Source organism: Rutilus rutilus, assembly GCF_951802725.1.
Source record: "Rutilus rutilus genome assembly, chromosome: 7".
NCBI classification, from domain to species: Eukaryota; Metazoa; Chordata; class Actinopteri; order Cypriniformes; family Leuciscidae; genus Rutilus; species Rutilus rutilus.
In genome coordinates, this window is record NC_140221.1 from 46,837,654 (window position 1) to 46,909,742 (window position 72,089).

A 72,089-nucleotide genomic window follows, 5' to 3' on the forward strand; every position below is an offset into this window, starting at 1 on the left:
CATAATGCTGCTTTTTATAATACTGATATGCAAAAACAACCCTTAGCCCACTTCTTCGTGTACTGTTTCCTGCAGGCCTGGTATGACATATGACCTCTCCTCTATATTCCTCAATTCTCAGTATGTGTTCATCCTATTAGCTTGTATTTGCTTAAAAATATAATTTATCATAATTTCCTTAACTGCTTAAAAATAGAATTTATTATAATTCCCTCAATTGTCTGTTATTACTTATATTTTGGATATACCGTATTTTACCGTATCCACCATAATTGTCAGCTCAAATTATCCAGTTGTGCAATCTTCCCCCAATGCTCATAGGAAAAAACATCTCAAATACTCATAAAAATATTTGTAACATATATAATTCAATTATATATATATATATTTTTTTTTTGGTCATGAATGCATAAAACCAGCACACTATGTGCATATCTTTGAAGAAACTGTCAGAATATACAAATGCTTTATTTTTTTATAAAAATCAACAGGCCTGATCAAAAATGTTTTCATTAAACTCCTACTTCTTCTTTGTGTCTGTGTTGTTAATTTATTACTGTGTACGACTAACTCCCGACAATTTCACATGAGTAACAAAGAAATCACTCAAGGAAATACACTTTGGATGAATCAATATGTTAAGGAGTGTATATTAATTAAAATACTTAAGCAAATGATGTGCACTCTATACACTCTTTTAGTTATACCTTGTGACAACCCCATCAACTTACCAGCAAACCAATGTGTTCTTTCCAATTTACATTTGAGCCAACAACATGTATTTTGACAAACCAATGTATAAATTAACAAACTTTATTGTATCTAAACCAATGTATGAGCCAACCAATGTATCTAAACCAATATATAGTTGAGGAAACCAATGTATCTAAACCAGTATATAGTTGAGGAAACCGATGTATCTAATCCAATATATAGTTGAGGAAACCAATGTATCTAAACCAATATATAGTTGAGGAAACCGATGTATACAAACCAATATATAGTTGAGAAAACCAATGTATAGTTGAGGAAACCAATATATAGTTGAGGAAACCGATGTATAGTTGAGGAAACCAATATATAGTTGAGGAAACCGATGTATAGTTGAGGAAACCGATGTATCTAAACCAATATATAGTTGAGGAAACCGATGTATAGTTGAGGAAACCAATATATAGTTAAGGAAACCGATGTATAGTTGAGGAAACCAATTTATAGTTGAGGAAACCAATGTATACAAACCAATATATAGTTGAGGAATCCAATGTATATCCGAGCCAACCAATGTATCTAACCAAAATATACTTGAAGAAAACAATATATTTACAAACCAATGTATAACTGAAGAAACCAATAAATACTTGAGGAAACCGATGTATCTAAACCAATATATAGTTGAGGAAACCAATGTATCTAAACCAATATATAGTTGAGGAAACCGATGTATACAAACCAATATATAGTTGAGAAAACCAATGTATAGTTGAGGAAACCAATATATAGTTGAGGAAACTGATGTATAGTTGAGGAAACCAATATATAGTTGAGGAAACCGATGTATAGTTGAGGAAACCAATATATAGTTGAGGAAACCGATGTATAGTTGAGGAAACTGATGTATCTAAACCAATATATAGTTGAGGAAACCGATGTATAGTTGAGGAAACCAATATAGAGTTGAGGAAACCGATGTATAGTTGAGGAAACCAATATATAGTTGAGGAAACCGATGTATCTAAACCAATATATAGTTGAGGAAACCAATGTATCTAAACCAATATATAGTTGAGGAAACCGATGTATACAAACCAATATATAGTTGAGAAAACCAATGTATAGTTGAGGAAACCAATATATAGTTGAGGAAACCGATGTATAGTTGAGGAAACCAATATATAGTTGAGGAAACCGATGTATAGTTGAGGAAACCGATGTATCTAAACGGTGGTGTAGCGCAATGGATAAGACACATGCCTTTGGTGTGAGAGACCCGGGTTCGAATCCACTGTGAGACACCAGTGTGTCCCTGAGCAAGACACTTAACCCCTAGTTGCTCCAGAGGCGTGCGACCTCTGACATATATAGCAATTGTAAGTCGCTTTGGATAAAGCGTCAGCTAAATGAATAAATGTAAATGTAAACCAATATATAGTTGAGGAAACCGATGTATAGTTGAGGAAACCAATATATAGTTGAGGAAACCGATGTATCTAAACCAATATATAGTTGAGGAAACTGATGTATCTAAACCAATATATAGTTGAGGAAACCAATGTATCTAAACCAATATATAGTTGAGGAAACCGATGTATACAAACCAATATATAGTTGAGAAAACCAATGTATAGTTGAGGAAACCAATATATAGTTGAGGAAACCGATGTATTCAAACCAATATATAGTTGAGAAAACCAATGTATAGTTGAGGAAACCAATATATAGTTGAGGAACCCGATGTATAGTTGAGGAAACCAATATATAGTTGAGGAAACCGATGTATAGTTGAGGAAACCAATATATAGTTGAGGAAACCGATGTATAGTTGAGGAAACCGATGTATCTAAACCAATATATAGTTGAGGAAACTGATGTATCTAAACCAATATATAGTTGAGGAAACCAATGTATCTAAACCAATATATAGTTGAGGAAACCGATGTATACAAACCAATATATAGTTGAGGAAACCAATATATAGTTGAGGAAACCGATGTATACAAACCAATATATAGTTGAGGAATCCGATGTATACCCGAGCCAACCAATGTATCTAACCAAAATATACTTGAAGAAAACAATATATTTACAAACCAATGTATAACTGAAGAAACCAATATATAGTTGAGGAAACCGATGTATCTAAACCAGTATATAGTTGAGGAAACCAATGTATCTAAACCAATATATAGTTGAGAAAACCAATGTATAGTTGAGGAAACCAATATATAGTTGAGGAAACCGATGTATAGTTGAGGAAACCGATGTATAGTTGAGGAAACCAATATATAGTTGAGGAAACCGATGTATAGTTGAGGAAACCGATGTATCTAAACCAATATATAGTTGAGGAAACCGATGTATAGTTGAGGAAACCAATATATAGTTAAGGAAACCGATGTATAGTTGAGGAAACCAATTTATAGTTGAGGAAACCAATGTATACAAACCAATATATAGTTGAGGAATCCAATGTATATCCGAGCCAACCAATGTATCTAACCAAAATATACTTGAAGAAAACAATATATTTACAAACCAATGTATAACTGAAGAAACCAATAAATACTTGAGGAAACCGATGTATCTAAACCAATATATAGTTGAGGAAACCAATGTATCTAAACCAATATATAGTTGAGGAAACCGATGTATACAAACCAATATATAGTTGAGAAAACCAATGTATAGTTGAGGAAACCAATATATAGTTGAGGAAACTGATGTATAGTTGAGGAAACCAATATATAGTTGAGGAAACCGATGTATAGTTGAGGAAACCAATATATAGTTGAGGAAACCGATGTATAGTTGAGGAAACTGATGTATCTAAACCAATATATAGTTGAGGAAACCGATGTATAGTTGAGGAAACCAATATAGAGTTGAGGAAACCGATGTATAGTTGAGGAAACCAATATATAGTTGAGGAAACCGATGTATCTAAACCAATATATAGTTGAGGAAACCAATGTATCTAAACCAATATATAGTTGAGGAAACCGATGTATACAAACCAATATATAGTTGAGAAAACCAATGTATAGTTGAGGAAACCAATATATAGTTGAGGAAACCGATGTATAGTTGAGGAAACCAATATATAGTTGAGGAAACCGATGTATAGTTGAGGAAACCGATGTATCTAAACGGTGGTGTAGCGCAATGGATAAGACACATGCCTTTGGTGTGAGAGACCCGGGTTCGAATCCACTGTGAGACACCAGTGTGTCCCTGAGCAAGACACTTAACCCCTAGTTGCTCCAGAGGCGTGCGACCTCTGACATATATAGCAATTGTAAGTCGCTTTGGATAAAGCGTCAGCTAAATGAATAAATGTAAATGTAAACCAATATATAGTTGAGGAAACCGATGTATAGTTGAGGAAACCAATATATAGTTGAGGAAACCGATGTATCTAAACCAATATATAGTTGAGGAAACTGATGTATCTAAACCAATATATAGTTGAGGAAACCAATGTATCTAAACCAATATATAGTTGAGGAAACCGATGTATACAAACCAATATATAGTTGAGAAAACCAATGTATAGTTGAGGAAACCAATATATAGTTGAGGAAACCGATGTATTCAAACCAATATATAGTTGAGAAAACCAATGTATAGTTGAGGAAACCAATATATAGTTGAGGAACCCGATGTATAGTTGAGGAAACCAATATATAGTTGAGGAAACCGATGTATAGTTGAGGAAACCAATATATAGTTGAGGAAACCGATGTATAGTTGAGGAAACCGATGTATCTAAACCAATATATAGTTGAGGAAACTGATGTATCTAAACCAATATATAGTTGAGGAAACCAATGTATCTAAACCAATATATAGTTGAGGAAACCGATGTATACAAACCAATATATAGTTGAGGAAACCAATATATAGTTGAGGAAACCGATGTATACAAACCAATATATAGTTGAGGAATCCGATGTATACCCGAGCCAACCAATGTATCTAACCAAAATATACTTGAAGAAAACAATATATTTACAAACCAATGTATAACTGAAGAAACCAATATATAGTTGAGGAAACCGATGTATCTAAACCAGTATATAGTTGAGGAAACCAATGTATCTAAACCAATATATAGTTGAGAAAACCAATGTATAGTTGAGGAAACCAATATATAGTTGAGGAAACCGATGTATAGTTGAGGAAACCAATATATAGTTGAGGAAACCGATGTATACAAACCAATATATAGTTGAGGAAACCAATATATAGTTGAGGAAACCGATGTATAGTTGAGGAAACCGATGTATCTAAACCAATATATAGTTGAGGAAACCGATGTATAGTTGAGGAAACCAATATATAGTTGAGGAAACCGATGTATAGTTGAGGAAACCAATATATAGTTGAGGAAACCGATGTATACAAACCAATATATAGTATATATAGTATATTGTTTTAATTTAGTTTTAATTAATTATTTTCATTCATTTTTAATTTTAGTTACATTTTATGCAGCTCATAAACAAACTTTATCACTAGAAAGAAATGAAATAACTGTTAAACATGAAAGAATTATGCAATCATTTAAGACGTTTCTCGTTATAACCTTTTTGGCACAAAGAGTCTTTTAATTAATTATTTTCATTCATTTTTAATTTTAGTTACATTTTATGCAGCTCATAAACAAACTCTATCACTAGAAAGAAATGAAATAACTGTTAAACATGAAAGTATTATGCAATCATTTAAGACGTTTCTCGTTATAACCTTTTTGGCACAAAGAGTCTTTAAAACTGAGTCAAGAACCCTAGAGTTCTAAACAGAACCCCGTGAACCTTTTTTCTAAGACTGAGGTCATTTATTTTTTCATTTAATGCCAATAATATTCAAACATTCATTGTAGACTTTTTTTTTCCCCTTTCCAGTGAATTCATGAAGAACATTTTTAATTTGGCTGTTCATCGTTGAATTTTGGACCATAAACCTGCAGAAATAATCTGGGCGGCTTCATTGAGATGAGAATAGCTGTTGTTATGAAAGTAGCACATGAATAACCATAATCATATTTTACTCAAATCACTCAGACACACAGACATTTGCCTCTGAAGCAGCCAGAGGAGAAATCTAATGTTAGTTTCCTAATGAAGGATTTACACTTTTGCTGCTCTTCTGAGCACTTTTAGTACTTGACATTTAAACCGTTTACGGACTTTAATATGTGTCAGATAAATATGGGAATATGAAAGGTGGGGTGTTGAAATGTGTGGTGTTGAAATGTGTGTTACACTATATCTCTCTATCTGTTTTGCACAATCTGTTTTCTGCAGATATGGTTATGGTTATGTTACACAATGTCTTTTCCGCAGAATCACACGGTTAAAGGTGCACAAAATAACAGCCTACTGATCCATGATGTGCAAAGGAACGGATTTGAGGTCATTTGATGTTACATATTAGAATTATGCAGCTAATAAGAGTCCCTGAAATGAAGATGTAAATTACAAACAGGTCTTCTGTTATGTAAGCTTTGCTCAAGGTGATTAAATTAATATTTGTTAAATATGTGAACGTTTTTGGGAAACCAATGAATTGTGTAAGATGTTCTGAATCATGTTGTCAGATTTCCCAAGAGAATGTAATGATAAAGCTAAAAAAACACCCAACTCACCGCAGAAGAAATGAATGACTCCCAGCTCAGCATCAGTCATGCATATACATGTAAAATATCATTATGAATGTACAAGCAAATGAATGAAGTATTATATAGAATGTATATTAATATTATATTACATTATAATGTGGATATGTGAATACGTTTATATTTGTTTCTTCAACTATATGTTTGACCCTGTGGATTTTTAGAAAATAAACTCTCTTAAAACATACTCACTATAGCTTCTTTCATTTGTTTACACCTATCACAGAAAAATCCAAATTTCTCTTACAACCATGAACATTGTTACATAAAATACGTTTTGGAAGATTGATTGATGCATTTACTCGTTATTTAAATGTAAAAATAAAAAAATAAATAAAAAAAATTACATATAGCGTACCTTTAATATGAGAAAATAAGTATTTGAACACCCTGCTATTTTGCAAGTTCTCCCACTTGGAAATCATGGAGGGGTCTGAAATTGTCATCGTAGGTGCATGTCCACTGTGAGAGACATAATCTAAAAAAAAAAATCCAGAAATCACAATGTATGATTTTTTAACTATTTATTTGTATGATACAGCTGCAAATAAGTATTTGAACACCTGAGAAAATCAATGTTAATATTTGGTACAGTAGCCTTTGTTTGCAATTACAGAGGTCAAACGTTTCCTGTAGTTTTTCACCAGGTTTGCACACACTGCAGGAGGGATTTTGGCCCACTCCTCCACACAGATCTTCTCTAGATCAGTCAGGTTTCTGGGCTGTCGCTGAGAAACACGGAGTTTGAGCTCCCTCCAAAGATTCTCTATTGGGTTTAGGTCTGGAGACTGGCTAGGCCACGCCAGAACCTTGATATGCTTCTTACAGAGCCACTCCTTGGTTATCCTGGCTGTGTGCTTCGGGTCATTGTCATGTTGGAAGACCCAGCCTCGACCCATCTTCAATGCTCTAACTGAGGGAAGGAGGTTGTTCCCCAAAATCTCGCAATACATGGCCCCGGTCATCCTCTCCTTAATACAGTGCAGTCGCCCTGTCCCATGTGCAGAAAAACACCCCCAAAGCATGATGCTACCACCCCCATGCTTCACAGTAGGGATGGTGTTCTTGGGATGGTACTCATCATTCTTCTTCCTCCAAACACGTTTAGTGGAATTATGACCAAAAAGTTATATTTTGGTCTCATCTGACCACATGACTTTGGCAAACTTATGACGGGCCTTGACATGTGCTGGCTTAAGCAGGGGAACCTTCCGTGCCATGCATGATTTCAAACCATGACGTCTTAGTGTATTACCAACAGTAACCTTGGAAACGGTGGTCCCAGCTCTTTTCAGGTCATTGACCAGCTCCTCCCGTGTAGTTCTGGGCTGATTTCTCACCTTTCTTAGGATCATTGAGACCCCACGAGGTGAGATCTTGCATGGAGCCCCAGTCCGAGGGAGATTGACAGTCATGTTTAGCTTCTTCCATTTTCTAATGATTGCTCCAACAGTGGACCTTTTTTCACCAAACTGCTTGGCAATTTCCCCGTAGCCCTTTCCAGCCTTGTGGAGGTGTACAATTTTGTCTCTAGTGTCTTTGGACAGCTCTTTGGTCTTGGCCATGTTAGTAGTTGGATTCTTACTGATTGTATGGGGTGGACAGGTGTCTTTATGCAGCTAACGACCTCAAACAGGTGCATCTAATTTAGATAATAAATGGAGTGGAGGTGGACATTTTAAAGGCAGACTAACAGGTCTTTGAGGGTCAGAATTCTAGCTGATAGACAGGTGTTCAAATACTTATTTGCAGCTGTATCATACAAATAAATAGTTAAAAAATCATATATTGTGATTTCTGGATTATTATTTTTTTGATTATGTCTCTCACAGTAGACATGCACCTACGATGACAATTTCAGACCCCTCCATGATTTCCAAGTGGGAGAACTTGCAAAATAGCAGGGTGTTCAAATACTTATGTATTTTAAATTGCAACTTCAACATTTACATTTAAATGTATTTTAATGGTGTTTTGACTCATTATTTAAATTGTTTTCATTTTGTGTACCTTTAACAAAGATGAACAAATGTATTGCTCACTGTTAATGTTAATGCATTAACCAATAATTAATGGGAACTTATTGTAAAGTGTTACCGAATAAACATGTTTTTAACAAACATTTATTATTTTTTTATTTAAAGCAGCTTTTTTTATATATATATATTTTCCATTTTAATTATATACACTGGAACAGTTTTTAACGGGAACTGAATATTACACAACACCAGCTTTATCCGAAACTATCAATATGAAGTAAAAGCATTACATAACTTGGGTATCCTTCTTGACCCTTCACTGACTTTCAATGCATCTATTAGTCAACTCTGTGAAGCTGCATTTCACTTCGCCGTATTACCAAACTCCGTTCCTATGTCAGCCCAAAACACACTGAATCATTGTTGCATGCGTTTATCACGTCTCACCTCGATTACTGTACTTTTTTTTTTTTTTTGACTACTATCTCGCATTTGCAATATATTCAAAACCCTGCCGTAAGATTGCTAACGTACACTAAACGATCTGCTCATATCATTCCTATTCTGTTTAACCTGTGTCTTCTCCTATTACTTACAAAATTCTTCTGCTTACCTTTAAGTCACTCAATGGTGTTGCTCCATCCTATCTCCCTGACTTACTTTCTCCTTAGCCTGTATTCCCGCTCAACTTCTCTGATATTCTGGCTGTGAACTCCTTTGTGAGCCGAGATTTCGTCTATCATCTATGGGTGAACTCTTCCCTGGCTCTTAGGACAACAACCACCACACTGCATGAATTTAAGTCTAAGCTCAAAATCCATTTGTTTAATCAGTCATGACATGTTTTTTCTTAAATATTTTCCATACCTCTGTACTACAGTCACAGGGCCCTATCTTGCACCCAGCGCAATTGACTTTGTACACCGGCGCATGTATCATTCCTATTTTGCACCCGACGCACAGCGGACTTTTCCCTCCACAGACGCACGTCGGTAAATTAGGGAATGAACTTGCGCTCCCGGGGGCGGTTCAGCGAAAAGAGGAGGCGTGTTCCGGCGCAAACGTTCCCTGGTGCTATTTTGCAGTTTCAGAAAACAATTCCACCACAGACCAGGAGAAACCTCGTCTAAAGTCAGTGGCGTGTTGCGCATGTTATTCAGATGCTATTTTAAGGGCGCATGCTTGGCCATAATGTAGCGTGTGAACAACGCGCATACACTTTGCTTCTCTCATCTACACAGACGCAGCAGTTGCAATTTTTGCAAACCATACATTATTACAAGGAAAAATACGAGGGAAATCATTGTGTTGTCCATGAAGATGTGAAAAAATAGGCATAAATCTAGCTTACACATTTACCCAAATTATCATACGCCTGTTTAACCGAAGCTAATTTGTGTGTGTTTCTCCATCCCCAATGTCACCTCTCTGTGTTTTACGGCCCTGACGAGAACGTCGGTCTCCTCGGCTGTGAACCGCTCCTGGCAAATCCGCCGTTATAATAGCAATCCGCCATGGAACAAGCACGCCTGCTCTTAAAGGGAATGTGAGATGGCGCTCTGATTGGTTTATTTCACGTCACGCCCAAACCACACCTATGAGTAATGAAGCTACTTCAGACCAACACATTTTAGATTTGCGTCGGGCGCAAGTCATTTATCCCGCCAGTATAATCCCGCCCACAAAGTTACTTGCGTTTCGCGTTTGATACTTGCGTTTCAGATCGTTAAATAGGGCCCATAATGTTTCCTTAAGTACCATTAGTCTTTTGTATCTGACCTTTGCTTCAACTGCCCACCTTTTATGCTGTCTGTAAATAGTGTTGTTTTTTGTTTCTGTTAGAAAATGAATATTATATGTATAAAATATGGACTTTTAGAAAATAAACCTTTCACACACTCTCTCTCTCTAGATTATTTAGATGCAGAGGTAATTTCTCCACAACACAACAAAACCATCCAAAAAGTCTTTTTGCTTGTCTATTTAAGTTTTAATTTGATTTGTTTTAGATTTTTATCCATTACAGATAGATAGATAAAAATCTGTACCAGGAAATGACATGGAAAACTGGTTCCTCACCTCCAGCTCTCACAATGACATCTAGACTTCAGTTTCAGAGTCCTATAAAAGAGCCTCTTCTGTCTGATCTGAGAGTCGACGGCTGCTGTGCTGATATTGGTGAAGCCTCACGATTTTACAAGACTATACAAGAACAGTGAGTATGATTTAAAGCTTTTACAACTGGGCTATTAATAGGCTTAATGTCATTATATTAATAAGTGACAACAGAATCCAGACTTTTTCAGTAAAGAGCTTTAATTCCAAAACCAGTGGCCTGATGCAAACTAGTAAACACTATAACTGTTGGAACAATACACTCTTACCAAAATAACAATATTAAGCTTTTGTGTATTTAGTTAAAGCTGTTTAAATGATAAAGCTGTCTCATGAATTCCTCCTTTAAAGGGATAGTTCACTTTAAAATGAAAATTCTGTCATCATTTACTGACCCTCAAGTTGTTTCAAACCTGTATGAATTTCTTTCTTCTGCTGAACACATAGGAAGATATTTTGAAGAATGTCAGTAACCAAACAGTTAACTGGAAACATTGACTTCCATAGTATTTTTTTTTTTCTACTATGGAAGTCAATGGTTCCAGTTAACTGTTTGGTTACTGACATTCTTCAAAATATCTTCCTTTGTGTTCAGCAGAAGAAAGAAATTCATACAGGTTTGAAACAACTTGAGGGTGAGTAAAGGATGACCGAATTTTTATTTTAAAGTGAACTATCCCTTTAAGTTTCATAATATGACCACTAGGTGGCGCTCTAAGCGTATTTTTGTAATCTGGTTCTTTTACAGTGGAAGAGATGTTTATGTTGTTGAACACGCAGACAGTTGTTTTACTCTAAGTTGTTTTACTTAGAAATAAGTGCACAGAGTCTTTATTAAAACCAACAATAACCCCCACTGTCAGCCACTTACATAAAAAACAACAATAAAAAAAACAACAACAGTGGCTCAATAATTGACATTTGAGTTATGACTAATTTTTATCAAAAGAACTGTAAAGTTGATCATAAGAGTTTCAAAAGATGTTCTCTATTAGTTCTGGAATTATAGATTTTAGCTTTAATGTTTGACTACATTGTTTTATAGATGAGTGCATCTAAACACCAGGAAAGGTAATTGTGCTCAAATTTCTCAAATTTACTTCATTATATCGCCTAGAAGTACTGTACTACATTACACAAGTATCGTCTATTACAAACTGGATAATTATGCAAATAACTGTTCAAAATGCTAAATATATGAAATAGCATTACAAATATGTGATGTTAAATGCAGCACTGGTCTGTCTGACTGCAGTGATGACAAACACTCTCTGAATAAGAAGGAGAAGGAGTTTGTAGACAATAGGAGAAAAGATGTTCTGCAAAGCCTGGAGAAGCTTCATATACACTGCAGTGAGGTAAAACCTTATTGTATAGGCTACTTTATGTCTGCCTGGCTATTCCTTTTTCTTTCAAATGATGTCGTAACTGATAAACATCAAATGTTTGCAAAGTCAAACTGTGTGTGTTTCAGAATGAGATGCCAAACATTGCATTACTGGGATCTGGAGGAGGAGAAAGAGCCATGGTGGGTTTGCTGGGATCCCTGGATCAACTCCAGAAAGCAGGTCTTCTGGACTGTGTGCTTTATCTGAGCGGAGTCTCTGGATCCACCTGGTACACACACACACGCACGCACACACACACACACACGCACACACAGGTTGAATGTCATAAATGAGAGCATATGTTGTTCTTCTGAAGGTGCATGGCCTCCTTATATCAGGAGCCAGACTGGTCCACCAAACTAGAAACTGTGAAAGACAAGATCGTCCAGAGACTCAACGGTCCTGCAGTCAGCTGGGAGGAGGCTTATGACAAACTGAAGAAATATTACACAGAGAAAGACCTATTCAGCTTGACTGACGTCTGGGCAGTGATGTTCGTCACGACATATGTGAAAGAGGTCTGTAACTATTCATAACACAACCCTCAGTGATGTATGATCTTAAAGGAATAGTCTACTTAAAAATTAAAATTCTGTCATCATTAGGGGCTTTCCCACCAGAGGAACCTTTTCATAGTTCCTAGAACTATTGTCGGAAGCTCCCGGATGTCGGCGTGTTCGCACCGCAGGAACTGGGAATGATTTTAGTTCTAGGAACTCCTTTTAGAGGAACTAATTTACTCCTCCTTCAGAGTCGGTCTAAACCAGCGCTATAGGAACTATCCGTGACATTAGTGTTCGCTGATTGGCCGAACGCACGCGAAACACCAGCACCCGCCAGTTTAAAAAAGCTGTGTAAACACACAGATTATATACTATATATATATATATATATATATATATATATATATATATTTACTCCATAAACTAACTCTACGAACATGTAAAACAGTGATAGATGGACCTCTAAACCTTTACACTGAGGAGAAAATCCAACGCGACTCTGAGGAGAATAAGAGAAACATGATTATGTATTTCTGCTCAGCAACACTGGACATCAACCACACGGCATGCTAATAACTCTTCATCACTGTCTACTTTCTAGGTATAACAGTTCTATCTAATAATGTTTTAGACAGATTGTAAACTAATGAACATGGAGAATGTGAGCACGGTGAGCTCAGGGCTCTGGCGTTCTCAGCGCCGTCAAAATAAAAGTCACAACAACAATATACGTCTTATCTTACGTCACTTCAGAGTTCCTACCGACGAGGCTAATGCAAGCAGGAAAATTTTCCTATGGGAACCATTAGTTCTCAGGGAACCATCCTGGAGGCTAGTTCCTAGATCTACCCAGTGCGAAACCCCTATTTACTCACCCTGGAGTTGTTTCAAACCTGTATAAATTTCTACATTCTTTGTAGAATGTCGGTAACCAGGCAGTTGATGGACTGACTTCCATAGTAGGAAAAAAAAAATAGAAGTCAAAAGTCTGAGACCCTATTGAAAATCTGAGATTTATAAACGATTCCTAGTGTAACTGTTGCAGGCCAGTGAGAGCTGTGTGTGTGTAAACCTCACTCCCCTGATCTCAAGAGTAACAAATAGAGACTGCGGTCTTTAGCTTTCCAGGCCGGAGACCCTGGATAGAATCAGAACGGGTAGCGAGAACCGGTTACACTAGCAGGTGTTTTTCACTTGAGCTTGTTTGTGACTGAATAAATTGTTCCAGGTCTCTCCTACACCAACATGATAAATAACAGCTGAAGATTTTTTCCTCTTCAGATAGACGAACGCACACTCTCAGATCAGTGGGACCAGAAGAGTAAAGACCCGTTTCCAATCTACACAGTGATCGACAAGCAATGCAAACAGAGCAAAGATGCAGGTGTGTGTGTGCGTGTGCATGTGTGTGTGTGTGTGTGTGTGTGTGTGTGTGTGTGTGTGTGTATGTGTGAGTGTGTGTGAAAGACAGACAGAGTTAATGTGTTTGTGTCAGCTGTTATATAGACGTGTTTCTGTCTGCAGACCCCTGGTTTGAGATCACTCCACATGAAGCCGGTTATTCCCTCACTGGAGCGTTTGTGGAAACATCCAACTTTGGCAGCAAGTTTGAAAATGGCCGTAAGATCAAGCACCAGCCTGAGATTGACATGCTGTACCTGCAAGGTAACAAACTAATATCACCTTACATTCTCTTGATTCTCCATTGTACATTGACCTGAATTAGAGAATAGTGTAAAACAGATCAATAGTATCTGGGATTGATCTGGAGATCAGGGGTCTCATTTATCAAGCCTCTGAGAATTACTCACAAGAACACTGCTAAGAGTAAAACAATTCTTGGCTCAGAGCAACTTTTCAAAGTTAGTTATCAAGCGTCTCAGTTGTAATTTAATTTAAGTGAAGTGTATAGGACTAAATCTTAAGTGTCATTCTTGGAGATGATTCACAATTTGCTGTGCCACAAATGGGATTTTGGATGACAACATAGTTATGGACCAATCACTGAATAGATTTCCTTATTTAAGAATATTCTCAGATAAATTTACATTGAATGGTGAAAGTTTACATTCAACACACATTTGACAATAAATAATTTTCAAGAGAATACATTATGATATACACATTGGAAATGAAAGATAAACACATTTTCCACCATGTCTTAAATACAAAGTTTAAACCGGTGTGCTGTTAACAAAACATTCTTCCTCTCCTGAAAGATTTGCACAGGTCTCTGTCTCCTCAGTGCCTTCACAAGCCCCTACTGGCAACTCCTAACGCTTGAGAGACCTCTCGAGCTGTCTTAAATAACTGGGGGAGTAAGAGTGATTCTTAGCCTTAAGAAATGTGATAACTTGCTTTTATACTTAAGTTTGAAAGATGGAGTAAATTTCATGAATTATTAGCACATAAGACTAAAAGGGCACTTTGAGAAGCTTAATAAATACGGGCCCAGGTCTGTCAAAACTGAAATATAATAAAGCATTAAAATTAGAAATGCTGAAAAATCATTAAAAAAGCAAATTCACCAACACACTGAGGTGCTGCTTTTCAACATAACCCTTCTCATTACACAGTGATTTAAAGGAGAGATTATTTTTGCTTAACAATAAGAGCTTAAATCAGACTGTTTGTATTATGCATTTTATTTTAAAAATGATACATTTTTGTTTATTGTGAACACTTTTAAGCTTAAATGTGTTTTCTGCAGCTCTGTGCGGCAGCGCTATATCTGATGGAGATGAGATCCGTAAAGTCCTCTGTGGAAAAATAAAAGGTGCAACTTCATTTGTTCTGAAGATTCAGTTCTGTCTAAAGCTGAGATTCATTTCATTATCATGTGAACCTTAATTCTGTTTGATCCCCCCCCCAGTGTTCTTACAGAATTTACAAGCTAAATCTAGAACACAACCAGAAATGATTATGAGTATGAAAACGAGGGAAGGTAAAGCATTTATTACATCTTTTATTTATTGACAAGTTGATTTATCTTTTGTGGTATATGTGGAAGATCATTCAGTGCTGTGTTTCCGAAACTCTGGAATTCTCTTCCTCTAACTCTTTATTACACTTCTACTATATACTCAGCTAAAAACCTATCTTTTCTTACAGTATTTCCAACCCTCCTCTGTTTAGTGTTCTGCTGTTTTGTTACTGTATATTGTATATGTATATATGTCCTATATGTCCTATGTGATTATATTTGCCTAATGCTGCGTTTTTGTTATCTTCTTGTACAGCGACCTTGAGCTTGGAAAAGGCGTTTTATAAATACAAATTATTATTATTATTATTATTTTGTGTCTAATGATCTGTTCATGTTTCCTGCTGAGGAATAAAAAGTTAAACTCTTTACTGATGGAAAATAAAAGTGAGCTATAATGATGAGTGTCACCTGAAAACACCTGATATCTGAATGTCATAAATTTGGGGATGAAAGCACTTGATATTCAAGACATTTTGCCCTGTGTTCATGTTTGTTCAAGGTGTGTTTTCTTCAGAAGAGTCAAACTCCCCTCCCATAGACGAATGTTACCAGGTGCTCATGGATCTCGTGGACATGAATCTCTCGGTTTTGAATGGCAACGATCCGTCTGCTAACGATGAATCCATCAGAACTAAGCTGAGCGGTAAGAATACACAAAAGTGTGCTAGAAAATGTATCTTTAATGGCCTTTCAGCAACATTTAAACAGTAAAATAAACTACAAACTAATTGATGAAACGGTAATATGCAAAAACATCTAATTAACACAAGATACACAAACCTGCATCAGATTAAATAACTCAATCATGTTCCCCTCTTTTCTCAGAGATCTCTGAAGACAAACATCAGCTGATTTTTCAAACGGAACAATTGCAAGTTGCGAAAAAAGTTGATACAAAACAGTTTATGAAACAATACACTGAGGATGTGTTTAAGTTTTTGAGTCGTTACAGTTTCCAGCATTCTGGTAGGTTGACCTGTCTTTACAATGTGTTGATTTGTATAATGTACTTAATTTTTTATTTTCTAGCCAGACTGATGCATAAACCGAATGTGCTTTACTGTAAGATTCCATAAATCTTCCAATAGCACCATCTTAGTGAAAAACAAATATACTAAAATGTATTTGAAATACATTGTTTTGTGCTAAGTATACCAAAAATACATATATATATATTTATTTGCTTAATAAAAATACCCTGCAATTGTACTTTTGGAATACCAAACTGGTAGACTTAAAGTCTGCTAAACTGGAACAACTAATTTCGTACTCAGTGCACTTTAATTGTGAGGAAATAGTGCTGAGGTCCGAGATATACTTAAATATATTTGATTGTGCTAAAGTGGAACAATTGCAAGTATACTTTAAGTACACTTTAGATATCATGCATTTAAAAACTGATATTATACAGGAATCATACAATCCTTATTAATAATGATATCAAAACACATTTTAGGCATAATATTAAGACATGTGCAGTGAGAAATAAAGAAATACTCCAAAAGTTGAATTATAATTTTATATCAGTAGTAAGTATTAAGTGATATGTCAATAAATATGTTAATGGATTTAAAATATACTTTAGTATAGGTTTTTTTCACGGGTAACGAAAAAGGTTTTAACAGACTGATGCCACAGAAGAACCTTTAGACATCCAATGATGTACTTTAAATCTGAAGAATCTATCATGAAACATGTCTCCAAAGAACCGTATAGTCAACTAAAAAACATATACAGAATATAAAACAGTATCAGAACCATTTACTGAATTTAAGAACCACTGTATTTGTTTTACAGATCTTTGGAAGAGTATTTTTAAATGCATGGTTCATTGGATCTGGGGCAGGAAATATGACTTTCTTCACAACACGAAAGGTGAGAACAGAAACTCAGATGGACAGATAACTGGAAATTCATTCTGAATAATATAATAATGCTGTGATCTCTCAGATAAAGCAGTGCCCTCCGATCTTCTGGAAAGTGGGACGAGAGACTATGAAGACGCTGGACTGTTGCTGAACTCCCCCTATTTCCCAGTGCTGAGAGAAGAGAGACACATCGACCTCATCATTTCACTGGATTTCAGTGACGGTGATCCTTTCATGGTATTATACGCACAGAGAATTCACTCATAGAAGTTCATTTAAAGAGATAAATCCCCTAGAAATCATCATTTACTCCCTCTCATGTCGTTCCAAACCCGTGACTTGTTTCTTCTGTAGAACACAACAGGAGATTTTTTTAAATAATCTTTCTGCTTTTTTCCTCATGACATTCATAGTGACAGAGTTCAGACTAATCTAAAATAAACACATTAACAGATCATTTCAAATGCTGTATGTCAAAAAACAAGAAAGAAAACCATTTAAAAATAAAAGCATGGGTTTTCATCTAACCATATTTATTTATAATACCTGAGTGCTGTCCGTTAGCATTCCCATTTATCTCATCTCGACGATTTTGGTGAATACTTTAAATTTAAACTTGAAATGTCTGTCTAACCCTTTTAATCAAACAATAATGTGCTGTTTTTCTACTGCAGACAGTGAGGGAAGCTGCTGAGATGTGCAGGAAACTAAAGATCCCTTTCCCTGAGGTCAACATTCCCAATGGACACTCTGAGAAACCGAAGGACTTCTATGTGTTCAAAGGCCAAAACACTCCAACCGTGATCCACATCCCTCTCTTTAATGTGGCCAACTGTGGAGGCAAGTTATGATCTTACAATGTCCTGAATAAAACTGAGATATCAACTGTGTTCTGATTTAAGTGTGTTAATGTTTCATCAGATAAAATTGAGGAGTGGAGGAAAAAATATACCACTATACAAGGTTCTTACAGCGCTGAGATGATCACTGAACTGATGGAGGTCGCTGGAAAAAACATCACAAACAACAAAGACAATCTGCTGGAGCAGATCCGTCACGCCATGAAAAACACAAAAGATAAATAATAAATATCAGTGGAGTGCAACGTTCTGAAACAAGGCGGCTTTGTTTTAATGTAAATTCCAGTTAATGTGGACACATTTTTGACGCATGTGTAATGTGCATGAAAACATGTGGACGGAGCAATAGGCCAATCATTATGCTTTTTTTTTTTTTTTCTGTTTAATGTTAAATAGTTTTTGCATGTTTCAGTCTGTTCATAAACAGCTGATCATTAAAGGTGCTGTATGTAACTTTTTCACTCTACTAAAGCATAAAAATACCATAATATGTTTGCAGATATTTGGGAAACATGCTAAGTTCACATACTCGTTTCTCTGAAAAACACTTCCACAGCCAGTTATTTTACTTTGAAATGTGCGTTTCCAGGCTGGAATGTTTCTTTTTGTTTTGGTCTGTGATACTGCACGTTGCCAATTTGCCAATTTTCATTGTCCATTGCGCTCGTTCCTGTTGCGCGTGCTCAAACTGGCAACCCGAGTGAGCGCCGTCCAGTCTGAGGAGCAGGAGGCGGGAGAAACCACGATCTCCGATATTTTAAATAATAATGCAGTACCTATTTCGACCACTAGTAGTCATTCTTACATACTGCACCTTTAATAATCAAATCAACTATAACACAGACTGATTTACAACTATGATTGGTGATTAAAATACTGTACTACTTTGCTTCTGTTAAAATTAATTAATAAATCATTCTCTACAGATATGGTTTTGACCTGGTCATTTGATATCAAACAGCACAAATGCTCATTATTATGAAACTGATAGTTGTGGTCCTGGATGCTGATTGGACAATCCAGAGTTCCAGTGTACAATCTCATAACTCTTTATAATTTTCTCTCTCCGAGAGAGAGAGAGAGAGAGATAATAAACCTGTCGCACCGCCCCACTGGCTCACCCCATTGGCTAATAACGACTATATTCCACTATTCATTTCCTTCTCTCTGGGCCTCGTAGTGTTTTTGCGCTGCGCGTCTGTGTTATACGTCATCACGCATCACACACATGACCAGCATCGGCCAATAGTGAGCCTACGTGGTGACGTGTAACACAGACGCGCTGCGCAAAAACACTACGCGAACCAACTAGAGGTCCAGAGAGAAGGAAATGAATAGTGGAATAAAGTCGTTATTTTTGTTTGTTTTTGCACACAAAAAGTATTCTCGTCGCTTGATATACTTAAGATTGAACCACTGTAGTCACTTAGACTATATTAACGATCTCTTTAATAACTTTTCTGGGCCAGCAAGTTTGGGCCACCTAGCAGCCTATGGAGAAGTGATCCAGCACTCAGATTTCATCAAAAATATCTTAATTTGTGTTCCGAAGATGAACGAAGGTCTTACGCGGTTGGAACAACATGAGGGTGAGTAATTACTGACAGAATTTTCATTTTTGGGTGAACTAACCCTTTAACAAATTTTTACGAATATTTAAATAAATCAAGATTCCTCAGGGAACCTACATACCATGGGTGCTTCTCATTTCTTATTTGTGCATCCTCATCTCCTTCGCGGTGAAGTGACGCTCGAGTGATCAAGTATTCCAATGTATAAAAAAGGATTTCATTCGATTCCTCTGTCCTCCTTTTCTTTCCTTGCGGTCTTCCCTCGCATCCTACAGGGGGTGGAGCTGAGACGCGAGGGAAGACTGAGGCGGCGTTTACTTCACCGCGTCATCAGCTGCACTCAAAGGATCTGCCCTTATGTTGTATTAGTTTGGTTATTTAAGAAATTCATAATATATTATAATAATAATAAAGCTAGATACCCTGTTGAAATATGTGGTTTATATAAACTGCAGAGATAAAGTATAAATTAAGATTATTGTGAGAGATGTGAAGAGGGAGGAGAATTGACACGTGCGTCACGTTTAGTCAATAAAACACTTCCACATAGGATAAACCCGTGTATCCTCGCTCATGACTCCTCTGGAAGCCTCCTCACTCCTCAATCCATGACTCCTTGCGGTGTAATTAGAGAATTGAGATGTCCTTCAAGATGTCAGTATATATACAAGTGTACAGTCCCGTAAAACAAAGTAATAAAACAACAAAAATAAAACAACAAAATAAATCAAAGAGATTAAACTAGACGAATATGTACACAAACTCACAAGAATCCACAATATACGATACAGGTATAGCTCACGACTTTGCAGTAGCACGTTGGCTCGACTTAGTAAACAAGTCCTGTTCTGGAGGCCTTTTCTCTGGCACCACAATTAATAGGTAAGTGTCATAAGGTGATATCTTCCACATTCAGATTGACATATATCCCCACCTTAGAACAAAACAAACTTTATACAAACTAATTTCAATAAACATAATAACATAATAAACAAGACCACCTTAACTCAAATTACTGTGTCTCTTTTAACCCCATATATAGACACAACATGGTTTCACCGGGTTCCGGTCAACTGCGCCGGCACGGCATAGTCCGATGACGTCATAACCGCTTGCGCTACCTGAGCTCGAGTTTGCCGGTGCAGCTCCCAGCAACCCGATTACGCCAACATGATTTTCACACGATTTAATATTAATACATAATAATGAGAATGAGTAATATGTCCGGAAGGAATAACAGAGGGGAAGTATGGAATGTGGATGAATGACTAAGTGCTATCGGGATCGCTTGTGCACCCGCTCTCCAATAGCTGCATCAACAGGTGAGAAAAGTGTGTGTGGTTGTTGCGTGTATGTGTGTGTGTGTGAATATGTGTGCCAGTGCTGCCGCTTGCAGTGGTGAAGAAGGTCACTTCTTCACAAGGACTCAATGCGCCTCGATCCAGAGAAACCTAAATGCATCAGCAACCAATTCAGATGCATCCTGTGACACCACAGCCTTGCTCCCTAGAAGCTCAGTGTTATATGCGCTAGGAAAAAACCCTGAAGCCTCCATGCTCAATCGTTTCTGACTCTGGACTCTTGCATTAAACCAGTCGGAGCCACAGTTGCAGGACAGCCCAGAGTCCCTAAGAGCAGAGCTACCCGGGGAGATTATAGATAAGCCTCAGCCAAGTCCTTAGCACTACATCTAGCAGCCAAACCAGCAACTCTACATATAACCAGACCTGAACACAAGCTTAATGGAGCAGCGTACCGAAGGGAACATACGAGACAAGAATCCCTCAGCTTCCAAGAACAACCAGACTAATGAGATGGAGAGACAAATGAGAATCATTCTGTTCTGTCGAAGTCCCGCTCCGACCTTCGAGTAGCCTTCGGGGATGGCCATCAACCCATTTACAAAGAGCATAATCCTGCACTAGCTGAATACAGATTCCTCCATTATCTTGACACCTCAATGTGGAGATCTGGGAGAAATGAAAGGCTCACTGACTTAAGTCCCTGATACACCAAGCCAATGGTCGGATGTCATTGAGAGTCTGTCAGTTTAGTTTTTGTGGTGTTCCACACCGTCGGAATGGGCTGTTATAATTAATCATCTTACCTGAGCATTTCAATACGCAAATATATTCAAAAACACATGAGCCGTCTGGAATTAAGAAAGTGATCAACATTATTTATATCCAAAATGTTAAGCACTGCTTTGTTTACGGTTTCAGTCCTAGTTTCAGTTTTCCTTTTCTTTTCTTTTCCTAGTTTTCCTTTCCTTGTTTGGGTTTTCCTTTCCTATAGACAGTCCATAAACAAGATCTGAATACGTCAGAGTAGGAATCATCCAGACAGGAACAGAACTGAGGCACAACTGTGAGCTGGAACACACTGCATGGTAAACACCAAACTTCTGACAACACAGAACAGAGAAGGCACAGGTTAAGTAGAGTTGCGCTGATAAGGACCAGGTGATACAGATAACTCAGTCAGCACTCAAAAATGAGTAAGTGAACCTGAAAACCGTGACAGTACCCCTCCCCCTAGGAGCGCCTCCTTACGCTCCCAGTGGAGCTTACCAGTACATTGTAATCATCTATAATACCCCTTTTCCACCAAGGCAGTGCTGGTGCCGGTTCAGAGCCGGTGCCTACTCGCGAACCAGTTCTTCGTGTTTCGACAGCCAAAGAACCGGTTCTCGGCCAGGAAAATTGGTTCCAAAGCGGCACCAACTCTTTGCTGGACTAGAACCGTTCTTTTACCACGTCATGCTTCCGTCGGGGGCTGGGGGCGGGGTTATTGTCGAACTTCTACTGGAACGTAACCTCCGTCTATAGTAATCCAGACGAGCAGCACAAACGTGTTCTAAACGTCTTCTTCTGACCCCAATATAGGATCGCAATGCTAGGAGAAACATTTGCAGAAAGACAATGTAGTCCGCCATTGTAATTGTTATGCTTGAAGTTGGCGCATAGCCAAGACATAGCCTATGGCAACGTACACAGTGACGTAACGACGTCGTTCGCTGGGCTCTCTAGTCAGTGGAAAAACAAACAGGTTCTGAGAAGGTTCGCAAGTTGAACCAACTTTGAACCAGCACCAGTTCCGAACCAGTTCTTTTTTGGTGGAAAAGGGGTATCTGAGAGTAATCCAATATGTCCCTAGCAGGAACCCAAATTCTCTCCTCTGGACTGTAACCTTCCCAATCCACCAGATACTGGAATCCGCGTGCCCTCCGTCTTGAGTCCAGAGTACGTTTAACCGAATATACTTTCTCCCCATCTATGAGATGCTGCGGGGTGGGGAGTATTGTTAGGGAACTGGAACAGGCGGATTAATGGGTGAATGAAAACCGGGCTTCAATTTGGAAACATGAAATATGGAGTGAATCCTCCTGTAATCCTCTTGGAGTTTGAGGCGGACTGCCACTGGGTTAATGATCTCAGTGACAGTGAACGGGTCGATAAAATTAGGAGCTAATTTCTTGCTGAAAGAGCGGAGAGGAATATTTTTAGAAGAAAGCCACACTTTTTGACCCTCAAGGTAGACGTGAGGCTTTGGCTGGTGGCGATCTGCCTGAGCCTTGGTGCACGCTCACACCTGGAGGAGAGTCTCTCGGGCTCTATTTCCAGGTGCGACGGCACCTCTGGATGAAGGCGTAAGTGGACTGAAACGTTGGATTCCAGACTAGGCAAAATGGATGGCTGGTAACCTACACTCAAGCGGCGAGAGGCCCATGGACGACACTGGCATTGAGTTATGTGGGTACTCAACCCATGAGAGTTGTTGGTTCCAGGAGGAGAGATTTTGGGACACCAAACCTTGTAACACTCGCTTTAAGTCCTGGTTAGTCTGCTCCGTCTGGCCGTTGCTCTGAGAATGAAAACCAGAGGAAAGACTAAAGGTCCTTGCACACGGAGTCCGACATTTTTAATTGCGTTTTTTTCGTATTGTAATGTTTTATGAAGGTGTGTGGGGAGGCCCAGCCAGCAGTACCACAGACCTCTTGAAGGGAGACCCCTGCTAGCAGGGCTTTAGAGGATGCCACTCCTCTAGTTGAGTGGGCTCTTATCAGGAGAGGCGAGGGCAAGTTGCGCGCCTCGTTAGCTGAGGAAATAGCCTCTACTATCCATCTGCTGATAGTTTGTTTAGAAGCAGGGGAACCCTCCGTGTGCCCTATGGTCTCATGGACTTAACGGACACACACACGCAGCAACCATTGAAAGTCCACAAGACCGTAAATCCATATGAAGTGAGCCATTAGGGACAGGGCCACTGTCATTACAAACAAAGTGTTAATAAAGCACAGAATATTTCTGCATGTTTAAGCTGAATTGTAAACTGAAGTACAAGGTCTATAATAAATGCCATGTTTGTATATCATCGGCATTAGATTAATAAATGCATTACCAAGTATTACCATTATTTGTATTCATGGCAAAACTTTTAAACCACTAAACATTAAATTGGTAGCATGTTTTAATAGATATATATTTACATTTTTATATTCAATGGTGTCCAAGCAGAGAAGATTGAGCTTTGGCGCCCTCTTGTTTAACTTGTGAATGAAAGATAGTCTCCTATCACAACTGAGCCGCTTCCATCTTTTGCTGTTGTAACTCATAATGTTTTATTGATAGCTCGAGTGCTTGATCCTCTTCGTGTTCCTGTATTTTCGAATCTACTCAATATTATTTAACTCTTTTCAGTGTGTGTCAGAAATTTCTATTTGGAAATTATAACATTTCTTGACCCTTATGACTCTTATGGTTCATAAAACCAACCATTTCAAATATTCAATCTATACAAAGGTAAAAAAAATTATAATAATAATAAATAAAAAAATATATATAAATAAATAAAATAAATAAATTATATATATATATATATATATATATATATATATATATATATGTGTGTGTGTGTGTATATACTGTATATATATATATATATATATATGTGTGTGTATATATATATGTGTGTGTGTATATATATATATATATATATATATATATATATATATATATAGATGGATGGACCAATCAGCATCCAGCATCAGAACTATCAGTTCTATTACAATCAGTATTTTAGGATAACATTATTTTTCAGAGGAACAGTTTATTAATGAATTAGAACAGAAGCAAAGTAACACAATAGTTTAATAAGCAGTCTCCCAAACTATGTTATTGAGTAAATGTCAAGCATGAAGAAACAGCAGAAACATTTTGAACATATTAAACAGAAATATAACGAAGACATAATATCTCATGTTCTTCTAAAGCCACACAAATCACAATTTGTAAAAAAAATAAAATAAAATGCTGATTTATCTTAAGTGATGACTAAGATAAAAAAATGTTTTAACTGAATGCACTGTTAATTTGTATACACTAGAATCTATATGTTCACTAAACTATAAAATCAAATAAAAACACTAATACAATTAAAAAAAATATTTAAATATAAAAGATAAAATGCATGAAAAATACAGTAAAAATGTAAACATCTGCATTTATAAATATATCAAATCCAGTTTAATGTTCAGTGATTCATACCATTCAAATAAAAAGAACCTTAAAGTTTCCATCAGGCACTGTATATTTTAGGGGTTCCATCATGGGACCCTTTTATTAATTTAGTTTTAATTAATTATTTTCATTCATTTTTAATTTTAGTTACATTTTATGCGGCTCATAAACAAACTCTATCACTAGAAAGAAATGAAATAACTGTTAAACATGAAAGAATTATGCAATCATTTAAGACGTTTCTCGTTATAACCTTTTTGGCACAAAGAGTCTTTAAAACTGAGTCAAGAACCCTAGAGTTCTAAATAGAACCCCGTGAACCCTTTTTCTAAGACTGAGGTCATTTATTTTTTCATGTAATGGCAATAATATTCAAACATTCATTGTAGACTTTTTTTTTCTTTTTTTTCAGTGAATTCATGGTAGTGTGTGTGATTTTTCTTCTGTGTGATTGTGGAAACAGCCGCACTGGGAAGAACATTTTTAATTTGGCTGTTCATTGTTGAATTTTGGACCATAAACCTGCAGAAATGATCTGGGCGGCTTCACTGAGACGAGAATAGCTGTTGTTGTGAAAGTAGCACATGAATAACCATAATCATACATATTTAACTCAAATCAGTCAGACATACATTTGGTTGAGGGTTAGTTGCATGTAATTATGCATAATTTACTGTTATTACTATGGTAAGTACATGTAACATATTTAACAAGGACACTGTAAAATAAAGTGTTACCAAAAATTATAATGCTCAATGTCAATAGAATAAACATGTAAAAGTAAAGTGAATAAACAGTCATGTTTGGTATCATTTAAAATGTCTCAGTGCGACTGGTACAATGGTCTCATCTCCACAGAAGTAAACCAAATGGTAATAAGGGTTTAGAGATACTTTGTTTAATGGGTTTGCACTTTTTCCCAGGGTCCTTCATCCAAACTACCTCATGTTCCTCGACAAGGTGTGAACTCCCTGTGTCTATAACTCTAGTCAATGCAAATTCACATTCATTGTTCAAGTTCATTCCCCACATTGGGGGTCTGAGTATATTTGAATGTCCTCAGACGCTCATCATTATGTATCTTTTCAGGTCAGGTATACATCTTTTACTTTTTATCTATGAGCATTTGATGTTATTGAATTGATTATCTTTGAATTGATTATGTAATTGCCATGATGCCTTTACTTGACTAATACAGTTTTTCTAAAACACATTCCTTGAAACCGTCACTCACTTTCTCAAAACCTTAAAACACAAAACCAAATTTTCAAACCCCATTCACAGAACCTCTGACTCTTCTGGGAAAATCAAACAATTGCCTCAAAACCATTTTATCTGTGCGCAAAATCAAACAATGCTTTCAGATCATACACACGGCGAGTCAAAATTATAAACACTACAGATCATTCATTAGACTCTACATCAAAAAATGGAGAACACAGAATCCAAAGCATGCAGTTACAGAAAAAGGTATATTGTAACAAAGTTTAAAAAAAAATGCAATTACGTAAAAAAGTATAGTAATGACAACTTACAGTACATTGTAAATGCACTGCAAGTATAGTATTGTATTAAATACTGTATAGTATTAAATGTCTGTATATTCAGCACTTGCTGTGTAAATACAGTGACCCAACTGCAAAAGCCAAAAAGGTAACAGTAAAAAACTCGAAATGAAAAGCATGTTACTGTACACTCAGAAGAGTTGTGCAACTGCAAAATCAAGGTCATTGAGAGATTTATTCTGCTTCAGCATCATGACTTCATGTCGGTCCGGCCGGAGGACTTTGTCCACATCATCTCTGCAGGCAAAGGCAAAATCACGCCAGGCGAAGGCTGATCGATATAGATATTTCCTCCTGTTGACTGTGGTGAAGTCAGCAAAAACAGTTGAGCTGCAAAGCAAAGAGGTTGCAAGAAGCGAATATCAACTGAGGAAAGAGAGCGTGTGCAGGTGTTTTATACACTTGGTAAGGGGGCGGGTCCCTTACCTGGCATTGGCTGAGCCCTTCTGTCTGTCAGGCCAGACTTGGTGCAATTGGATGCTTCTGCAGAGGTCAGGTGCGGATTCCCTTCACCTAGGTGGATCTCAAACACAACATTAGAGAACCCTAAAGCAGATCCAGCTTTGACAACATTCACCTTGCTCTTCCTCATCCTCATCCTCCTTGTTCACCGCCTCTTATACACATACTCTTCCTCCTCTCCCTCTTATATTGTTTCCATCCATTATTGGTATCAACGTTCAGTGCAACATTTTGAGTCAGTTTTGGTATTGTTTTGAGTCAGACTTGTATTATGTACAGTTGGTTTGGTCACATCATTTGAAATAAGTGTGAACAATTTTGAGTCATTGTGTGTAAACAATGACAACTGTGTTGTAGTTGTTTAACTTTTGCCTGCCTGTGTTTAGTGTTTTGAATTGGGTTAGGCTATTGAGATGTGATTTAGTGTTTTAGCAATTCAGAAAAACTGTAATCTTGTCATAATGATTTCAGAAGAATACAGAATTAAGTAAGGGATAATGTAGAGCGAGGCGATTGTTATAGCGAATAACAACCCCGACAGGCTGATCGGGACCCTGACGCGAAGCGGAGCTTGAATCCTGAAGGGGTTGTTATTCGCTATAACAACCGCCTCGCTCTACATTATCCCGCTTATTACATGGCTACCCACAAAATAAATAAATAATTTGACACAAAATATTGATTCAAAAAGGAGTTTATTGATTTAAAAACGATTGTATGGCTTCCGCTAAAGAAAATAGTCCGTTCTGCTTCCATAGCAACGCTCTGTTTTTCATGGTGAAGGGTTACAAATTTAAGAATCTATTTCAGATATGCTTCCTTACATAACATCACGGTGAAGAATACTGATTTTAGCATTTGAGGTTTTAATTTAGATAGTATATAAACTGAGAAAGTGATTATTGAGTTTACAGCAAGATATTCCTGCCCGACCTGTTTTTCCTTTGTAAGTTAAATGAGTCAGATCACGGAGACGACTGTTTGGAAGAACTGCAGAAACGTCCTCAATAAAGAATAACTTCTTGAACGTGATCCCAAACGTCTCCTGGTTTTGCTGAAAAAGTTTACAACAGATGGTGCCGTGAGCCGGATGGAGAAGAAGGAAACTCAAAGAATTTTAAGCTCAGCAAAAGATCTGACAAAGATTGCCAGACTGAATCTTTCCAGCTTCCTCCAGATTGAAAACTTCAAGCTCCAAAAAGATCTCAATGCCTGACTGAGTTCCAGACTGAATCTTGAAACTTCAAGCTCAAAGATCTCAACAAAGCTGACTAAGTTCCAGACTGAATCTTGAAACTTCAAGCTCAAAGATCTCAACAAAGCTGACTAAGTTCCAGACTGAATCTTGAAACTTCAAGCTCAAAGATCTCAACAAAGCTGACTAAGTTCCAGACGAAATTTTTCTGTACAACCAACGATTCGGTGAGTTTCACTCCATTCAAAGAACCAATGCAGACCAGTACAAATGTGTTTTTTCCTCTCCACCGTTCAGAGAAGAAGTTAACAAACAGCTGTAGAGTTTGGTTAACTAAAGATAAGCCTCTAAAAAAGTTTTTCTTTTAGAGATGAAATTTATCCTCTGTTGTTGGCAGGGAAGATTAACAGTTACATGTTAATATTGTGTGTATGCTCTTGCTAGAGAAGTTAGCATCAAGTGCTAATAGTTGGTATCCTTTGCTTTAGGCAGAGAAGAATTAGCTTTACGTGCTAGTTATTTCTGTTGATCCTCTGTTCTTGTCGGCAGGGAAGTGAAGTGTGGTAATTTGGAAAGTTAACAATAGTCAAGCTGTGTTAACAAGATTGTACCCTCTGTTTGTAAGACAGTAGAGAGAAGTTTAGTGTTTGTTTGTGTGGTAACATAGAAATTCACAAAATGTTTAGGAAAAGTACTAAATTGATTACACCTCTATGGACAGATAATGAATTCAAGTCTTTGTTATCAGAGCACATGGACTCCATCGTGACTGAGAAAGTCAGATTGAATTTAACAAAGAAATTTGGCATTGATGCAGACAAACTATGGTCAATTGAAGATTGCAAGAAAGTGTTGGGTGCATGTATAAGGAAGAAAAATGTGAAAGGCATTATCTGTTGTCACAGAGAATTTAGCTTATCCATTGCACAACAACGTCTCGGTTACATATGGTAACCCTCGTTCCCTGAGGGAGGGAGCGGAGACGTACGTCGTAGTGACCGAACGTCAATGAACGTAGAACGTAGTGACCAATGTCAATGCAGATGTAAATGCAGTTGAAGTGTGCGTAGCTAGACAAAAGCCTCAGGGAAAAGGTGTTGATACAGTTCCATTTGCAACCCCCATATTGCAGCCACAAGCAGTCAAAACATCTTTAGGTCCTAAAGATATTGAGAGAATTGCTGAAAGTTTGCCATTAGTGCAAAGAAATTTTTCTGAGTTTAGGAGAGCATTGTTCAGTAAAATGCATCTTTACGACATGTCGTTGCCGGAAGTTACACAGCTGATCGATGTCACAAATTCTAACTGAATCTGAATTCAACAATTTTGAGTCTGCTGTTACTTCCGAACTGCAACATGTCAGTAAAGGCGATTTGAGAGAAGGTGTTTTGAAAATCCTAAAGAATATCTTAGGACCCAAAATCGATTGGTCGAGAGTTACTAGCTGTGTACAAGAGAAAGAAGAAACTGTGAGTGAATATACTGAGAGGTTCTGTCAGTCAGCTGCAGTGTACAGTGGAATTGCAGACACTCCAGAAAAGGTATTAGGTGATAATGGCCCTTTGGTTCACACATGGTTTCATTGTCTTTTGCCAGAACACAGAAAGGCGTTGCCTTACTTAAACATCACATGGTCCAGTAAAACCCTGCAAAACAACTTGGACAAGTTAGCTACTTGGGAAAGAGACTCTGATGTCAAGGCAAGAGTAAAAATTGCAGCAGCATCCTTTAAGGTCAATTCAGAGAAACAGAAACGCAAATGTCCTAGAGAAGCCAGTTGTTCTTACTGTGGCAAGCACGGACATTTTGGAAAAGAATGTAGGAAAAACAAAAAGAACTTTAAAGAAGTTAACAAGGTTAATCAGCTTCTGCTTAGCCTGCTTGATATTCTGAAGCAGCCCCTCCCCTCCTCGTTAAACTCGTGGGGCAACTTGATACAGTGTTAACCATTTAGGCTGTGAGTGCTTAATTTCCCCAGTAACTCACAACAAAGATGAAAGACTTATTTTTGTTTAATAGAACAAAAGGAAAGTGACTGTCTCAGCCTTTGTTTGGGGGACATTAAGTAAGACTCACAGGCTTAAATGTTATACCTCAGAAACATTACAATCAGACACCATCCTCTGTTATGATGCCTACTAGGACTGATGTTTCACTGGAGAATGGAAATGTGCCAATTTTCTCACACACTGTACAGTGTGTACACAACACAGGGACAGAATAGGACACGGACAAGTGAGGTGCCCTGGGAAGAACTGAACGCAACAGGCTTCGGGGGTGAACCCAGGGTGAAGACACTACCTCATAGGCCTTTCCCGATTTAGTCCATCCTTACCTCACTGGTCCATAGGTGTCAAATAAATTAAGAAATAGGGAAAGAATGAAACGACAACAATGGACTCTGAAACCGATAGAACCATAGTGTTTAAACTGCTACAACCGTAGTGTTTTGAAGAAATACTGCTCTCTGTTTTTCTGTTTTCTGTCTTACAGTGTGCAGATAAAACTTGATGGCTTTTTCGAGATCCATATGCAACGACCGTCTCATCTGCGTATGAAGCCCCAACCTCAAGAAGACAACCAGACCCACTGCTGAACGAACTATCACAAGAGAAAATGAAAAATACACAACGCAGAGAATTCATGGACCCTAAATTGCATGTTTGTTTCTGTGTCAGGATGCAATTACAGATGAACAACACTGACAGAAAAACTTTTATCACTGAACATTTTTTTTTTCTTCTTTGGATAATTCAGATCAATTCATTTCAATTGAAATAGCGCTGCCAGTTTAAACTGGGAATTACATTTACATTTATGCATTTGGCAGACGCTTTTATCCAAAGTGACTTACATTGCATTTCAAGGTACACATTTACATTCTTATCAGTTCTTGCTTTCCCTGGGAATCAAACCCATGACCTTGGTGTTGCAAGCGCCAGCGCTCTACTGTTTGAGCTACAGGAAAGCTTATCTTAGAAATTAAACGTTTTAGAAAAGGCTGGACTTAAATAACATGGACAATTCTGAAACAGATAATTTAATCTAAGGAGAATATTTATTTTTATAACATTAACTCTTCCAAGAAGGGAAGTTGGCAAAGAGGTCCACTTTTCAGGATTGTTTAAAAAAAAAATAATTAGAGGAGAATAATTGGTGTCAAATAAGTTATTCAAATCGTGAGTGATAATAATAGCCAAATATTTAAGACCTCTTTCTGAAACCTGAAAGGGAGATTGTATAGACAGATTACAAATATTAAAAGGCATAGAGAAAGATTTTTGGATAGACGTCTGTGGGTTCTCCAAGTACAAGAGAACATCATCTGGGAACAAAGAGATACATTTTTTTTCAATAAATACAGTATACAATAACGGTGATAGAGGAGACCCCTGTCTACAACCTCTACATATTGGAAAACACTCAGACATCAGGCCATTTATATTGAAGTTGGGTACTGGATCTGCATAAAGATGTTTAATCACACTAATAAAGCTGAAAACTAACTCGAATTTGGTAACACTTTATTTCGATAGTCCACTTTAGACATTCTAGTAACTTTGCAGCTACATGTCAACTAACTGTTATTAGATTATTAGTAGACTGTCTGCTTTGACTATAAGTAACTTGGCAACTACAAGTCAACTTATTCTCCTAACCCGAACCCTAACACCTAACCCTAACCTAACAGTCTACTGACAGTCTACTACACTCTACTAATACTCTAATGACAGTTAGTTGACATGTAGTTGAAAAGTTACTTATAGTTAGTAGAATGTCTAAAGTGGACTATCGAAATAAAGTGTAACCCCGAATTTTTCTAACATTGAAAACAAAAAAGACCATTCTACACTGTCAAAAGCCTTTTTGGCATCCAAAGATAAAATCATCGCTGTTTTTTTTTTTTATATTGAAGTAATGTATAGCATTGAGAGCACGACGTACAAAATTCGCACCACAACAGAGATTTCATAAAACCTGAATGATCAGAATTCATAACTTTGGAAAGGACCGTTTCAAGTCTGCAGGCCAGTACTTTTGTGACTATTTCATAGTCTGCATTGAGATGGTTAATGGATCTATAAGACGAATTTTTATCTTTTTTTAAAAGCAAACTAATAGAAGCATGTCTAGGATATTGTCTTTCCAAATGTTATTAATAGCCGGCATTAGAACTGGATGGATTTTCGACCAGAATCTTTCCAATGGAAAACCATCTGGGCCTGGACACTTCCAGTTCAGCATGGTCTGAATTGCTGCCCAAATCTCCTCCATTGTAAATGGTGCATTTAAGATAGAACGAATAATACAAGGTAATGAAATATCATTCAAATAGGCAGTAATATTTAAATCCAATGCTTCTGAGCTATAAAGAGTTTTATAAAAATCTCTGAAAATACTATTTATAATCAAAGGGTCACTTGAGATGTCACCACCTGCATTCCAAATCATATTAATTGAACAATCATTATTTTGATTCTTTAGCTGGGAAGCAAGCAATCGACTGGATATTTTTGTTTGGTGAAAAGCAATAGCTGTCATGATTCTGCCTTCATGTCCTAGATCTTTCTTGTTTTGAGGCAGGATCATGACAGAACCATGTTTTGTGTGTAAGCACATGGCCATTTGTTTGGCTGTGTGCTTGCGTTGTCTCGTCATGTAACCCCGCCCCCTTGTTATCTCATCTCGTCATCATTAGATTATTGCTTTACCTGTGTCACCTGTTCCTGATTAGTTTGCTCCCTATTTAATCCCCTTGTGTTTGCTGTCCTGTGTCGGTACATTGTCTATCCTTGTCTGATACCCTCCGTGAGTTACCTGAAGAAAGCCTTGTCTTGTTAGAAGTATTTGATCCTGTCTTTATTGTCTAAGTTTATCGTCTGAGTGTTAGTCTAGTGTTTTCTGTCTTAATAGTTCATCCTGTCTTGTTTTACCCCCTCGTGGGTTTTGTTTTCTGTTTTTGTGTAGTAATAAACCCTTGTAATGTCTGCAAATGGTCTGCGATTGGGTTCTCTCCTTCTAAACCATGACAATAGCTGTTGAATATGACCAGTGTGATCCATTTTCAATTTGGACCTTGCATTAACCAACGCTTTCAGATTTTGAAACTATATTGTGTATTTGCTCTAGCCTAGTGACTTCTTTCGGCAAGACTAAACTGCATGCACAAATTGTTTTGGAATAAAAAAAATAGTCAAGCCTAGAATATGAATTGTGCAGGTGTGAGTAAAACGTGTAGTCTCTCACTCTAGGATTCAACTGTCGCCATATATCTATCAAACCTGTATCCATGCTTAAATTATTGTCAGATATACTTATCTGCATTATCAAAAGAAAAAACAACCTTTACAACGCCGTTCGGATTATTCCAATTTATTACTCTTTCGTTTTAGGTTGTTCTGGGCTTCCGCCACTTTTCAGCGTCTCATAGACAAAATCCTCCAGCCCCCTTCCGCGAATGACACTGCCTACCTCAACGACACCATTATCTACTACAGTAATGATTGGCAACGGCATCTGGAACATGTGTGCACTGTCCTGAGTTCGCTGAGGGTGGCTGGACTCATGACGAACCTGCAGAAGTGTGCAATTGGGCATGTGGAGGTACAATATCTGTGTTTCCACTTGGGACATGGGCAGGTGCGTCCCCAAATTGATAAGACAGCTGCGACTGCAGCCTGCTCAAGTGCCAAGACGAAAAAGTAGGTGAGACAGTTCCTGGGGCTGGCAGGATACTATATGAGGTTTATTCCTAATTATTCGAAGCTCACCAGCCCGCTTACTGATCTCACTAAAAGCAAGGAAGCAGCAGATCTGGTCCAGTGGATGGAGCTGTGCCAACAGGCCAATACCAAAGTAAAGGCTGCCCTGTGCGGTGGCACTCTCCTAACTTTGATTTAAACTTTAACTTAAAACAGAGAAGCCAGATACAACACCTTTGAACAAGGGTCGTTCTTTTCCTCTGTTATTACCTCCTGGGATTGGAATTCAATCTCTGTTCGGATCATGGGCGCCTCAGTGGCTTCACCTTAATGGCTGCCAGCAGTTTTCTCTGAGAACCTGGCCTCTTAGAATCTAACAAAAATCTACTGAATCCTTTCTGGTATTCTCAAATTTAGTGGTTAATTGACTCAAGTTGCATTTTATTTAAATTGCGTCTCAATATTGGGGACAATATTTCCACTATCCGCTGAGCTTGTGCTGTAGCCCAAGTTGATGGGCTTTTGGGCCTACTAGGACCTTGACAAACAGATCTGTCACCATCAACATTTGCAACTTTCATCAACTTCTGGTACATCCTGGTAAGACACATTATGCCTCCTAAAAATGTTACAACATCTCCTTGTGAGGAGGATGCAGTTGTCACAATGAGTGTACTCTCCCAGTTGATGGAGAAGCAGAGAGGGATCTATAAAGATATGTTATTGCAGCAGCAAGATAACTTCAAATGTTTCATTCAGCTGATTATGGATGGAACTAACAAAAGATTGGATGGTGTTATCAGAGATGTACAGGAGCTGAAGACCAGCTTGGAATTTACCCAAACAAAGTTTGAAGAGGAGAAGATGGGATGCACTGAGATTGAGGCAAAGATAAGGGCATTTGAGACAAATATCACTACTTCCAAGCAGGAATTGGATGCAATGTTTAACAAGCTTGACTACATTGAAAACCAGAGCAGGAGAACAAATATTTTAATCGATGGCATTGCTGATGAGAAAGGAGAGAATTGGTGTGAATCAGAGAAAAAGGTGCGAGAAATGTTTTCAAAAAACTTGGGCTTAGATGGAATAAACATGGACATTGAGCGTGCCCAGAGACTTGGTCAGTTTCAGGAGAGGGGAAGGCCAAGGAAAATTGTTGTCAAACTTCTTCGCATTAAAGATAGAGAGCTGATTCTTTCTTCTGCCAAGAAATTAAAGGGCACTAGGATCTACATTAATGAAGATTTCTCTGAAGCTGTGCAACTGAGGAGGAAAGAGTTGTGGCCGAAGGTGAAAGCTGCCAGAGAGAGAGGTGATAAAGCGAGTTTGAAGTATGATAAACTGATCATCACCCCAAGGGCTGGACAAAGTCAGTGATTGGCTTAATGAGCTTCAAAGATCAGTTTTATATATGTTTGTGTACATGCATGTGTGTCTGTGTGCAGGACTTATATGTATGTTGCCTACTTGATGATGATACAATAACTTAGGGTACAAGATATTCAACTATAGGACTTATTTACCTTCAACTAAAATGACCAGTATAAATAAACTACCTAAAGGTTTAATCCTTGCACATATTAATATATGTAGTCTAAGGAACAAAATTCAAGATCTGTCTTTATTTTTGCAATTAAACAAAATAGACATACTTATGATTTCTGAAACTCATCTGGATCACTTCATAGACAATTCAGATGTTGATATAGGGGGGTTTTCAATTTATAGAAATTATCGAAATAGGTTTGGAGGTGGAGTGGCCATTTATATACGGGATCATTTCCCTGTTAAACTGAGATATGACTTAATGGTTGATGATGTTGAAGTGTTATGGTTACAGGTACAACTTCCACATTTAAAACCGATTATTCTTGGCTGCTGTTATAGGCCACCTAGTGCCAGGATAGAGTATGTAAATGGGTTATGTAATATGCTAGACAAGGTGACTGAGGAAAACAGAGAGCTATACTGGCTGGGTGATCTAAATATTGATTGGCTGTCTGATATTTGTCCTCTGAAGAATAAGCTTAAAACTATGACAGACACATGTGGTTTATCTCAATTAATGGATCAACCAACAAGAATTTCTAGTAACAATACAGGATCTTTAACATCAAAATGTATTGATCATATTTACACTAATAATCCTGATATGTGCTCAACACCCGTTTCTGTAACAGTTGGCTTTAGTGATCACAACTGTATTGCTGTCTCCAGGAGAACTAAGCTACCTAGAGCCTGTCCTAAAATCATTATGAAAAGATCTTATAGGGTATTTAATGAGGAGAGTTTTCTAAATGAATTGGATAATATTACATGGAATTTGATAAGTGACATTGATGATGTGGATGCATCCCTTAATTTATTTATGGATTGTTTTATGAGAGTTGTTAACAATCATGCCCCATTAAAGAAATTTACAGTTAAAGCCAAAAGTGCTCCTTGGGTTGATACTGAGTTAAGGAGCTTAATGGCTCAAAGGGAAGAGGCTAAAAAGGTTGCGGTTCTTTCTGACTCTCTTGAGGACAGAAAATTTTATTGTATTTTAAGGAATCAGGTGACCAAGGTGAACAGAGTTAAAAAGAAAAAATATTTTCAGAAGAGAATTGACGATAGTGGTACAGATAGTAAGAGAATGTGGAATGTACTCAATGAAATCATGGGGAAAAAATCTACTTGTACTTCTTTTGTTGAATTGAATGGAGTTTATTTGACTAAGCCAATACAGATTGCAAATTATTTTAATGATTATTTTGTTAACAAGGTTTCTAACTTTAGAGAGACAATGAAATACACTGTTGATTCCAACTCAAACGAGCTAATTGAAAGGTGTATTATGAAAGATAAACTGTGTAGTTTTGAATTTCATCAGGTTAATGTTGTGCAGGTGGAAATGTTGCTGAGATCTTTGACTGTTGGTGGGTCTGCTGGTACAGACAACTTGGATAGTCGGCTGTTGAAGTTATCAGCTGGACATATTTCTAAACCAATCTGTCACATTTTTAACAGATGTCTGATTAGTGGTGTGTGTCCAAAACTTTGGAAGGAGGGTAAGATAATTCCTTTACCCAAAGACACAAAATCAGCTTTCTGTGGTCCAAATAGTAGGCCTATTAGCATTTTGCCTATTCTAAGTAAATTATTGGAAAAGATTGTATTTGAGCAAGTGCAAGATTACTTTTCTAACAATGATTTGACTACGATGTTTCAGCATGCTTATAGGTCTGGTCATTCCACCTGCACTGCAATGACACAAATGTCGGATAGCTGGTTGACATCAATCGATAACTCATTGCTGGTGGGTACACTACTATTAGACTTCAGTGCTGCCTTCGATGTGATCGACCATGAAATTTTGATTTCCAAACTTATTAGTTATGGTTTACTTCCTCAGCAATCAAGTGGTTTAAGAGCTATTTGTCGGAGAGGTCGCAAAGAGTTTATTTTAATGGTGCATTATCTTGTAGCAAGTCCCTGGATTGTGGTGTTCCTCAAGGAAGTTGCCTCGGACCTTTGTTATTTTCAATTTTTACAAATGATATGCCGTATATACTCAGTAAGGCTACATTGACTATGTTTGCTGATGATACTACTCTTTATTATGCAGCCCCTACATGTTCAGAGCTTAATCAGGTTCTGTCTTGTGAGATTAGCAAATTGTATAACTGGATCAAAACAAATAAACTTGTTCTAAATATTTCAAAAACTATGAGTATAATATTTGGTTCTAAGTATAGATTATCTGATAATCCTAAAATTAATATACAAGTAAATGGTCAAAATGTACAGCAAGTAAAAAAGGTGAAGCTTCTTGGACTTTGGCTTGATTCCACATTGTCATGGTCTGATCATATTAACAAAGTTGTTGCTAAAATGGGTAGAGCTGTTGCAGTAATGCGTAAATGTGCACAGTTTCTAAATTCACAGCTGTTTAGTCGTGTTGTTTGTACATTGGTTTTGTGTCATTTGGATTACTGTTCTGTTGTATGGTCTGCTGCATCAAGTAGTCATTTAAAAAAATTACAAGTGGCTCAAAACAAGGCTGCAAGACTGGTTCTTGGTTGTTCTTCGAGAACGAGTGTTGCAGAGATGCATGAACGTCTTGCTTGGCTGATGGTCAAGCATAGACTATCTGTTAATATGTTAGTATACTTTCATAGAATTATTAACACTCAGACTCCTAAATTTCTTTATGATAATATAATTTACTATTCAGATATGCATTCACATTACACAAGAGGTGCGAATAGTCTACAGATTTCTTTACCCCTACCTAAATCTGACTCTATGAAGAGGACCGTGTTTTATAGGTCAATTGTGTTTTGGAACAATCTTCCAGTTGGGGTTCGTGAAATCAAGGGAAAAACTGGTTTTAAAAAAAGACTAAGACTGTATTTGTTTTCAACATCATAATATCGTCTGGATTGATTGAGTGAGGTTGTATCATGTGCTATGTTGTTTTTCATTATTTTATTATTATTTTAATCAGTACTTTTTGTATTGTTATTTTTTCTTGTTCTCTTATGTGTATTTATATATGATATATTTGGAAGTAATTGTGATTGTAATTATTGGGTTTTGTATGTATTGTTTGGACCCCAGGAAGACTAGCTGTCGTCTCGGCGTCAGCTAATGGGGATCCTTTTAAATAAACAAATAAAAAAAATAAACAAATAAAACCTTATGAAGGATACCAGCGTGCGGATCCCCCATTGGTATTTAGCTTTACAGCCGTTTAAGTTGAAGGTGGTCCACAGATAGGGGGCGAGATGGCTGTAGCTGACTTCCTCTCTAGAAATGAGGGGGAGAGGCTGCAAGCCTTGGGCGAATCGTTACATTATGTGTCCTCAAGCCATAATAGTCAAACAGACGAGGGAGGGGGAAGTATTAGATAGGAAAATATTATCTGTACCAGGAAATTACTGGAATTTTTTTTTTTTCATCCTCTGGAGTTCAGGTTCATCGCCTCCACCTCCCACGTTGATATGTAAACTTTCAGAGTCCTATAAAAGAGGCTCTTCTGTCCGATCTGAGAGACGACGGCTGCTGTGCTGATATTGGTGAAGTCTCAGGATTTTTCAAAACTATACAAGAACAGTGAGTATATGTTTTAAACCTTTTGCAACAGGGCAAAGTTATTATATTTATAAGTGACAACAGTATATGAATGAATCCAGAATTAATTCTTAATTAAAACTTCACCAAAACCAATGACCAGATGCAAACTAGTAAACATTATAACTTCCACTGTTAGCAACTTGCATTAAAAAACAAAAACAATGACTTAATTATTGACATTTGAGGTAGTAGCCAATAACACATTTTTATCAAAAGATTTTATAATGATGTTCTCCATTAGTTTTGGAATGATAGTGTTACGTTCCACGTGTCTTTGTGTATGTTTATGTTGCTCTGTCTCTTTATTCATTGCTTTCAGGTGGAGATTGCTTATTCGCTGCGTGTACTCATTACGGGTACGCGTCATCAGCTGCTCCACCAATCGATTGCTGCGCTGCTGGGTTTAAAAACCCCATTCACCAGAAGAGAGGCAGATCTCCGTCAGATCTCATTTGACTTGCCCTCACAGAGATGCTTTGTTTTAAACGTAACCACTGTTTGCAATGACTTCGAGATTAATACCATTAGAGACCTGAGTAACACTCCCTTGAGTTTTTGTGAGATTGATAGCATATGCCTAGCACGCGATTTGAGAAAGCGCACGCCCAGTAACAACGGAAGGTAGGCTTTGCTATTGTTAATTAGGCGTGGAGTGTTCGCCAGTATTGTACTTTCGTTTTTCAGTTAGTGTAGTTTATTTACGGCGGCGCACCCGCTGAAGATTTCGGTTTTAGTTCTACATTTTTCTTTGTCAGTTAGTTTAGAGGTCTGATTAAAATTAGATATTATAATTACGTTTTGATTATTTCATTGAGTTGGCGACACTCCTGTTTTTCCTTTAGTTTGTATTTAGTTATTTTTGATCTTGCTGTGCACCCGACTTCTTTCATCCTGTATGAATAAACGTTTTAAACGTTTGTAACGTTCCTTGGTGGTTTTTCCTGTCTTCACACATAGCAACTGTGCCTCACATAAATGTTATGTCATCATCCCTTTTTCCAACTTTAAACACGTAACAATAGATTTTAACTTTAATGTCGACTCTATTGTTTTATAGATGAGTGCATCCAAACCCCAGGAAAGGTAATTCTGCTTAGATTCCTATGAAAGCTGTGCACTTCATTATATCGCCCATAAGTACTGTACTGCATTATGTAATGTCTATTACAAACTGGATGATTCTGAAAATAATGTTCAAAATGCACTTAAGACTCATTTAAATCTATGAACAAACAAAATATATGAAATAGCAGTATGTGATGTTAAATTCAGCACTGGTCTGTCTGTCTGTCTGTCTGTCTGTCTGTCTGTCTATCTCCGCAGTGAGGTGAGAATCGAACACTCTCTGAATAAGAAGGAGAAGGAGTTTGTAGTCAAAAGGAGAAAAGATGTTCTACAAAGCCTGAAGAATCTTCAGATACACTGCTGTGAGGTAAAACGTAGCCGGTTACTAATGATAATGGGAACTAGAATTTCGTCGCTAGACACGATGGGGAAAAACTCCTTTTTCCTCGAATATTGAAGCCTTTTTATATAGTGTATGCGTGCGAACCAATCGACAGGCTGCCCGCAAGAATGGGCGGAGCATCCCTCTATAAAACAGGGCTCATCTCGCCATAACTCGACTGAAGCAACAAACGCCTAGTCGTGTAGCATAATAACAGGGCAAGCTACGCAATACTTGTTCCCGTTATCTCAGGGAACCGAGGTTACATTAGTAACGAGTACGTTCCTTATCGATACTGTATTGCTTACCTAGTGTGATTCGGATACAATTCAATCACGCCGTGCTATGATTGCAGAAACTTGAGCCTTGGGCCTTGAGTGCAGGGCAGACTATTCACCCAACAGAGAAAGGGCTCAGACCCTGGGTCGGAGCCTCCAGGGAGATATCAGCGGGTTGAGCTCACTCTGAGCCTCCTAGCCCCTTTTAGAAAGCGAACAACCAGGTTGTTCCTGCCAAAGGGGTGCGACCCGTGTCCATTATCTCTTGCAGAAAAGACAGTACCAGCGGTACGTCACAGGAGGTTGGGCCTTGGTTCCGAACTGTACACCAGTTGGAGAAAACAGACCACTTAAGAGTGTAGAGGCGTCTCATGGATGGGGCTCTAGCCTCAGATACAGTGTTTAGGACTCCAGCTTTAGGACTCCCACTGGTACCAAATTGCCCTGGCCTTCCAAGGGCTTTGACATGGCCATGATCCATCTTGACATGGAGACGACCTGAGTGCCAAGCATGAGCTGGGACCTGGGGTTTCAGCCAGTACTTCAGGGACTGCATGTGTAGCAGACCCAGCGGGAGTACTGATGATGCAGAGGCCATGATGGCTGAGGAGAATGGATCTGTGAGTATTTAACTCGGCCTCTGACTGGGCTAAGACGTGCCAGTTGTTGAGGTAATCCAGGATGCGCACTCCCTTCTGTCTCAGAAGGCTGCATCCATGCACTTGGTGAAAGTGCACGGTGCCAGAGACAGTCCGAATGGAAGGACAGTATACTGGTAGATCACCCCCTTGAATGCGAAATGCGGAGGAGGTGAGCAACATTGCTCCTTTCCGATGTGTTGACCATGCCCCTGAAGCGGGGGGTCAAATGTTGAGCATCAAATGTTTGCAAAATCAAACTGTGTGTGTTTCAGACTGAAGTGCCAAACATAGCATTACTGGGATCTGGAGGAGGAGAAAGAGCCATGGTGGGTTTGATGGGATCCCTGGATCAACTCCAGAAAACAGGTCTTCTGGACTGTGTGCTTTACCTGAGCGGAGTCTCTGGATCCACCTGGTACAAACAACACACACACACACACACACACACACACACACACACACACACACACACACACACACACACACACACACACACACACACACACACACAGAGATGGGTTGAATGTCATAAATGAGAGCTTATGTTGTTACTCTGAAGGTGTATGGCCTCCTTATATCAGGAGCCAGACTGGTCCACCAAACTAGAGACTGTGGAAAAAAAGATCATCAAGAAACTCAACAATCCTGGAGTCAGCTTGAAAGATGCATTTGCCAAACTGAAGAAATATTACTATGAGAAAGACATATTCAGCTTGACTGACATCTGGGCAGCGATGTTTGTGACGGATTATGTGAAAGAGGTCTGTACCACAGACCACAACAACCCCTCAATGATGTATACAATCTTAATGAAGTGCTCACAGTCTTAGAAAGTGCTATATTTTTAGTGGTATATTGATATGTACGCCACACTTGGTTAAAAAATATGATTTTGTAAGTCATAATAATAAGAAACTTTCTCATAATTATGAGGTGAAGTGACGTGACGGCCAAGTATGGCAACCCATACTTGTTTTGTTTTTTTCATCTGCATTTAACTCATTCAAATTAGTGCACACACATTAGGAGCAGTGAGTAGTGGAACTGCAACTGCAAACTGTGGGCACACACACATACACACACACAGCCATTCACCTCGACGCCCGGGGAGGTTAGGTGCCTTGCTCAAGGGCACCTCGGTCATTTCCTGCAAGTGTTAAGAATCAAACACACGACCTTCACATGACTGCCCTAGTTTAGTATCTCATTATAGACGTTTAGTTTCTGATTATATTGAGAAACTTCCTCATAATAATGACTATGTCATAATAATGAGAAACTTTCTCGTGTAATCTGTTATTTTCTCGTAATAAAAGAAACTATATCAGAATAATGGGAAACGTTCTCGTAATTATTAACATACTTACACACCCTGAAAGTAACCCCGTTTTTGGAACCGAAATTTGAGGTTATCTGCTTACTTACCCTTAAACATACCTGGGTATGTCACCCCCAGGTCTCCCCTACACTAACATAATAAACAACAGCTGCAAAATATTTTTTTCTCTTCAGATAGATGAACAAAAACTCACAGATCAGTGGGACCAGCAGAGTAAAGACCCGTTTCCCATCTACACAGTGATCGACAAGCACTGCAAACAGCACAAAGATGCAGGTCTGTGTGTGTGTGTGAGAGAGAGAGAGAGAAAAAGAAAGACAGAAGGTTAATATGTTTGTGTCAGCTGTTATATGGATGTGTTTCTGTCTGCAGACCCCTGGTTTGAGTTCACTCCACATGAAGCCGGTTATTCCCTCACTGGAGCGTTTGTGGAAACATCCAACTTTGGCAGCAAGTTTGAAAATGTCCGTAAGATCGAGAACCAGCCTGAGATTGACATGCTGTACCTGCAAGGTAACAAATTCTGTTTTAAAGGAAAGTTTTTTTAAATTAGGGGTTCAGGCATGTAGTGCAAAAACTGTATTGTAATTGTTAGAATTTCCAAGGATCAGCAATCTCCCCTAAAAGTAATTGGGCAGACCAAACTGTATGTTGTAGAGACTTGAAACTTTCAGGGACGGCAGTACTCACACAGTCTACAACGTCAATCGGCCTGACGGTTGCACCACAGCAATCAAAAGTACGTAATGGCTCATAACTCTTAACTCTGTTTGTCGCAGGCTCGTGTCTTATATCATAGGAATCCTTGGCTCAAGACGAACAAAACACATGTCTCAGATTCGATCGTTATCTGCAAATTTTTTGTGTATTTTAGATTTCTGAATCTTAGGTTTTTCGCCCTATCGGAACCAAACCAGTGCAGAAAGATTATCTGGAGTCTGATTGTCAATAATTTTTGAAAAAAAAAAAAAAAAACGTGAGCGGTCACTATGGGAACCAGAAAGTGTCCGACTTCACGTCTCCGTTTGCACCTCCTCCCCGCCTGCACGCGGCTACTCTCGCTGATCGGTTACATCCAGCCGCAGCCGATGTCGAACACACCTAGACACTTTCTGGTTCCCGTAGTGACCGCTCACTTGGTGTTTGCATACTTTACCACAGCTGAAGTGAAATAAATGCAATATTTGCCAAATACACAGATGTTTCAGAGACATTTTCATTCAATACTTTATGTACTGCTTCATACAGCGTCTGTTTGAACAAGAATAAAGTTCAACATAAGCTACCATCAATCAAGTGGAGTCGACGTTTTTAATCAGTTTTATTTTGATAAACATGACACAATACAACATCGCGACTACATGAAAAGAGTGTTTACTGTTATAAAAACCTGATTTGTGAGCTTTAGTGGAACTAAAGGTGTGAGAATAAACACGAAACACTCGTGATCATTGTCATGCGGTGAATCCGGCCAATCGAGGAAGAGCTGTGTCATCATCAGAGCTCGAGCAGCCGCTCTTGAGTTCTCCGGCTCTCGAATCGCTCTCGCGCTACTTTGAGGGCATACGTCACAGTCACATGGCGTCGGTGCTGTATCAAGTCGGACAAAATTCCTAACCGGCATGCACTGCTTCAAGTCAGCCACCGATCGGTCTGTGCAGAGCTGCATGAAGTCGAACAAGCCTATTAGCTGCGCGTTTTGTGTGAGCACATGGCTTGTGATTTGTTTTAAGTCAAGTCAAGTCAAGTTTATTTATATAGCGCTTTTCACAATACAAATTGTATCAAAGCAGCTTCACAGTATTAAATTAAAATAATATATCAATGTTTGTGTAAGGAACCTGTGCTTTGTCATGTCTTTTATTGTGAAAATTGTCAGTTCATGTTTCTTTTGTAGTTCTGTTCATGGTCTTTGTAGTTTTGTTTGCTAATTAGACTCACTCACTCAGGTGTACAGTGTTATCTAATTAGTTCTGTTATTTAACCATGGTGTTCTTTCTTACCTGTACGGATTATTGTTTGAATGTTAGTGTGTTCTGATGTTCATGTGAACGTGCCCTTCATGGTTTATTGCTATGGTGAAGCTCTACGCTCTGTGTCATGTGTTCTGCGCTCAAGTCATGAATTGCTGTTTTGAGCCATTAAACATCATTTTTATCTGCATCTAGATCCTGACTTTAACTTGGTTCTTGGAGCACGTTACAGAATAATCCGTCCAAAAATGGATCTAGCAGATCGGCTCATGAGTCCTTGTCAAGCAGGTCGTTCTATTGAAAATTATGTCAAGGATTTTCTATGTTTCATGGATCATGTACCATGGGATGAGACTTATTTAAAGTGGTGCTTTCAATATGGATTGGACGATGAATTCGCTGAGTTAATGCCTTCGTTTGAGCACCCCTCTACGCTATGCCAGCAGATGGACTTTATTTTGTTTTTAAGTGGTTCTAGTTTCACTGTGGGTGAGGCTGTGGATTACCACAACCCAGAGAGTGCAACTGTCCTCTCGAACCAAGATCTGGCTTTAAATAATTTTTCAGGGGGGGCAGTAGAGGAGAACGTGAGTGCCGAGGCTGCAGTGAACGAGTGCAACGATGTCGAGAACGTGAGTGCCGAGGCTGCAGTGAACGAGTGCAACGAAGCCGAGAACGAGTGTGCCGAGGCTGCAGTGAACGAGTGCAACGATGCCGAGAACGAGTGTGCCGAGGCTGCAGTGAACGAGTGCAACGAAGCCGAGAACGTGAGTGCCGAGGCTGCAGTGAACGAGTGCAACGATGCCGAGAACGAGTGTGCCGAGGCTGCAGTGAACGAGTGCAACGATGCCGAGAACGAGTGTGCCGAGGCTGCAGTAAACGAGTGCAACGATGCCGAGAACGAGTGTGCCGAGGCTGCAGTGAACGAGTGCAACGAAGCCGAGAACGTGAGTGCCGAGGCTGCAGTGAACGAGTGCAACGATGCCGAGAACGAGTGTGCCGAGGCTGCAGTAAACGAGTGCAACGAAGCCGAGAACGTGAGTGCCGAGGCTGCAGTGAACGAGTGCAACGAAGCCGAGAACGAGTGTGCCGAGGCTGCAGTGAACGAGTGCAACGATGCCGAGAACGTGAGTGCTGAGGCTGCAGTAAACGAGTGCAACGAAGCCGAGAACGTGAGTGCCGAGGCTGCAGTGAACGAGTGCAACGAAGCCGAGAACGAGTGTGCCGAGGCTGCAGTGAACGAGTGCAACGATGCCGAGAACGTGAGTGCTGAGGCTGCAGTAAACGAGTGCAACGAAGCCGAGAACGAGTGTGCCGAGGCTGCAGTAAACGAGTGCAACGAAGCCGAGAACGTGAGTGCCGAGGCTGCAGTGAACGAGTGCAACGAAGCCGAGAACGAGTGTGCCGAGGCTGCAGTGAACGAGTGCAACGAAGCCGAGAACGAGTGTGCCGAGGCTGCAGTGAACGAGTGCAACGAAGCCGAGAACGAGTGTGCCGAGGCTGCAGTGAACGAGTGCAACGATGCCGAGAACGTGAGTGCTGAGGCTGCAGTGAACGAGTGCAACGATGCCGAGAACGTGAGTGCCGAGGCTGCAGTGAACGAGTGCAACGATGCCGAGCACGTGAGTGCCGAGGCTGCAGTGAACGAGTGCAACGAAGCCGAGAACGAGTGTGCCGAGGCTGCAGTGAACGAGTGCAACGAAGCCGAGAACGAGTGTGCCGAGGCTGCAGTGAACGAGTGCAACGATGCCGAGAACGTGAGTGCTGAGGCTGCAGTGAACGAGTGCAACGATGCCGAGAACGTGAGTGCCGAGGCTGCAGTGAACGAGTGCAACGATGCCGAGAACGTGAGTGCCGAGGCTGCAGTGAACGAGTGCAACGAAGCCGAGAACGAGTGTGCCGAGGCTGCAGTGAACGAGTGCAACGAAGCCGAGAACGAGTGTGCCGAGGCTGCAGTGAACGAGTGCAACGATGCCGAGAACGTGAGTGCCGAGGCTGCAGTGAACGAGTGCAACGATGTCGAGAACGTGAGTGCCGAGGCTGCAGTGAACGAGTGCAACGATGCCGAGAACGTGAGTGCCGAGGCTGCAGTGAACGAGTGCAACGATGTCGAGAACGAGTGTGCCGAGGCATCGTTGCAACGAAGCCGAGAACGAGTGTGCCGAGGCTGCAGTGAACGAGTGCAACGAAGCCGAGAACGAGTGTGCCGAGGCTGCAGTGAACGAGTGCAACGAAGCCGAGAACGAGTGTGCCGAGGCTGCAGTAAACGAGTGCAACGAAGCCGAGAACGAGTGTGCCGAGGCTGCAGTGAACGAGTGCAACGAAGCCGAGAACGAGTGTGCCGAGGCTGCAGTGAACGAGTGCAACGATGCCGAGAACGTGAGTGCTGAGGCTGCAGTGAACGAGTGCAACGATGCCGAGAACGTGAGTGCCGAGGCTGCAGTGAACGAGTGCAACGATGCCGAGAACGTGAGTGCCGAGGCTGCAGTGAACGAGTGCAACGAAGCCGAGAACGAGTGTGCCGAGGCTGCAGTGAACGAGTGCAACGAAGCCGAGAACGAGTGTGCCGAGGCTGCAGTGAACGAGTGCAACGATGCCGAGAACGTGAGTGCCGAGGCTGCAGTGAACGAGTGCAACGATGTCGAGAACGTGAGTGCCGAGGCTGCAGTGAACGAGTGCAACGATGCCGAGAACGTGAGTGCCGAGGCTGCAGTGAACGAGTGCAACGATGTCGAGAACGAGTGTGCCGAGGCTGCAGTGAACGAGTGCAACGATGCCGAGAACGTGAGTGCCGAGGCTGCAGTGAACGAGTGCAACGATGCCGAGAACGTGAGTGCCGAGGCTGCAGTGAACGAGTGCAACGATGCCGAGAACGTGAGTGCCGAGGCTGCAGTGAACGAGTGCAACGAAGCCGAGAACGAGTGTGCCGAGGCTGCAGTGAACGAGTGCAACGAAGCCGAGAACGAGTGTGCCGAGGCTGCAGTGAACGAGTGCAACGATGTCGAGAACGTGAGTGCCGAGGCTGCAGTGAACGAGTGCAACGATGCCGAGAACGTGAGTGCCGAGGCTGCAGTGGACGAGTGCAACGATGCCGAGAACGTGAGTGCCGAGGCTGCAGTGGACGAGTGCAACGATGCCGAGAACGTGAGTGCTGAGGCTACAAAGAATTGCACCGAGGCCGAGAATGTGATCGTCTCAGTGTTGAATGAGAACATTGAAACTGAGAAGAGGCACACCATGGTTAAGAACGAGTGTGCATTTTTGTTTTTTCTTTGGAACGAGGGGGTAGTTTTTTCAAATTCCAAGCTTTATGCCATGGTCACGGGGGAAACCAAGTTACCCATGTACAATGTGACAAGTAAGGATACCTTGAGCTTCAAGCTTCATGCCACTGCCATGGACAAATTACTGATGTTTATTATGTTTCATGTGACAAGTGTTATGGGGTCTTGGTTTTGTATTGCTGCCATGAATGTCGCTGCCATGAATGTCTTTGCCTTGTGTCGGGCACATTGTAGTACTGTCTCAATGTTTGTATCAGAGCCCATTGAACTGCCTTTTGGGTTAGCAATTAGGCTAGTTTTTCCCCTGCCTCACGGTCCTGGCCCTCCCATGGACAACGATTTCAGGGAATCTTTGTTGGGCGTCAGGAGCCGCCATTAAGGAGCAGTGTTGGGCAAGTTACTTCGAAACTGTAATGCGTTATTTATTACTTATTACTGTCATTTCAAAGTAATTCGTTACATTACAATATTACTGTATTTAAAATGTAAGGCATTACACTACTATTGCATTACTTTTAAGTTACTCTCACCCAAATAACTGCAAATATGGATTTGGAAATCTAAATGTAGCTTATGATGCTCAATTAGCTCATTACACATCCAGTAGAAGGTGATGTGGTATCCGACTGAGCTTGGACCCATAAGAAATTTTACTATGATGTACTATAGTACATACCATGGTATACCATAGTAGTACCATGGTATTCCATAGTAGTACTATGGTAGTACCATGGTACCTTACATATAACCATGGTACTATATAGTACTTCAGATATTATCATGGTACCATGGTACATTGCATGGTACTGTAGATGTTACTATGGTACATAGTATGGTACCTCAGATTTACCGTGGTACCTACCATGGTACATACCATAGTACCTCAGATATAACTATGGTACATACTTTATAGTACTTCAGATATTATCATGGTACCATGATAATATCTGAAGTACTATACTGTACAGTATGTTACTATGGTACATAGTATGGTACCTCAGATTTACCATGGTACATGCCCTAGTACCTCAGATATAACCATGGTACATTCTGCCGTACATATTACCATGGTACATACTTCCTCAGATATAACCTTGGTACCTCAAATATTACCATGGTACTTTGCATGGACGCATGGTACAGAAATTTTTTTACTTTAAGCCCGGGCTAAACTTTAGGGTTAAACTTTAGCAAAAATAAAAATAACTAAGCCAAATATTTTTATTTTATTTTAATTATTATAGTGAGTGACTGCAGTAGTGTGGGCATATGCCATTTGGTCTATGAACGAGTCATAGATCTCCAAAATCAGTTTTAAATGTATAATGTAATATTAATGAGATTTTTATTTAAGTAATGTTCTAATTCTAGATGTTTGTAAATGCTGCATGATTTTGACGTGGTTTAATCAATGGCCGTGCGCGTGAACTTTGAACATTCATGTCGCTTTCAAACCCATAATAGGTGTTTCTCAATGTCAAGGATACTTCCTTGGCAGGACTGGTCCTTCCAAGTCACTTCCTTCAGAGGCTAGGCGAGGCTCCTCTTTAGCATTCGGAGAACATGTAAATGGAACAGGCTAGCAAGTGCACGTCAGTGCGTCATTACGTCAGTGAAAATGAAAAACAGAGCGTTGCTATGGACGCAGTTCTGTTCACTCAGGCAATATAATCGTTTTTAAATCAATAAACTCCTTTTTAATCATATTGATTATTTGACTGTTAAGTGTGTTTAAACAGTGCGGGTCAATTTGACCCATAACATAATGGATGTAATTATTTTTTTAAACAAATGTTTGGTAACGTAAATATATTTACATTTGAAAGCATATTGATCCGTTAACGCTCCGACTCCGTTAACGTCTAACATTTTGAATTTTTTGAACAAGATAGCAAAGCTGCGCGCATAGGATTGTGGGTGATTTGAGAGCGCGAAGAGCGCGAAGGCTACACATATGCATCCTTTCCTGTATATGGGATATTTTTCGAACGAAGGACTCAGTCCTTGGTGGAAATTCCGAGGATCCTCGACATTGGAACAGTCCTTCGACGGATGTCGATGACGTAGCATCCTCGAAATTCTGGCTTCCGAGGATCCTTCCTTGACATTGAGAAACGCCTACTGTCTATTTTTCAAACACTGGAGCGGCCGCGGCGCAGAGTTGCCATGGAAACGGAGTGAAACATTTTGCGCGGACGTTTCTCCTCTGCTGATCTCGCGGTGATTTTGGCGAATTTGCATGAAGGAAAAAAAAACTACCACTTTATTCCAGGTTAACTGCTTGTAACGCGCGTTACTGACATTTGTACCGAGTAAAATATTACATTTTTCCCCCCTGTAATGCCTTACATTACCGCGTTACAGCAAAAAGCAATGCATTACAGTAATTAATTACTTTTGTAACGCGTTACTCCCAACACTGTTAAGGAGGGGGGTTATGTAAGGAACCTGTGCTTTGTCATGTCTTTTATTGTGAAAATTGTCAGTTCATGTTTCTTTTGTAGTTCTGTTCATGGTCTTTGTAGTTTTGTTTGCTAATTAGACTCACTCACTCAGGTGTACAGTGTTATCTAATTAGTTCTGTTTTTTAACCATGGTGTTCTTTCTTACCTGTACGGATTATTGTTTGAATGTTAGTGTGTTCTGATGTTCATGTGAACGTGCCCTTCATGGTTTATTGCTATGGTGAAGCTCTACGCTCTGTGTCATGTGTTCTGCGCTCAAGTCATGAATTGCTGTTTTGAGCCATTAAACATCATTTTTATCTGCATCTAGATCCTGACTTTAACTTGGTTCTTGGAGCACGTTACAGTTTGTTACTAGTGGAAAACGTCCACGTTTGATAATGCTGATCAATAGTATTGTTGATTGATTAATTAAATTAAATATCCCCAAATATCCCCAACTGAGCAAGCCAAAGGCAACAGTGGCAAGGAACCGAAAAACTCCATCAGGTGGCCTAATGGAGAAAAAAAAAACCTTGGGAGAACCCAGGCTCAGTCGGGGGCCAGTTCTCCTCTGACGTTTATGAACTAGAGGTCGGATTTAACTGTAAGATTAAAAGTATTATATGAATGCCTGGCTGAAGAGATGCGTCTTTAATCTAGTTTTAAACTGGGAGAGCGAGTCTGAGCAACGAACAGTATCAGGAAGGCTATTCCAGAGTTTTGGAGCTAAATGTGAAAATGCTCTCCCTCCTTTGGTGAACCTAGATATCCTAGGTATGACCAAAAGCCTCGAATTTAGTGATCTTAAAGAGCGCGATGGATTATAGGGCGATAGAAGTTAAATAGACTGGAGCTAAGCCGTTTAAATAGACTGGAGCTAAGCCGTTTAGGGCTTTATAAGTCAGTAGCAATACCTTGTAATTAATACTGAACTTTATAGGTAACCAATGTAGAGATGATAAAATTGGTGTTATATGATCATATTTTCTTGATCTAGTTAGAACTCTAGCGGCTGCATTTTGGACTAACTGTAGCTTGTTTATTGAGGATGCAGGACAACCGGCTAATAAAGCATTACAGTAATCTAGTCTCGAGGTCATGAATGCATGAACTAACATTTCTGCATCAGAAACTGATAGCATGTTATGTAGCTTAGCAATGTTTTTAAGGTGGAAAAAGGCTGTTCTTGTAACATATGAAATATGATTTTCAAAAGACAGGTTGCAGTCTAATATAACACCCAGGTCTTTTACTGTAGAGGATAAAGTAACAGGACATCCTACGATGTTAAAGTTGTATTGTGAGAGGTTCTGTGGGCGGTTTTTTGAACCGATAAGTATTACCTCTGTCTTGTCTGGATTTAATAAAAGAAAATTGCGCGTCATCCAATCTTTTATATCTTTAACACACTCTGTCAATTTGGATAATTTAGCGTTTTCATCTGGCCGTGATGAAATATAGATTTGAGTGTCATCAGCTTAACAATGGAAACTAATTCCATGTTTCCTTATAATATTTCCAAGTGGCAGCATATATACTGAGAATAATAGAGGGCCTAACACAGATCCCTGCGGCACTCCATAGTTTACTGGAGTTATGATAAATTTTTCTCCATTTAAATAGACAAAATGGTAGCGGTCAGATAAGTATGATCTGAACCAGCTTAATGCTTGTCCTTGAACACCAGTATAATTTTGTAGTCGATCTAAGAGTATTGTGTGATCTATAGTATCGAACGCAGCACTAAGATCAAGTAAAACTAGTATTGAGATACAGCCTAGGTCATAAGCTAAAAGTAAATCATTTGTGATTTTAACGAGCGCAGTTTCAGTGCTATGATGCGGTCTGAATCCAGACTGAAACTTTTCATAGATGTCATTTTCTTGCAAGAAAGAGCACAATTGAGCGGACACAACTTTTTCTAGTATTTTAGACATAAAAGGTAGATTTGAAATGGGTCTATAATTTGCTAGATTATGTGGGTCTAATTGTGGTTTCTTAATGAGAGGTTTTATAACTGCCAGTTTAAATGTTCTTGGAACATGACCTAAAGTTAAAGATGAGTTAATAATATTGAGGAGAGGCTCTTCCACTACAGGTAACACTTCTTTCAGTAGTTTAGTTGGTATAGGATCTAATAAACATGTTGTTGTTTTAGATGAAGTGATAAGTTTATTTAACTCTTTTTGTTCTATAGTTGTAAAGCACTGTAATTGTTCTTGCGGGGGGATAATTGAGGCTGAATTATAAGGCGCGATTGAGGATTGAACGTTTACAATTGTGGTTCTGATGTTTTCTATTTTCTCAGTGAAGAAGTTCATGAAATCATTACTACTAAACTGTAACGGAATATTTTGCTCAGGTGACGTCTGTTTATTTGTTAGTCTAGCCACGGTGTTAAATAAAAATCTATGATTGTTTTGGTTATTTTCTATTAGTTTGCGGAGGTGCTCAGCCCTGGCCGCTTTTAGGGCCGTTTTACTGGCCATGTGCTTGTGTTCAAGTCATGTTTGGTGTGAGTACATGGCTTGTCATGTGTTTCCTTGTGCCATGTGCTCTCCTGTTGATTGTCTAGCCCTTCCCATCTTGTTACCTGATTATTGATTAACTTGCCCGACCTTGAGTGTTTCCCTGCTGTAGTCGTGCCGTGTCAAGTCTTTCTGCCCTGTTGTCCCCCCACAGGGCAGTTTTTGTTTGTGTTTTCAGTTTTATTAATAAAGCCCTTTTTTTTCTCCTGCAATTGAGTACTTGCTCCCTTCACTCAACCTGACACTTTTAAACTTAAATGTGTTTTCTGTAGCTCTGTGTGGCAGCGCTTTAGCTGATCGAGTCGAGATCCGTAAATTCATCTGGAAACGAATAAAAGGTGCAACTATATTGTTCTCAAGATGCAGTTCTGTCTAAAGCTGAGAGTCATTATCATGTGAACTTTACTTACATTTGATTTTTTTCCACCAGAGTTATTAAAACATTTACTACTAATCGAATTGGAGTTGAGGAAAGGTAAAGCATTTTTTACAGCTTTTATTTATTGACAAGTTGATGTGTCTAATGACCTGTTCATGCTACCTGCTGATGAATAAAAAGTTAAACTCTTTAATGATGAAAAATAAAAAGTGAGCTATAATAATGATTATCACCTGAAAACACCTGGTAGTCATAAATCTGGGGATGGAAAGCATTTGCATTCAAGACATTTTGCACTGTGTTCAATGTGTGTTTTCAGAAGATCCACACTCCCCACCTGTAGACAAATGTCACCAGGTGCTCATGGATCTCGTGGACATGAATCTCTCGGTTTTGAATGGCAAAGATCCGTCTGCTCACGATAAATCCATCAGAACTAAGCTAAACGGTAAGATTTTCCTAAAGTGAGCTAGAAAATGTTTCTTTAATGGCTATTCAGCAACATTTAAACAGTAAGACAAACTACAGACGAATTGATGAAACAACTGTATGGATACAAAAACATGCAAAAACATCTGTTTTGTCCAACAAAAACTGTAATAAAAGACACACAAACTAGTTTTACCTGCATCAGATAAAAATAACTTTTTTCACATCTCTGGAGGCAAACATCAGCTGATTTTTCTGGAGAGAAAACTGAATCTCACTGATAAAGAAGCTGCAAAACAGTATATGAAACAATACACTGAGGATGTGTGTAATGGTTTGAATCATTGCTTCAGTTTCAAGCAACATAAAGGTAGGTTGAACTGTCTTTACAATGTTGATTTGTATAATGTACTTACTTTTTAGATTTTCAAGCCAGATTAATGCATAAACCGAAATGTGCTTAAAGTCCCGCTGTAGTCAATAATTGTAGGCTATCCCTTAAAACTCATTTAAACTCACTTAAAACTTTTTTCTTTAAAAAAAATGTTATGCCTTTAAATAGCTTGAATGTAACTCGACACCCTTCCCTTATTTAGTATACGTGGTTCTATGAATATGCAAATGAGCCCCGCCTCCACTCACTCAGCTCAGAGATCCACTGGTTGACGATCACACGTTGATCTGATTGGTTACAAGGTAGTTTGTGACGTCAGAAACACCAGCGATTTTTGTGACTGTCTTCGGTTCACTGCAGTCTTAAGAAGAAAATACTCAGCAATGGTGTTTGACTTTTTGTGTTATGACAATGAATGGTGTTATGAATTTGCTCATGATCTGTCTTAAAGCATATTCAAAACACAGCTTAGACATATAAACAACATTAAAAGCATGATTTGGTGAAATGCTATTTCATGCATACTCAGTTTTTTACACAGTTAAAGAGTTGGATTCCCATACTAAACATGGACAAAGTTTAAAAAATTAAGTTGTACGTTTGATGGAGTATTTCTGTACCAAAAATACTCCTTCTGGTTTGTCACAAGTTTCGGAAAGTTTTTTTCGAGTATGGGTCTGTGTGACGTCAGATGGGGCGGAATTTCCTTATACGGTCCTAAGGGCACTTCTCCCCAGAAAGCAAAGAATAACACCAAATGGACCCCGAAGAGCTCCGAAAACCTTGGTCAAATTGCTTTCTGACACTTTCATGCCAGCATGAAATTTAACAGAACATGGCTAGGATCCTCACTGGCAGACCACAAAGATTGGTATCAATCTTCCCCCTTCCCTGCAAACGGAGGCCCAGGTGGTCTGTCCACACACACACACACACACACACACACACACACACACACACACACACACACACACACACACACACACACAAAGACACAAAGACACACACTCACCTACAAACACGTCCTTTGTATGTAATTTAGAATAGAAACCACCTTCTAATGTATGTACATTCCTATATGCATGTGTGATTAGTTTTTGCTTTATAATAGAGGTGTGACTTTCTAATGCATAGCCTTGAATTATAAATGTTCTAGTTTAAGAATGTTCGCCGGCATCCTCGGGTAATCAGACCCCCCTCCCCACTTTGGTTAGGTTGATAAAGATTTGTATAACCCTAACGGAATGTCAACAAGCCAGGAATCTCACTGAGATTCTGGCAGAGGAGCAGAAATAAAGTGTTCATCCTAGATATGTTATATGTATAACCATTGAAGAAATATGTAAACCTAAATGTAATTTCTCTTTTCCACGATTGTTCTTCTCTGTGATGGGTTTTTGTATTCTTGTAAACCTTAAAGGAATAATGTTTCAGATGTGCACACTGTTGCAATCATAGATATGCCATGTGGATCTTTTTAAAGTCCAAATCTCCATTCCCATTTACCAATGTACATCACATTTTAGGTTAGTCTTATTCCTAGTTTGTTAATCGAATTTTTAATACTTATCTTACAGAGTAAGAAGGTACTTCTAGGCCGTAGCTTTTAAACATACCAAATTTGGTCTTGAATTGAATGTCCATATACCCGTAGGAAAGATATGGGTATCAAATTATGATAAAATGCATTTTTACTACAGTTATAATTGTTTAACGTAGAAATGGCATGATCCTAAGACTGCCATAAAACATGCAAATCAAACTCATAGTGAGACAAAGAACTTTTCTCCCGCCTGGAATTTCGCGTTCCAATTGGCCCAAGTCCAGGGAGGAGTGAAATTTCTGTACCCTAGAAAAGCGGTTACACTCCGCGTTCAGTTCTGTTCTGTATTTCTTTCGTCTTGTTTTGTTCCTGCTTTTTCGTTATTTTTCTTTCTCGTACGAGTCTCTTCATTTTATTTTACTTAAACTTTGTTTTGTTTTAGTCGTAACTCCGACTTCTTGTTTTAATAGTCTAGTGTTCCTTCACTTACACCTCAAAGTGAAACGAACTTAAATCAAGTCTTAGCAGCTCACACGTGAACCGTTTTGAAACTCCCGCTCCGACGCGCACTCAGGAAGAACCAAAGACCGTTTCAAACGGACACGCAGGCATCGGCTACTCGCCGTCCACCTCCAACCACAAGGTTTTCAATGCAAGTATTTTTGATCTCTTACCAAGATTTAAATGCGTATTACATTTCAAAGGCTATACATTGTGATTTGTTTACCACTCTGCAGTCTGCTGTTTTTCCTTTCTGTTTATTTTACTTTCATTTTACTGTCACATATATTCTTTGTTAGATGTAGTTGTAACGTTACCTTTATAATCGCATTTTATTAAAACTGATTATACTCTTGATTGTCTCTGTTTGCTGCTCACGAAACAAAGCCTCTTAAATGTGTTCGATCTTATAGTTACAAGCTCGATAAATTCGTGAGTGACCTACCAGTTAATAATCTCGTGAACAAGACAATTATTCTCTGTGGCCAAGAAAAATATACAGTTTCACTGAGCGGGGCAAATCGATTTGTTATGGTAATCGGAACGGATGAGTGGTTTTTTGATCCGTGACTAGAGCGATCCCTCACTGTCACCCATTTGCCCGGCTGTGCAGGCACTAATTCAGCTGGAACCGAATCATGTAAAGAGTTCACTATGCTAGGCGCATCCAAAATAGTATCTGAAGCTCTAGCACTCTTACTATCCTCAATTAAAGTTTGGATGCGTGTTTCTAGTTCTGAAATCTTCTCTGTTAGCCTAACTGTAGCCTCCTTGCATTTATCACATATAAATCCTATATTGCCGACAGAGAAGGCTATGCTAAACATGTGACATGAAGTGCAGGTGACAATAACAGGACAAGACACTCACCTGAGCTTTTATGAACTCAAAGGCGCGAGCGCGCGCGAGAGAAAAATAAATAAATAAAAATAGCTGAGCGCACGAGTGGCGCGTTTAGCAGCTAACAGGCTAGCAGATTACTAGTGTGTTGTGCTAGTAGTAACGGAAGCTAGCGATGTCAGGTTAATCTGAGATGTTGGGTAAGCTGTATTTAGTAGTAGTATAAACAACTAGAAATTGTAGTAAATGATGGTTCAAAACAAGGAAATACGAGGCTAAGACGGAGCTTACAGCACCGAAGCAAACACACTCACAGCAGGCAGCGAGGCAGACAGGAGCAATCGATCAGGAGCAATCGATCAGACAGGAGCTGTACAATACCAATACAATACAGTATGTATGCTCGTGATTCTTTAGCTCCGCCCACACGGCACGCCTACAGCTGCTCGTTTTTTTCCGGAAAGACTCGGTACAGCCTATCTTTCTTTTATAAATATAATAAAACTAAAGACTTTTTGGAGATATGAAGGATGCAATACTACTCTATAGGTACTCAAGATTAACAGGAGATTGACTGAAACTGAGTGTTTCACCCCCCCTTTAATGTTAATCAAACAAAGGACAAATAAATTACTCGCTGCTCTTGACTGAATAGGCTATTCTTTTGTAACTTTACAAAAATGTCCAACTAAATTTAATTAGTTTTTGTTGTAGCATCAAAAAAGTAATAATGAATTAATATTTCACTTGTGTCTAAACATTTGAACCACTGACCCAATCCTCAACACTGAGCCCTGCTGGAGCTGCTATAAATATGTGCTGTACTATTTAATTAAAGATAAAATATGATAGAGCAATAGAATGAACAGTAAAAGTAACAGAAGCTCATACCATGCATTTTAGCAGGCTTAATAAAGCATGGAAATAACTGAAGCAAATATATATTTTATGAACAAATTGAGCCAACTAATATGATTTATATACTTTTGGTTTCACTAGTAGTACCAATACACATTTCTCCACAATAAAATTTACAAATGCAGTGAAAATACAGGTATTCGGTTACGGTAACGGTATCGGCGAGTGCCAAAAATGAAAGTATCGGACTCGTTCTGGAAAAAGTGGTATCGGTGCATCCCTAATTAGTACTAATAAAAAAGGTTTTAACAGACTGATGCCACAGAAGAACCTTTAGACATCCAATAAGGTACTTTAAAGATTAAAAATGAAGAAACTATAATGAAACATCAAAAGCTTATTCTCCAAAGAAACATATTGTCAACTAAAAATATATACAGAATATAAAACAACATCAGAATATTTACTGAATTTAAGAACCACTGTGTATATGTTTTACAGGTCTTTGGGCGAGTATTTTTAAATGCATGGCTCAGTGGATCTGGGGCAGGAAATATGACTTTCTTCACAACATGAAAGGTGAGAACAGAAACTCATAGACAGATGCTAACTGGAAATTCATTGTGAATAATATAATAATGCTGTGATCCCTCAGATAAAGCAGTGCCCTCCACTCTCCTGAAAAGTAAGACGAGAGACTATGAAGACGCTGGACTGTTGCTCAACTCCCCCTATTTCCCAGTGCTGAGAGAAGAGAGAAACATTGACCTCATCATTTCACTGGATTTCAGTGGAACTGAACCTTTCTCGGTATATACACATCATGTCATTCCAAACCCATGACTTGTTTCTTCTGTAGAACACAAGAGATTTTTTTTTTATAATAATCTTGCTGCTTTTTTCATTCTTATTGACCACCAGAATTCACACTAACCTAAAATGTACAGGATTTTAAACACATTAACAGATAATTAAAAATGCTGTACATATGTACTGGTCTTGTTCTGTTTTGATTTCATTTTCAATCATTGCCATGTTCAGTGTTGTCTGAGTTCTCAGAGATTGTTAGTTTCCATGATTATTCATTAGTTCCTCACCTGTTCGTAGTTCCTTTAATTATTCTGTCTGCGTATTTAAACCCTTAGTTTTCATTTAACCGTATTATGATACCCAAAGAGTGCTATCCGATAGCTTTTCCATTTATTTCAGTGCTTTATATGTTAAACATGTTTCTGCATGTTTTAGTCAGTTCATTAAGCAATAAATTGCTGATCATTAATTATCAAATCGACAATAACACAGACTGATTTACAACTATGTTTGCTGAATAAAATATTGTATTACTTGATTTTGATTTGATTTATTGGTTTATTTAAAAGGGGACAGTGCAATTTCATAAAACACATGAACAAACATGGTTAAAAAAGCCAGAATTAGCCAAAAGGCTATTTTTCATCTGTAGTCCCCTGGCCAAGATGTAAAAAAGCATTAAAATACGAACAAAAAAAATACATTTACAAGTCCATGGCAAATTGACTACAATATAAATGACACTGTAAAATAACTTAAGGTACACTGTACCTGTTACAATAATAAGACACACAAAAAACAGATTTTCAGAAAGGCTATAGTATATCAAATATATAATACAGCTCAAAAGGCGCGGCTTTTAATGTTGGCAGACATAATTGTTAATGAGCCAAACTTTCAATTTTTTTGTAAAGGCCTTGTAAGTGTTGAGCTGTCTAACCTCCTCAGGTATAGAATTCCATTCAGCAGCGCTCCTCACTGACCAGGCCGAGCGACTGAAAGCGCTCCTGCGCAGAGGGATGACACAGTCCCCTCTGGCAGAGCCTCGAGTGACGCGCTCAGAGCTGTTTCTTTGGCTGATGAACTCAGCCAGAGGAGCTGGGGCCAAATCATGTGTCACTTTGTATATAAGACTCAAATCTAAAAACTTATGAATACTGTCCCAATTTAAAAGGCTGTGTTTTTTTAAAATTGCACAATGATGATAGTGCCTTGGTTTTTTGTCCATGATTTTAATGGCTTGTTTGTATAATGATTCCAAAGGTCTTTTTGCGCTCTGACTTGCTTGAGACCAACTTATTAAGCAGTAACTGAGGTGGCTGAAAATCATGGAATGTAAAAAAATTAGTGCAGCTTCTGTTGACATGTCATTTCTAATTGAGCGGAAATTTGCAAGATTAAACTTGATTATTTTACATAATTTTTCAATATGGGCTTTAAAGGAGAGATGTGAGTCTATTACTAAGCCTAGATATTTGTATTGATTTACGATTCGTAATTTTTCTCCAGCAACTATTATATCAGGATCAAATGAAGTTCTACTGGTTTTACTGAAGAACATACCTACAGTTTTTGAAATATTCAGCTGCAGGCAGTTCTCCTCCAGCCAAGATGTAACACGAGTCATTGCTTTAGTGAGTTTATCTGCAACAATGTCTTTAGAGCGACCATGAACAAATAGAACGGTGTCATCCGCATACATTAAACATTCTACTTCAGGGCAAACATTAGGCAAGTCATTGACATAAAGGCTAAATAAGAGGGGCCCTATTAATATTGAGCCCTGAGGAACCCCGGTGGTTAGCCTAAGAGACTCAGAATTGCAGTTGTTAATTAGTACAGATTGTGTACGATCATGCAGGTATGATTCAAACCAGCTAACAGTGTCACGAGAGAATTTAAATTGTGTAAGCTTGTTAAATAGAACTGAGTGGTTCACTGCATCAAAGGCTTTCTTGAGATCCAAGAATACCGCCCCTACTACTCCCCCCTTGTCAAGAGAAGATTTTATTTTCTCAATAAAAAGGCACGTAGCCGTTTCAGTGGAGTGTTTTGATCTAAAACCAAACTGCATGGCGTGAAAAGAGGGGGAGCTACTGTTTAAGTACTGGACAGTCTGCTCAACCACCCATTTTTCTGCAATTTTAGAAATGGCCGGAAGAATGCTTATTGGTCGGTAGTTATTCATGGAGGTAGATAGACCAGACTTAAAAACTGGCGTAACAATAGCAGATTTCCAGGCATTTGGAAAAAGACCACTGGAAAAAGATAGATTAATAATAGAAGCAATGGGAGTAGCCAGAGCGGATCCTGAATCTTTAAGCATGTTCGTGTCCATACCAAATACATCCCTGGCCTTAGATGGTTTTAGTGTTTTAATTATATCAATGACTTTAGTCTCAGTGATGTTTGCTATGAAGAAAGACTGTGTTGCAGACACTAAGTGTTCTTTTTTTTGTTTTATTGTAAAATTCTTAGAGATTTCTGCTACCGATTTAATGAAATAATTGTTAAATGCGTCAGCTATTATCTTTGGTTCTGTTATAAAGTCTCCATTTAATTCAATTTGCATTTGTTTTGTCTTATTTTTGTGGGACTCACCTGTCAGTTTTTTTATATAATGCCAGGTTATTTTAGAATTTCCACGTGCACTATTCAAAGCAGAAATGAAAAAGTCAGCTTTAGATCTCCTTATTTCTCTCACTACTCTATTTCTTATAAATTGATGCCTGTTATATCCTGATTTTACAGCCAGCTTCAAGGAATGATCTCGTTCTTTCATCAATTTCAGAACAGATTCATTTAACCATGGAAGGCCATTTTTTTTAGCTCGTAATCTAATTTTACGTGTAAATTGAGTAATAATTAGCTGTATTTTATTAGAAAATAGAGAACAATCCTTGTCCAAGTTTATGCCAGAGAGTAATTCATCCCAATTTACATCACCGATTAAATCTATGTAGTTTTGTTGTTCCTGCTTTGGTATCCTAAAGGATTCTGTGGCTGGCAAAGGTTTAAAACGCTTTTTATTTAATTTTCTAGTGACCATTATGAGATTGTGATCAGACAATCCAGTAAGCATATTATATGATTTCAAAATCCTATCTGGCCTGTTTGTAAAAGCTAAATCAATTTGAGTGCTCGTATGTAATTCTCGTAGCGCCATTAATCACCTGAGCCATATCCATTTTATCCATTACCTTTTTCAAGTTTTTCCTGATTTGCTTAACTTCCCAATTAACATTCAGGTCACCTAATATTATAAGTTCTTTTGCAGGATTAAGCTGTTTTAATAAAGTGTCCAGCTTTTCATAAAAATCTGCATTTGATGAAGGAGGTCTATAAATAACCACAAGAATGTAAGACATTTGCGGTGACAAAGTTACATTTAAACCAATAAATTCCAAATCATTCTCATGTGTGACATGGATTTCATTACAGTTAAAAATGTCCTTGGCATAAATCATAACCCCCCCTCCCTTGGAACCCTGTCTGTCTTTACGAAACATTTTATAACCAGGTATAGATATTATTGCAGAGGGTGAAGTTTCCTTAAGCCATGTCTCAGAAAGGCATAAGAAATCAATATTAGAATCAGTAAGTAGGTGGCGAACTTGATCACTTTTTAAATTAATACTTCGTATATTTAAATGTGCACATAGAATGCCTTTCGGTTTAGATCTTGAATCCCAAATTAATTTGGAGTTACTAACTGTCTGAAATAACCTAAGTTTCCGGTGTTTAATTATCGCTGGATTTGGCAGTTTCCGGTTTCTATTGTTGACGTTATTCGCAGTTAGCTCCACAATTTCTGCGCTGTCACCCGTTGCACGGCTCCCAAACCCAAAAGAAAGAGAAGATGGGGCTCGAACTTTACTTGCCGATGTAGAAAGGGTCTGACAGCCGCTGACGGAGGCCAGCGGGCCGGCCGCTCCGGTAAGATCCGTATCAGCTTGTGGACTGCCGACAACACTCCTCCGCGTCGACCCCACCAAGGCCCCCGCGGCACAGCTCAATGAGCCCGATGGACTCCAGTGAAACGGCGCTCCCCGGCCATCCCGGAAGGCGCCCCCGTCCAAACACCCAACCGATGGGGGCATCCCATGCGGCGGAAGGGGCAGCACAGAGAAGTCGGTAGACCCGCCGCCGCCGCCAACCCCCGACGGATCCGCCCAACCGGCGACCACATCCGCTCCAAACACCGATCCCTCCCCGCTCGCCGGAGAAACAGAAGAACCGAGGTGAGTGCTTAGCTCAAACGTGTCGCTTGTAATATAAGTGCGTACCTGTAAGTTTCTTGGGATGCTCCTGCAGTAGTTAGATGTGATGATATGGTGACTATCTGATGTTGGTGACTATCTGATCTCGATCCAAGATGGCGCGTTCTCGATCCAAGATGGCGCCGCGGATGGCTGCCTCGGTGTTGAGCTCTCCAGTTGTTACACTGTTTTTGTTAGTTTGTCCTGTTTTATGTTTGTCATTCGCTATCAGTTATACCAGGGACGAACTGCTGAACATTCGGCAGTGCACACCAACTGATCACCAACCAGTTTTTGATTCTTCTGGCGTTTTGCGGAACATTGTCGTCGGTTGTGCCGCTGCACTGTGGAAACAGTATAAGACGCGCAGGCGTGGGAAGCGAGCCGGCACACTCGTTAAGCTCAGGCAGCGCGGATTCAGAACGGCGCTGCCTAGCATCCATCTGGCGAATGTCCGCTCTCTCCCTAACAAAATGGACGAACTACTTCTGCTCTCACGCAAAAACAAGGACTTTACCAACTCTGCTGCTCTGTGTTTCACGGAAACCTGGCTGAACGAAGCCATTCCGGACAGCGCGTTACATCTACCGGACTTTCAGCTGTTCAGAGCGGATCGCGATATGGAGTCAACGGGGAAAACGCGCGGTGGTGGGACATGCTTTTACATCAACAGAAGGTGGTGTACTGATGTAACTGTGTTAAGGAAGATGTGCTGTCCTGATGTGGAAGTGCTTTTCATTAACTGTAAGCCGTTCTACTCGCCGCGGGAGTTTTCCTCGCTCGTTCTCATCAGTGTTTACATTCCACCGCAAGCACACGTGAGTACGGCGCTGCAACAGCTGGCTGATCTGATCACAGAAACAGAACAACAACACCCGGACTCTGTTCTTATCATTCTCGGAGACTTTAATCAGGCAAAACTCACACGTGAACTGCCTAAATTCAAACAGCACATTACATGCCCCACCAGAGACAATAATATTTTGGACCATTGCTACACCACAACAAAGGATGCATATCGCTCCGTCGCCAGAGCAGCTCTAGGACTTTCCGATCACTGCCTGGTTCATCTTCTACCAACTTACAGGCAAAATCTTAAAACTGCTAAGCCAGTAATAAGGACTGTAAAGAGATGGACCAACGACACAGAGCAGGTCTTACAAGCCTGTTTTGAGTGCACTGACTGGAGTGTTTTTGAAGCTGCTGCCAGCGATCTGGACGAGCTCACAGAGACTGTAACATCATACATCAGTTTCTGTGAGGATTTATGCATCCCTACCAGGACTTACTTATCATTCAACAATGATAAACCATGGTTCACACCAAAACTCAGACAGCTTCGTCAGGTCAAAGAAGATGCCTACAGGAGTGGGGATAGGATCTTGTATAATCAGGCCAGGAACACATTGACAAAGGAGATTGAAGTGGCTAAGAAGAGCTATGCCAAAAAGCTGGAAAACCAGTGTTGTGGAAAAATTCATCTTTTCTTTAACTTTATTTTCAACGATTTAACAAACGAATGCCATGCGTTCTTTGGCTGTATTTTGAGTTTCTTTTATGATATTGATACAGCTGCAGGGTGTGTGTGTGTGAGATTTCAGAGGTAAGGAGATTCCCGTGCTGGGGAGGGGTCAAGGGGGGTCCCTTTTGTTCCTTGTGCTGTGAAGGGTTCAAGGGGGGGGGTCCCTTTTGTTATTTTGTTTAGTGGGGGCTGTAGGAGATAGCTTTTGAATAGAACACTATAAAGCAGCTGGTCAACCTCTGCTCTGAGTCTCACTCCACCTGCAGCTGGACTGTGGATGGACTGGGAACATTCTTGCAAGAATAAATATCTTTTAAGGACAATTTGAATCCTGATGTCTCTTAAGCCTGATGCTATTTTGTTAGTTACTTGTTTTTGCCTCAACAAGTTGGTGTCAGAAGTGCGAACCATGAGGTTTCTTCTGGCCCTGAGAAAGCGTATTGACGGACTGATCACCCTAAAGCACAAAAGGCTTTAGTCTTACCTCGCCGAATTGAGAGAGAAGAGCCAAAACTGCTATCAGGGCCAGGAGGAACCCACTGGATTCAGAAAGAACTCGGAGGCAGTAAAAGCATCTCGGGTAAGAGACAGTTAAATTATTTTTGATAATTGTGAGTGAACGTGAACCATGTTGGCTGAGTTTTGCTTTTTGGTACGAGCGAAAGGTGAGTTAATCACAAATTTTATGGGGAGAAATCGATCTGACAAAGCAGACCAGTTTCTGCCTCACTTAGCTCGTTAGTGGACAGGGGATCCACTGGTGATTCAGAGAAATCACAGCTGCTGAGATGATTACGTTCTACTCGAAATTTATGTAAACCTTAGAGAAAGTTACAGGATTAAGAAGTTTCTGGGTGATTGTGCTCTACTCGAAGTTTTACCACATTGAATTGAGTCAAGCGAATAAGCGCACGTGGGGGAACTTTGAGTGGAACGTAATTACAAGACCAGGTTGAATTAATCAAGTAAAAAAGAAGTTTCTGGGTGATTGTGCTCTACTCGAAGTTTTACCACATTGAATTGAGTCAAGCGAATAAGCGCACGTGGGGGAACTTTGAGTGGAACGTAATTACAAGACCAGGTTGAATTAATCAAGTAAAAAGAATTGAGCGAGCGAATAAGCGCACGTGAGAAAACTTTGAGTGGAACGTAAACAAGCAGAGGTCCGTCCGATCTCGGAGTAAAAGATCGGGTCTGTCGAAGACGTTTGACAGATTCTGTAAGACACGTGTCGAATTGTGAAATCCAGAAAAGAGGAACTCAGCCAAAATGGGGTCATCTAACAGTAAAGTAGATCATTTTTATACACCAATTTTCTGTTAAAAGAGAAATAATTATGGTGGTAAATGTAAATGTATTTCCCCGAGGCGGGAACCTTGAGTAAGATAAGACTCAATGTTGTAAAAGAATCAATAGAAAAGAACGAGGGAAAACAGAATGGTTGTTGTGTGTGTGTTAAACGTGTGTAAAGGATCTTTATGTGTGGCTGATGAAACTTTGAGCAAAGCAATGACTGATAATTTGAGCAGTGTTGTGAATGATGAGCATATGAGATTGTACAAAGTAGTCTACAGGGTTTTCTGAAATGCTAACTTATCCGTTACTAGTCAGAAAGGGTTGTTGAAGTTTGTTCATGAGTGTAAAACTGTGAACGGACAGTGAATTGTTGGATGGGAAAGAAGCAGATAAAAGAGAACAGAGTCGATGCAGAAGGAACTGACATGTAGGGAACGATAGAGTTCATGGAACTATTAAGTCAAATTAAGTTGAAATGGTATGAAAAGTGAGTTTTAGATAAAAATAAGGCATTGAATATGATTAACAGGGATTAACATGATATAAAGATAAGGAATGTTTCATTAAGTAAAACGATTGTCTTTTGAACCTAAAGGGTCCAGCTATGCTGGGAGTACAGCAACAGCGCTTGCTTGTTCAAACCAGCTTCTGAATGTTAAATGTATACTTGTTTTGTAATCAGTGTTGTTGATGATAATATCAAATTAGAAAATGTCCAGAGATTGGATATTTTGTTGATATTAAGCCATTTAAGGAAATATATTGTTTTATAAAGGAAATTATGGGTTGGAGATCATTTCCCCAGACACGTGTGACAGAAACTTTGTGAAACCCGTTTAGAATATTTAGATTTTCCGTGTCGCTTATGAAAATTAATGTTCTGCCAATAATGACGATGTGAATGCTTTATTGTATTAATGTTATGAAAACAAGGGTATTTAAGAATAGATTGCCATATTTTTGTAACAAGAGTTGAAGGTGCAAGCATCTAGGATAGCTGTGTGTAATTTAGAGACCGAGAACAAGATTTAGGGAATCTTGTGGTTTCTGTGGAACAGTAGAGATAAGTGGGACTGAATAATGATAATATTAAGTTGAATCTGCATACTAATCATTTGAATAAGCTATCAAACCAGTGTTAATGAAATTAATGACACGTTAAAGTTTTAATACTGTATGAAGAGTAACTGAACAGTCCTGATAAATAGTGAGATAATAGAGAGCAAATGCTATAAGCAGTTCTGCTCATGCTCTGAAGAGATTTGCAGATGATGTTTTGTAAAAGTTTGATTGTGATTGGAAAGATAAACAATAACTTAATTGGCTCCAAACAAAGAAAGTGCCAAAATAACACAAATTTAAAGAAAAGTCTGTGTTAATATGAGTTAGAAAGTAGATCAGTGTTAATATGATGAAGATTGTGATTCGGCTGTTGTAATTGAATTTGCAGCTGGGACAGTGGGGGAAAATGCAGAGAACTTATCAGTGGCTCTGTTTGCATTTCCTGAATAGGAACGCTCTGCTTCAGGGGCGTAAAGTAGGGTGGAGATGTTAGAAAGATAAAAGGCAGAATAACAGAGAGTGTTTTATTGCAGTCAGCTGGGTCATTCAGTGACTGTAAATGCCCACTGTATGACTGTAAAAGTAAATGAAGGAGAAAAGAAAGTTGATAGATGGAACTTTTGAAAGTTGTTAAGAAAGATATTAAGTGTAAGGAATTCCTTTTGAAAGGAAAAAAAACTATAAAAAGTACCGGTTGACGTAAAATTACAGATGAGCTAAATGAGTTGCAAAATATTTTAAAAGTACCGATCACTAAAAGGATGATTGTGTTTTGAATGAAACGCTTTGATAAGGTTTTAGATGATATAGAGAGACAAATCTAACGAATGATTTATAGTGATAATCATAAAATGTATGACAAGCAGAGAGCGCAGCCTCAAAAGTTAGTATGAACCATAGAAGCAGATTGATAAACTCCTAGAGAAAACATTGAAGTCGGGTATTAAATTATGGTAATTGAAAATAAAATTGAAATGAAATTTGAAACGTTATTAAGAACTAGAATAATTATTATTTCTTTAAGATAAAATAAACAGAAGCAGTGTTACAGGATTAACAGTTGCTAAATGTAAAATGTGTAAAAGGCATTTGATTAAACAAAGGCTTGTTAATGTTGATTTTAAAAGATAAGAATGTGATTTGGCCAAAACAGGTTTGCTTATCTAAATCTGGCATGTGCTGTAACTGAAACTGCCACAGTTTCAGTGCAACAGAGACTCATTCGGAGTGGATATTTGTAATGTCTAAATTACAATACATGTAATTTATGGAAAAGATGCCTTAAGATGGGCTACAGTTAAAGAAAAGATGGCAGATAAAGTCTGAAGTTAAAGGTTTATGAGAATGCAGTGTACCAGTCCTGATGCCTCAAGAGTCTCTCTCTCATTCAATGTCAGCTGAAAACTGTTGTCTGAGGCTGTGTAAAGCACAGTGTTTCAGTTGAACAGATTCATAGATGCGGAAGAGCTAAAACAAATCATGCTACAGGCAGTTCAGATTTGACAAATTTAGAGGACAATTTGTAAATGTTTTAAAAGTAAAACTGAATGATTTTAAAGAAGTCTTTAAAATAATAATGCAGACCTTAAATGATAGAAGTGACATTTTTGACTAGTTTATTTTAGGACCGCTTCTTTGTCTGATTTTAGCCTCCACCATAAAACAGGGCTGATGGCTCCGGCTACAGAAGTAACAGTACACTGAATGTACGATTGTGATCTAAATTCACTGACTATAATCTAAGCAGGTTGCTACCTTTAAGATGATTAATGAATTTAAGTGATTAAATACTGTTGTTATTAACCTGTCTCCCTGTGAACACTATTAGGTCAGAATGGCTCTGATGACTCTTGAATGCGCCTTTTCCTAAGCTCCAGAAAACAACAGATTATGTTGAAGAAAACGGTCACAGATTCTGTGATGGGAAAAAGCGGTTACCAGTGTGTACGAGTGATTACTTCAACGACGGGTACGATCTTTTAGGCCAAAAGGACAACCTAAGACAGAAGGGTCACGCAAAAACACTGGGCATTTCCTGATGGAGGTGTTTTTATGTGAGAAAGGTATTAGAGTTGAGCGGTGACTGTGAGGCCAGCAGCATCAGCAAACCATTGAGAGGCGAGATGAGCTGTAAGAAGTTACGGCCGTCTGACCCAGAAAATGTGAGTTCCTCTATATACCACTCACCAGAAACCGCGTTGATTGAATGGCTTGTTTTTCTGACAAGTGTCTGCAACTATGCCAGGGGACAACACCCTGAAGAAAAGACAATTATAGGTTAAGAGCTGATCTGAATGGGCATTCAGGAGCCAGCAGAGACCATTGAACTAGTGGTTATCTGTTGTGGAGACAGTTTAAAAAAAAAAAAAAAAAAAAAAAAAAAAAAAAAAAATTGTAATGTTAGTTGCCTGATGAGCAAGGAAAACACAGAGATTTGTGTTGATGCTGAACTAATGTGTCAGTTCTGACTCCTGTAGATCATTTAGACATGACAAAGGACCACTATAAGACATGGTGGTGGCTAAAGATGACTCAAGAGAATTTTCTGGAAAACAAAGGTTAGGTAAATTGAGTATTTAAACTAAAGATAACCTTAGAAAAGATCATAGAACGATTGAATATGACTATGATTATTTTAGTTACAGTCCTAGGAGGCTGTTGAAAAGATTATTTGCTTATAGTGAGAGAGAAAGAGACTGCTTGAGTGGAGGAAGAGGATGGTACTCTGTCTGTCTTTCTGTTATCAGTCAGCCAAAGAAAGCTGGAGCAAAATAAGATAATGAACCAAAACAATCCAGCTGACTTTTCTAAAATCAGATGGATAATGAACAGACATGCTTTGAAACTGGTTAAGAGGCCATAAAAACATTAGATAAAAGATACAGGAAAATGTAAGGTTAAAATGTCATTTAAAATTTGAATCCTTTTAGATAAAAGATATTAATAAGAAATATGAGCGGTTCATAGTCAGGGAAGAGTGTGAGTGTGAATTCATGTTTTGTAAAGTATGTGTTAGTTTAGGACAACTGTTCTGTCTGAATAGTGTGTATAAATTTGTCATTAACCTCTGGAAAGAGTGTTTTAGCATTATAGATGGGTTAAGGCGAATGACAAATTTGAAATTTTGAAATTGAAATTTCACAAAGCTGAGGATTGTGAGTCAATCTGATGAGAAGGCAACACAGAACAGGATGAGCTTTAAGTTGATTGATCATCGAGCTCTGTCTATTAATTATTATTTTGGTCATTCATGATGTGCAGTAGATTTGAATTACTTTCTGGACAGGTTTAAGTATTGATAAATTAGAATTGTGAAGTCGTAGATAGCCGTCAGTCATGCGTTGAGAAAAAGTTATAAATTTGACAGCAACAAACACGTACAGTAGGCTAAGTAAATATCAGATTATCCAGAGAGCCCTTAACAGTTATGTATTGTAAAAAGGGGAAGATTGTTATTCGACTGACGTTGACGAAGTGTAGTGACGTTGACAAAGTGTACACGACCTGACCTGACCAATTGATGACCTGGAGAATGTTCGTAGATGACAGCTGATTAAGAGACCAAACAATAGGGTTTAGGGGCCATTGCCTTAAAAAAACAATTTGATAAGAAGATGAAATTGTGGTTAAGTAATATTTTTATTTCAGAGGCAGAGAAAGATGTCTAAAAGAAATTTGGCTTAAGGACAACGTTTGGGTTAGCAAACTTTATCCAAACAAATGTCACCAAATAAATATTAACAAATATTGCAGTTTTCTATAGCTCAAACAGTAGAGCGTTAGCGCCTGTAACGCCAAAGTCATGGGTTCAATTTCCGAGGGAAAGCAAGAATTGATAAGAATGTAAATGTGTACCTTGAAATGTAAGTCGCTTTGGATAAAAGCGTCTGATAAAAGTAAGAGAATTTTATAATGTTAGATTTATGCACGAGATGGGTGTTGGGCATCAAGAGGAGGATGAAAATGCTCATGGCGGGAACAAGAGAACGCACAGTAAAACAAGTGGTCAGATGAGTCTTTGAACTTTTTAGTATGGATAATTTGTATTCAGGCCACAAACAAAGACATTTCGGCCTCACAGGTGGGAAAACAGTAAATCCAGGGGGGAAGGGCTAAACCCATTGTCTTCACAGCAGGCTGAGAGGTTATCTAGCTTTGACCTCATCGGTATATGAGGACAGTAAAAGTCCAGGAGGGGTTTATTTGAAGAACTTTATTTGTATTAACCAGCTAGATCTGGTTTACTAAGGGGTTCACATTTGCTGAAAGCCATCGCACAGGTGGGAAGATAAATGTTGGGAGGACATTGGGTTTAATTGTGTGTATTGTTTGTATTTTAAGTGTGCTAATAACAAGAATTGTTTTGACAGGAAACGCCGGAGCAGATGTGGCAGCACAGCAGACAAAAGAGAACTATGTGACAATAACCTCAACATTTGTTTTTCTTTACAGAAGATGCAGACTTTTGCGCATGGCATGAGCAAAGTGAAGAAACAGTGCCTAACCCTGTGTAATGCCTAACTTAAAATTTTCATTTTGCAGGATGTCAGGATGGATTGAACCAAACAGAACTGATTCTGTATTGTTTTGTTAACATGAACAACATGGGTTGAATGTTTTTTTCAGGGGAACAAGGACCCTGAGTGCTATTCAATGAGCAAAAATTATCTGGTGACAATAGTGTTTCAGGCTGTTGAATCCACAGGTCACACCAAAGGGACGACAAGACAAGCGGTCACTAACAAAATCACTTAAGGCCTCCATTCGCAGGTGACAGTAGACAGTAAATGACTCAAGGATATGCGCTAGAACATACCTCTCCTGCCAACGTTGGAAAAAGACCATTTCAACAGCACACAAAGTATCATATTGGTGAAGATGGAACGTCCATGAGGCAACGAGATGATCAACATATCTGGAGAAAATGTTGACCAATTAATGGTTGAAGAAAAGTTTTGCGATTTTATTTGATTGAATCAAATTAGGGCTTAGTATTGATATACATGAAGGGTATAACTGTTCTTGAAT

At 38.9% G+C, this 72,089-nt stretch overlaps 2 protein-coding genes and 2 long non-coding RNA genes across 5 annotated transcripts; all 4 read left to right on the forward strand.

Annotated features, from left to right (window-relative positions):
- The first annotated feature begins 10,475 nt into the window (after window positions 1-10,475).
- On the forward strand, window positions 10,476-19,025 carry LOC311294133 (cytosolic phospholipase A2 gamma-like). Of its 2 annotated transcripts, none has more exons than XM_084414832.1 (15): window positions 10,476-10,591; window positions 11,537-11,562; window positions 11,747-11,849; window positions 11,966-12,108; window positions 12,196-12,397; window positions 13,664-13,766; window positions 13,907-14,047; window positions 15,093-15,158; window positions 15,255-15,326; window positions 15,868-16,011; window positions 16,194-16,334; window positions 17,166-17,243; window positions 17,319-17,473; window positions 17,911-18,076; window positions 18,158-19,025. In XM_084414832.1, the coding sequence occupies exons 2-15, from the start codon at window positions 11,537-11,539 to the stop codon at window positions 18,319-18,321; spliced, it is 1,704 nt and encodes a 567-aa protein (XP_084270958.1). In that variant the 5' UTR covers window positions 10,476-10,591; the 3' UTR covers window positions 18,322-19,025. The 2 variants fall into 2 exon arrangements, with proteins under 2 accessions (XP_084270958.1, XP_084270957.1); XM_084414831.1 differs by having other exon boundaries at window positions 10,484-10,591; window positions 11,726-11,849.
- Window positions 19,026-39,148: 20,123 nt separating this feature from the next.
- LOC311292964 lies at window positions 39,149-40,657 on the forward strand. Its single transcript, XR_014627860.1, has 3 exons — window positions 39,149-39,210; window positions 40,289-40,314; window positions 40,555-40,657. It is a non-coding gene; the product is annotated as an uncharacterized lncRNA (long non-coding RNA).
- An 853-nt stretch (window positions 40,658-41,510) lies between these two features.
- Window positions 41,511-54,015, forward strand: LOC311293787 (cytosolic phospholipase A2 gamma-like; the record flags this gene model as incomplete). The annotated part of the gene is made up of 8 exons (XM_084414273.1): window positions 41,511-41,576; window positions 41,870-42,012; window positions 42,157-42,358; window positions 43,110-43,212; window positions 43,309-43,449; window positions 53,441-53,506; window positions 53,599-53,643; window positions 53,867-54,015. 8 exons carry the CDS (start codon window positions 41,511-41,513, stop codon window positions 54,013-54,015), a joined length of 915 nt encoding a protein of 304 aa, XP_084270399.1.
- Window positions 54,016-54,207: 192 nt separating this feature from the next.
- On the forward strand, window positions 54,208-58,945 carry LOC311292977. Its single transcript, XR_014627864.1, has 3 exons — window positions 54,208-54,346; window positions 58,614-58,691; window positions 58,768-58,945. It is a non-coding gene; the product is annotated as an uncharacterized lncRNA (long non-coding RNA).
- Window positions 58,946-72,089: the final 13,144 nt, after the last annotated feature.

Excerpts from the sequence above, each read along its gene's own strand:
- LOC311294133 (XM_084414831.1), top strand. The coding sequence starts at position 11,537 with ATGAGTGCATCTAAACACCAGGAAAG. Across the intron at positions 12,398-13,663 it reads TCACGACATATGTGAAAGAG|ATAGACGAACGCACACTCTC; the intron begins GTCTGTAACTAT and ends TTTCCTCTTCAG. Across the intron at positions 17,244-17,318 it reads CTTTCTTCACAACACGAAAG|ATAAAGCAGTGCCCTCCGAT; the intron begins GTGAGAACAGAA and ends GTGATCTCTCAG.